Genomic DNA, 72,089 nt, shown 5'->3' with positions numbered 1-72,089 from the left:
CTCCCACCTCAGCCTCCCAAAGTGCTGGGCCACCGCACCTGGCCCATGACTACTTTTAATAACTAGATTTTGGTAGTGTCTGATTAGATGTTAAAATGACTTCTGTCTGTTCTCTTACGTGACTCTTTCAAGTCTTATCAACAGATGTTTTCTGAAAGGTTTAAAAGAGTGAAGGCAAGAAGAAATGTTGGGTATGTTTTGTAAAAAGTTCTGCACACCCCAGAGAGCAGAATGTTGATGAAACTGGAATGTGTAGCTCCATTGTTCAATCTTTAGGTATCTATTCCTGCACTATAGAAAAAGTGTGGAAGGCATAATAGTAGTATGTGTAGAGTTGAGATGCTGGTGGTATTTTAGAGTGAAATTGGCCATCCTTAGTGTAGCCAGTTCCTCTGTAGACATTTGTATCAGTCTGTTTTCATGCTGCTGGTAAAGACATACCCAAGGCTGGGAAGAAAAAGATGTTTAATTGGACTTACAGTTCCACATGGCTGGGAAGGCCTCAGAATCACAGCAAGGGCGAAAGGCACTTCTTACATGGTGGCGGCAAGAGAAAAATGAGGAAGAAGCAAAAGCAGAAACCCCTGATAAACCCATCAGATCTCGTGAGACTTATTCACTATCACGAGACTAGCATGGGAAAGACCAGCCCCTGTGATTCAATTACTTCCCCCTGGGTCCCTCTCACAACACATGGGAATTCCGAGAGATACAATTCAAGTTGAGATTTGGGTGGGGACACAGAACCAAACCATATTATGCTGCCCCTGGCCCCTCCAAATCTCATGTCCTCACATTTCAAAACCAATCATGCCTTCCAAACAGTCTCCCAAAGTCTTAACTCATTTCAACATTAACCCAAAAGTCCACATTCCAAAGTCCCATCTCAGACAAGGCAAGTCCCTTCTGCCTGTGAGCCTGTAAAATCAAAAGCAAGCTAGTTACTTCCTAGATACAGCGTGGGTACAGGTATTGGGTAAATACAGCCATTCCAAATGGGAGAAATTGGCCAAAACAAAGCAGTTATAGAGCCCATGCAAGTCCATAATCCAGTGGGGCAGTCAAATCTTAAAGCTCCGAAATAGTCTCCTTTGACTCCAGGTCTCACATCCAGGTCATGCGGATGTAAGAGGTGGCTTCCCATGGTCTTGAGCAGCTCTGCCCCTGTGGCTTTGCAGGGTACAGGCTCCCTCTCAGCTGCTTTCACAGGCTGCCATTGAATGTCTGCAGCTTTTCCAGAAGTTGTCAGCGGATCTACCATTCTGGAGTCTGGAGGATGCTGGGCCTCTTCTCACAGCTCTACCAGGCAGTGCCCCAGTAGGGACTTGTGTGGGGGCTCCGACCTCACATTTTCCTTCCACACTGGCCTAGCAGAGGTTCTCCATGAGGGCCCTGCCCCTGCAGCAAACTTTTGCCTGGGCATCCAGGCATTTCCATACATCTTCTGAAATCTAAGCAGAGGTTCTCAAACCTCAATTCTTGACTTCTGTGCACCCATAGGCTCAACACCATGTGGAAGCTGCCAAGGCTTGTGACTTCCACCCTCTGAAGCCACAGCCTGAGCTATATGTTGGCCTCTTTCAGTCATAGCTGGAGCAGCTGGGATGCAAGGCACCAAGTCCCTAGGCTGCACACAGCACGGGGACCCTGGGCCTGGCCACGAAACCACTTTTTCCTCCTAGGCCTCCGGGCCTGTGATGGGAGGCGCTGGCGTGAATGTCTCTGACATGGCCTGGAGACATTTTCTCGATGGCCTTGGGGATTAACATTAGGCTTCTTGCTACTTATGTACGTTTCTGCAGCCGGCTTGAATTTCTCCCCAGAAAATGGGTTTTTCTTTTCTATCTCGTAGTCAGGCTGCAAATTTTCCAAACTTTTATGCTCTGCTTCCCTTATAAAACTGAATGCCTTTAACAGCACGCAAGTCACTTCTTGAATGCTATGCTGCTTAGTAATTTCTTCCACCAGATACCCTAAATCATCTCTCTCAAGTTCAGAGTTCCACAAATCTCTAGGGCAGGGGCAAAATGCCACCAGTCTCTTTGCTAAAACAGCAAGAGTCACCTTTGCTCCAGTTCCCAGCAAGTTCCTCACCTCCATCTGAGACCACCTCAGCCTGGATTTTATTGTCCATATTGCTATCAGCATTTTGGGCAAAGCCACTCAACAAGTCTCTTAAGTAAAGTTCCAAACATTTTCCTATTTCTTCTGAGCCCTCCAAACTGTTCCAGTCTCTGCCTGTTACTCTGTTCCAAAGTTGCTTCCACATTTTCTTGTATCTTTTCAGCAATGCCCTACTCTGCTGGTACCAATTTACTGTATTAGTCCATTTTCATGCTGCTGATAAAGACATGCCCAAGACTGGGAAGAAAAAGATGTTTAATTGAACTTACAGTTCCACATGGTTGGAGAGGCCTCAGAATCATGGCGGGGGAGAAAGGCACTTCTTACATGGTGGCAGCAAGAGAAAATGAGGAAGAAGCAAAAGCGGAAACCCCAATAAACCCATCATATCTCATGAGACTTATTCACTATCACGAAAATAGCATAGGAAAAACCGGCCCCCATGATTCAGTTACCTCTCCCTGGGTCCAAGCCACAACACATGAGAATTCTGGGAGATACAATTCAAGTTGAGATTTGTGTGGGGACACAGCCAAACCCTGTCAACATTGAATACAATCTGTAATATCAAATATTGAAAATTCTAGTGATGAAATGAGTATTATTAATTCAATAATCAGTGCATTTGATTATAAAACTTCTATCATATTAAGGAAATTTATTACTTCATGCTGTATTTGTGTTTCCTTTATATTGCAATGATGTTTCCATAATTTAAAACGAATCAGAACTCTTCTATAGATTTTTCAATAAAATTAATTTCTAGATGTCTACTCTTCATTTAAAAAATTTTTGTATCCTGGTGAATTCTACTTTTCTTCAAATATACATATCTGAGCAATGTGGCATCTTACAATAAGGTTTTCCAATGTTAATGTTAGTTTCTTACAATTGTCCCTTTTACTTTTTTATTTTCTTACAGTGCCTATACCAACTAATGTTACAATTGAATCCTATAACATGAACCCTATCGTATATTGGGAGTACCAGATCATGCCACAGGTCCCTGTTTTTACCGTAGAGGTAAAGAACTATGGGTGAGTGTCACTCTTTTATTTATCCTTTGTATTCCATTTTTGTTTAGGTCCTTGGAAATTCCACAACTGTGTTCTCCTTTCATCATCCTTCCCATGTGGCAAAACATTCTGAACTGCTTGTAGATGTCCAAAAGTACTAACGATGCAAATTCTTTGCCAAATATTTCTTGCCTCTTATTTCCTCTTCCTTATCAGTATTGAAATAGAGAAGTATCACTAAACTTCTGAGATTAGCATGACAAATAAAGCTAATAGTTACTATGTCATCTTCCTATAGTGTATTTTTAGTAGAACAATATAAATTTCAAAAAACTTTTTTGACAACTGTTAGTTTTTTTAACGTGCTTACTCCTATAATTAACATATATAAATGGAATTTAGAGTTGTTTAAAAACACAGATTTTTAAAAAATTGAATGTGGAATGTGGCTTGCATAGGTCTTACATTTTGAATTGAGCCTCTTTACTATAACAGAGTTTGTAGTTCTTCTAACTAAAGAGTAAGGGCTTCCTACTTTCTCTAGCGTCTCCATCCTATTCTTAGCTCTGCTCTTTCTACCGCTTTGTGCTGTGAATAAAAAGCAAAGCACAGACAGAAATGGTTTGAGTTTATTTAATAACAATAAAAGTTATCTTTGCTTTTTTTATTCTTTTTAGTGTTAAGAATTCAGAATGGATTGATGCCTGCATCAGTATTTCTCATCATTATTGTAATATTTCTGATCATGTTGGTGATCCATCAAATTCCCTTTGGGTCAGAGTTAAAGCCAGGGTTGGACAAAAAGAATCTGCCTATGCAAAGTCACAAGAATTTGCTGTATGCCGAGATGGTGAGTAGAATACGTACACATGTAAATTTTAAATTGGAAAATATTTATACATGTCTTCTGTATGTTTGCTTTTATTAGCAGTTGCTGAAAATTATCACAATGCTTAAGAAACACTTGGAGGAATTTAGAGTCAGTACAGGTTGAGCATCCCAAGTCTAGAAACCCAGAATGCTCCAAAATCTGAAACTTTTTGAGCGCCAGCATGGCACTCAAAGGAAATACTCATTGGAGCATTTTGGATGTTCAGATTTGGAATGTTCAACTGGTAAATATAATGTAAATATTCCAGAATCCAGAAAAAAAACCTCAGAAACCGAAAACACTACTGATCTCAAGTATTTCGGATATGGGATACTCAACCTGTATCCTCCCCTTCTTTCAAGCCCCACAAAATAGGGCTAACAGGTGGCCATCACTTAGCTGCTTCTATGCCATCACATTTCCACTTCATACAATTGTGGGTCTGTGCTGCCCAGCGGTCCCCTGCACCACCCTTGCCCTTCCCATCTTTTGCCATTCATTTGTAAGTTATATTCACTAAGGACTTTGGCAGCTAACTCTTATTCTTAATACCTGGGAAATCTGAATACCACCTTAATACATTAAAAAATTGCAGAGTTCCTTATTCTCTTCAGCCACTGTGATTTTCAGGTCTTCAGTCTTCCAGCATCCCACTCCCATAGTGTACCTGATGTTTGCTGTCACCTCAAACTCTTGAATCTTTAATTCCAGTTCCTGTTTTCCAACTATGACATCCTGCCTTAGCTCTCAGACCCTCACTCCTGGGTAAAAGACACCTTTAGTCACTTGACTCCTCCCTATTCTTCTAGCCCTTGGGTCCCTTTCCCTCTAGCCTCACTTCTTTTTTCTGCTCCTGCCTTTTAGATTGTGCCTCCTCGGTCTCTTCTACAGGCTGTTCCTCTCCTTACCCTTTAAATACTTTTCTTCCCCAGAGTCCACACTTTTGTCATATGATTACCACACCATCTGCATGTTAGATTTTTTTCCATACAGATTTATCAAGGGCCTACTACGTGCCGGAAAGTATACTGGGCCCTGAGGATATATTGATGGGTTAAAAACAGACCTGCCTGGCACACAGTGGTACACAGTAATATGTGAAGACTAGATAAATGGTTCACCAACAAAGTCTCAAACATCAAAGACCTAATAAATATTTGTGGAATAAGTTCTGATTTTTCACAGTAAAAAGAGTTTTGATGAGGGAAGAAAACTAATGCCATTTCTGAAACGTTTTCTAGAAACCAGGCTTCTTAATCCACAGAAGCAAAGATAAAGGAAAAATTACTTAATAGAGTTTATATTATGTGAAGTCTTTTTTTAACCAAAGTTTATAACTATTTTTGTTTACAGCTAGAAATGAAGTTAAACTGCTAAAGAGGCATTTAGATTAAATAAGAGTACTTCTTGCCTGAGATTTATGAAACATTTGTTTATTAAGGACCCTGAGAATATCTTCTAGATATTTGTGGAGTGGTTTAAATGTGGTCCTGCTTTAGAACAACCAGAACAAAAAGAGTAGGTTGATTGATAGATTCTGGTAATTTTATGAAATGTACCATTTAGTTCCAAGGCCAGTACTTATTATACTTCCTCCTCTTCCTTCCCCAGGAAAAATTGGACCACCTAAAGTGGATATCAGAAAAGAGGAGAAGCAAATCATGATTGACGTATTTCACCCTTCAGTTTTTGTAAATGGAGACGAGCAGGAAGTCGATTATGATCCCGAAACTACCTGTTACATTAAGCTGTACAATGTGTATGTGAGAATGAACGGAAGTGAGGTGTGTGTTTCTATTTCACATTTTTCATAATGGAAATTCTTGTGTAGCTAGCAAAAGTTGTTCCTTTCTATAGTGTAATGAAAATAGGATGCTTATAAATATTCAAGCAAGACTTACAGATCATAGATTTGATAAGAAAAATATGTGAATGCTATTAAAGCAAAAACGATACGGAGTTAGTCACTAACACTGACCATGTGAATACATTTAGTTTTTATTTGCTTCATTTAGCAGAATGGCTCTAATCTAGGATTTTTCCCAGTACATCTCCATTGCTCCACTGGTAAAGTGAGGATTTTCTTCCTCATTGGCGGTGACGTAAAGTAATATTAATATTTCTGTTTCCCACCAGCTAAGTTTCTGGAGAAATGAATAAGACAAATGAACATTTGTTAGTTTAACAACTAACAGTAAACATTCCTGCAATTTGAGTTTTTAAATTTACCGTTTTTATAAGGAATATAACAGATGCATAGTATCGTGCTGTGTTGAAGTAACAAATTGACTTATTGATAGTAAAGCTATTTTTAGACATGTTCAAGTCAGTCATATATATTTTCTTCAGTTGTTTGGCCAGGACTAATACGGTGATTTTTTTTTTTTTTTTTTCAGATTAAAAGAAGCTGTGCATTTTCACTGTTTTCTTTTTCCATCTAGATCCAGTATAAAATACTCACGCAGAAGGAAGATGATTGTGACGAGATTCAGTGCCAGTTAGCGATTCCAGTGTCCTCACTGAATTCTCAGTACTGTGTTTCAGCAGAAGGAGTCTTACATGTATGGGGTGTTACAACTGAAAAGTCAAAAGAAGTTTGTATTACCATTTTCAATAGCAGCATAAAAAGTAAGTTCTTGCCATTTTTTTTCTAAATATAGAGGGAGCAGTAACTAAAATAGGATCATGTGAGGAAAGCAAACTCATTTGCAGTTTCAGAAGATCTGTTTTAACAATATTCAGTTGCATTAGTTCCATTAAATTTAGCAGTTTCTCACACATTTAAAGATATAGAACAACTAATTTGGAAAGCCATGTGATGGCCCCTTGACCCAGGAAAGAAAAAATATATAAGAAGTACATAAAACGGCACAAATGTTTGCATTTCAGGATTATGAATTATAAGTCAGTTCGTTACTTCACCATAGCAAGATGTTATGAATCCACTAAAATGTTCTTTATGGGGATTGTAATTTAAAGACTGAAGAGCAGGAACGATTACTGGTTACAGCTGTATGACGTGGACTGGACAAAGACTTGCGATTAATATCCAAAAAAGTTTATAGATGGGTTTGAATAATAGATAATGGGTCATTTTTATAACATTTTACAATAATTAATTTTATTTCATCTTTTAATGTGGGGGGTGGGGAGGTAGAGATATATATGCTAGAACTTGAACTTTAGAACTGTTACTCTCAGGTGTCAGGAACCTTAAAGAAGTTTGGACTTTTCTTTGCAGTTATGAAATGTAGTGTTCATTATAGATAATTTATAAAATATGAAAAACCAGAAGGAAACAAAATGATCTGTAGTTCTACCATGCAAAAATACCCCATTATTCACAGTTTGATATTTTCTTTAGTTTTTCTACATAGACATGATCATATTGTATAGTATATATGATTTTGTGTATTGCGTTAAACATATATTATAACTCATGCTTTGATGATTATCTTTGTGTGTGTGTGTGTGTGTGTATACACATATTTTTTTCCTTAGGATTTTTTTAGAATAGATTTCATAGGTTTAAAATTTTACGATGCAAGTATATTTTCGAAGAATGGAAATATAGGCTGAAGAGTCAGAACAAACACCTAAAGTTCAATACTAATAACTTCAAGCCATTATATGAAGGTTTCAAATAGGTGACTTAAAGCAGTGCAATGCATTTTATGCTAATTTTCATTATGCTATTTGAAAAATAAAACCCTTCTTAATGCTCAAAATTTGAAATAATGCAAATGCCGCAGATTTGTTTTTAGCCTGAATTATAAACTGCACTGATAATATGGCCACACGGTGGCATTGCCGTGGCTCCTGAGCAGCAGCCCCTGCCTGCTTGCGTCAATGCCTTGCAGCCAGCACTTGCTCAGCCCATGGGACTTCTCACATCACTAATGTTGGTTTTGTAGTTATTTTCCTTTTTACTTTTGTAATGATTTAACTTTTTTCACATCCTGTAATAAGTGTAATAGAAGCATTCATTAACTAGTAACTTCCATAGTTAGAAAATTCTGGGTAACAAAATGCCCTAAAGGATGCCAGACATTGTCACAATATGTTAGAGTGCTGTTAATTTGGAAGAGAGAACTATGAAAAAAAAAAAATACTGAAGATTGTGCTGCAAAAATAAAAAGCAGCATTAGAGCAAAGTACACAATGGTGATTCTAGATGTATGTGCTTGGTAACAAATCTTTCCTATTTTATATTATTTATGTCTGGTTTATAATTAAGGGGACTTTATTCCTGTGCAACATTGCTGTGTGCATGTACATCTGTGAAGCTTTATAAGTATTTGCAGTCGTGAAATAAATGTAACAGGAAATTCTGAGGAGTGGGGCTAAATCATCTTAAGAGCAATAAACATTGCCAGAATTTCTTTCTTTTTTTTGTTGTTGTTGTTTTGTTTTGTTTTGTTTTGAAATGGAGTCTCGCTCTGTCACCAGGCTGGAGTCCAGTGGCACAATCTCAGCTCACTGCTACCTCCACCTCCCAGGTCCAAGCAATTCTCCTGCCTCAGCCTCCCACATAGCTGGGACTACAGGCGCATGCCACCACACCCAGCTAATTTTTGTATTTTTAGTAGAGTTGGGGTTTCACCATGTTGGCCAAGATTGTCTCGATCTCTTGACCTCGTGATCCGCCCACCTCAACCTCCCAAAGTGCTGGGATTACAGGCGTGAGCCACTGTGCCCAGCTGCCAGAATTTATTTCTAAGGAGAGGTATTTTTAAAATTATTCTTTTGCATTTTTAACCGAAAGAAATGCATAACCCTGGAAACACACTGTATGTAGGGCTGTACGGAAATTATTGTAGAAAAGCTATTTTAACTATGTCGTGTCATAGCAGAATAGTCCCAGAAAGTTCTAGAATTGCACAGCTGGGAAGAATCATATTGCTATCTAAGACAGATACCTAATTTTTTACTCAGATTTCCTAACTTCTGCTTCCTTCAGTGTTCTTTAAAACTCTGGCCATATTCACTAATGTGTAAATCTATTCAAGAATGGCACTAAGACTTTTTGATAGATAATAGCAGTATTCCATCTTAATTGTAACTTGTGATTTCTGCCTTTTTTAAGGTTCTCTTTGGATTCCAGTTGTTGCTGCTTTACTACTCATTCTAGTGCTTAGCTTGGTATTCATCTGTTTTTATATTAAGAAGATTAATCCATTGAAGGAAAAAAGCATAATATTACCCAAGTCCTTGGTAATGTATTTAATTTTTTTATATACACTAAAAAGTTAACTTGAACCTTTTTTGATAGTTTCTTAAATTATGTTTTTAAAGTAGAATGATATTCAACAGGATGTCACCTGCCATCAATCAGTCAATCTACCACACATGCAAAATCACATACTGTGTCTTTTGCTGTGCAGCAAGTATTTTGGTTTTTTTTTATTCTCAGGGAAAAACACGATGAGACAATTCTGTTAAAGATCTTAAAGTCTAGGGAGAAGAAAAGATACGTATACATTGGATATATAAAGTGTGATAGGTTCAAAGATTTATACCTGAGCCCATGAGGACTTTGTCCAGCTTTGGGGTGGGGTTAGTCATGGCTTTTCCAGAGGCAATGTCTGAGCAGTCTTGAGGGACATACAGGAGTTTAGGCACTAGGGGACAGAATGTGCTAAGGTCCAGAGCCAAGAAAGCATGACTTTGAAAGATCTGCAAATACAGAAACACTTCATTATGGTTGGAGTATGAAAGGAAAGTTGGCCAAAAATGAAACTAATGTAGGAGTTTGACAATTTTAATGTCCAACATTTCAAAGCCTTTGATGTAAAGAACATTTAAAGGTAACAGAATAGTATCTATTTGAGTCAAATATGACAGGAATAATATCTGTGATGCTCAAAGGGCACATTAAAATTTGCTATAAAAAAACTACCTTTAAGTAAAGTGGATAAGAACTCTCAACAGTTAGTAGTCAACTTACAAATGAATTATAATATTTTATTCTTACTAGTAATTAAGCACAAAGCAACCTTGCAGTATGCCATTTTACACGCGCTAGAGAAGAAAAAAGAAACCTGGATATCCAGTAGTACCAGCAGTAGCATAACGGGTAAATGCTGGTGAAAAGTAATCTAGCCCTGGTAAAAAGAAAAGCACACAGTGGGTATGCAGTGTAATAGTGCCGTATACATGCCATTTCTTCGATATGGTCGCTCCACTCTTAAAAAATGTATTATAAGGAAATAATTTCATAAATAAAAAGATGTGCAGGATATTTAACATGTTCCATAGCTAGTAAAAATTGGAAACATTTCCACATCTATTAAATTATTTATCAGTATAAAGAAATAATATGAGCCACTAAAAATTATAATGATGAAGGCAAGTAATGAGAATATTACTTAAGTAGATGTGCCCACTTTGCAAACATAATGGGCAGACATGTGGAAGATAATTGTATCAGGATTCTCTAGAGGGACAGAACTAATGGAATATATATATAAAGATATATATATAATACCAAGTAAACCCCCCTTTATATAAATATGTATTATATATATTTTATATATTATGTTATACATATATATTTTATATTTTATATAATATATTTTATATTTTATATAAATTATATATTATATATTATATTTATTATATATTATGTTATATATATATATATAAAGGGGAGTTTATTTAGTATTATTTAGTATTAACTCACATGATCAAAGGTCCCACAATAGGCCATCTGCAGGCTGAGGTGCAAGGAGAACCAGTCCAAGCTCCAAACCTGAAGAACTCAAGAGTCCGATGTTCAAGGGCAGGAAGCATCCAGCATGGGAGAAAGATGTAGGCTGGGGGGCTAGGCCAATCTCTCTTTTCACATTTTTCTGCCTGCTTATATTCTAGCCATGCTGGCAGCTGATTAGATTGTGCCCACTCGGGTTAAGGGCGGGTCTTCCTTTCCCAGCCCACTGACTCAAATGTTAATCTCCTTTGGCAATACCCTCACAGACACACCCAGGATCAATACTTTGTATCCTTCAGTCCAGTCAAGTTGACACTCAGTATTAACCATCACAGTAACATACAAAAAGCAACATATATAAAAAATTCTAAAACTTTGTTTTTAATATCACTGTGGGACCTTTCATTAAAAAGAAAAGGCAACATCTGATTCACCCATTATCCTAAATGTGCCATTTGGTGGTCCATTACTTTAGACCTTTGTTTTTTTGAGGGTAGGCACTTAAGCTCAACAATTTTTTATCTTTACTCAATTTTTCTCCCCATAGATCTCTGTGGTAAGAAGTGCTACTTTGGAGACGAAACCTGAATCAAAATATGTATCACTCATCACGTCATACCAGCCATCTTCCTTAGAAAAGGAGGTGGTCTGTGAAGAGCCGTTGTCTCCAGCAACAGTTCCAGGCATGCATACCGAAGACAATCCAGGAAAAGTGGAACATACAGAAGAACTTTCTAGTATAACAGAAGTGGTGACTACTGAAGAAAATATTCCTGACATGGCCCCGGGCAGCCATCTGACTCCAGTAGAGAGAGAGAGTTCTTCACCTTTAAGTAGTAACCAGTCTGAACCCTGCAGCATCGCTTTAAACTCGTATCACTCCAGAAATTGTTCTGATAGTGATCACTCCAGAAATGGTTTTGATACTGATTCCAGCTGTCTGGAATCACATAGCTCCTTATCTGACTCAGAATTTCCCCCAAGTAACAAAGGTGAAATAAAAACAGAAGGACAAGAGCTCATAACAGTAATAAAAGCCCCCACCTCCTTTGGTTATGATAAACCACATGTGCTAGTGGATCTACTTGTGGATGATAGCGGTAAAGAGTCCTTGATTGGTTATAGACCAACAGAAGATTCCAAAGAATTTTCATGAGATCAGCTAAGATGCACCAACTTTGAAGTCTAATTTTCCTGGACAGTTTTCTGCTTTAATTTCATGAAAAGATTATGATCTCAGAAATTGTATCTTGGTTTGTATCAACCAAATGGAGTGACTTAGTTTACATAAAAGTGTAAAGAGGATGTGTGGCATTTTCACTTTTGGCTTGAAAACTATAAAGAATTTTTTTTTTTTAAACAAAAAAAGCATTGTAACTTATGAACCTTTACATCCAGATAGGTTACCAGTAACAGGGAACAGTATCCAGTACTCCGGGTTCCTAGGTGAGCAGGTGATGCCCCAGGGACCTTTGTAGCCACTTCACTTTTTTTCTTTTCTCTGCCTTGGTATAGCATATGTTTTTGTAAGTTTTATGCATACAGAATTTTAAGTGGTAATTTCAGAAGAAATTCTGCAAGCTTTTCGAAATTGGACTTAAGATCTAATTCAAACTAATAGAATTAATGGAATATGTAAATAGAAACGTGTATATTTTTTATGAAACATTACAGTTAGAGATTTTTAAATAAAGAATTTTAAAACTCATTTTTGTATTCATTTATTCAAGCACTTAGGCAGTCTTTCATAGTTAAGCAGAATATTTTTATATCCACTGCTTGTTTCCATGCATTAATGCTATAGGATTATTTGCTAATTGTTCATATTTAATATTTAAAACAACCCTAAAAATAATATTTTTAAATGGTCCTTATAGGTCTGTATTTCAATGCTTAACACCCAGTGTGCAGAACACTGTTCTAAGTGGTTTGAGAAGAAAAGATTTAGCTGTAGAGCATGTGGGTTGAGGAATCTAGCATAAAGGTGGTGGGCAGAGCCATGGAAATGGATGCAGGAACCTTGAGAATTACATGGTGTGGAAAGAATCCCCAGTGAGAGGCAAACCAAGAGTTAATGTATATGTTACCCAAGGGTTTCTTGGAATTACTAAGAGGATAGAAATATTCAGAAATTAATATGAATCTGTGAATTAATGGACCAAAAAAATGAAATACAATTTACATGAGTAGCAAATCATATTTCTTTGGTTTCTGGAAAGATATTTCTCTTCACTTAAAAATGCAAGTTACAAATGAGATACTATTAGTGAAAAAAGTGATGTGGTTTGCAGTGGAACTGGTATAGTCACTGATTTTGGGCTAATGTCTTGTAAATTGCTTTTCAAACTGATATCCCCATACATATCACATTCCACAAAAGTAAATATCCTTCAACAGACTTTGATCTCTCTTGTGGGAAAATTACAAAAAAAAAAAAAGACAAAACTTTACATGAACAATGCACACATTAGAATGGGAAAAGCAAAAATATGAAAATAATTGAAATAGCCAAGGAAGAGGTAATACTGCTCTCCAAAATGATTATACCAATGTGTACTCCCATCAAATGTGAATGAAGTACCTGTTTTTACACCCTAGCTAATTGACTGAAATAAGTCTTTAATCTCAGTAAAACACTTTACGCATTAAATGCATTTGCATTTCTTTAGTAAATTTGAGCATGTTTTTATCTCATTTATAGTTTCATGCCAACTCATCTTGTTCTTTGTCCATTTTTTTATGGACTGTTTATATCTTTCTTACTACCCTTTGTCTGTCCTGAGTTACAGATTTATAATTTCCTGCCTTTTGACTTACCACACAGATGTTTAAGATGTTTATAAAGTCAAATTTATTTATTTCCTTCTATTTTTAAAAAGCCCTTCCTCTTTCCCCAACAGATACAAGTTTTCACTTATGTTTTCTTCTGGTCTTTGGTGGTGATTATTTTACATTTAATTCTTCTATCCATCTAGATTTTTTTTTTTCATATGAGGACAGAGATAGAGATCCAGCTTTATTTTTTTGTTTTAGTTTCCTGTGGCTGCCGTAATAAATTACCACAAACTTGCGTGGCTTAAAACAACAGAAATTTGTTATCTCACAGTTCAGAGGCTAGAGGTCTGAAATCAAGGTTTCAATAGGGCCAGATTCTATCTGAAAGCTCTAGGGGAGGAGGGCCCCTTCCTAGTTTCTAGTGATTGTTGTCAATCCTTGATATTCTCTGACTTACGGCTGCATTATTCCAATTTCTGCCTCTTGTCACCTGGCATTCTTCCCTGTATGTCTCTGTGTCCAGATCTTTATAAGGACACCAGTCAATTGGATTGATTAGTCCCACTCTAATCCAGTATGACCTCCTCTTAACTTGATTACATCTGTAAAGACACTGTTTCCAGTTAAGATCACATTCATGGGTACCAGGGGTTAGGACTTCAACACATCTTTTTGAGGATACAACTCAACTCATATATTTCCCTTAACAAATTAGTTATCCCAAATACTATTCATTAAATTATCTAACTTTTCTATGCTGATTTCAAATGTCACATTTATCACATGCCAAATTCTCAGCACTCCTGGAACAGTTTTGTTGTTCGGTCTTTTCCCGTGTATGTATCACACTATTTTAATACACATACTGGGATATATTTTATGTTTTTTTGAGACAGAGTCTAGCTTTGTCACCCAGGCTGGAGTGCAGTGGCACAAACATGGCTCACTGCAGCCTCAACCTCTTGTGCTCAAGCAACACTCCTGCCTCAGCCCCCCAAGTAGCTAGTACTCCAGACGCCCATGACCATACCTGGCTAATGTTCTGTATTTTTTTGTAGAGACAGGGTTTTGCCATGTTGCTCAGGCTGGCTTCAAATGCCTGTGCTCAAGCAATCTGCCTACCTCAACCTCCCAAAGTGCTGCAATTACAGGCTGTTTTGACTTCTGAGGCTTTCCTGAATACTTTCAGCCAATGTTCATTGCTCATATTTCTTAGCAATAATTATTTATTTGTTTATTTATTTACTTACTGTATTTTTAGTAGAGACAGGGTTTCACCGTGTTAGCCAGGATGGTCTCGATCTCCTGACCTCATGATCTGCCCGCCTCGGCCTCCCAAAGTGCTGGGATTACAGGCGTGAGCCACTGTGCCCGGCCAGCAATAATTATTTTTCAGGTGAACTATAACCTAAATTTTTTGGCCAGGTTTTCCCCCAAATTTTAAACTCCTTTGGGATTTATGTTGGCATTGTGTTGACTTTATAAAATGTTTAGAAATAACTAATATTTTCAAGGGTTGAATGTTCTGCAAGAATAGAGACTATTTCTGTCTTCAAGTCTTACATCCCTCATTAGAGGTTTACTTCATACAGGTGTAGAGCATTTCTTACTAAGTGTATTCCTTGATATTTTATGTTTTGTGTTGCCTATGGGAATGTCATCTTGCATTGTGGCTCCTGAATGGCTGTCTATATGTACACCCACACACAAACTATTGTTACAAGTTGTTTTTGTATCTAGCCAACATCTAAACTGTTTTTTCTTCATGGTTTTTAGTTGATTGGTTTTCCCAGTATACAAACATATTGTCTATAAATAAGAGTAATCCTGCCTTCTCATCGCCAATATTATACTTTGTTTTTTATTCCCTTGTCCTCAAACTTTGATGAATTGGTATAGGCTATTTTCCAAGAGTGATTGACCAAACCTGGTGGCTGTGGGCAAATCACTTAGCCTCATGAGAGGGTTGGATTATATTCTCTCTATCTTTTGGCTCTTAAGAGTCATTGCTTCCATTTGTGTTAATTAGTAAGAGCATTGGCTGGGCGCGGTGGCTCATGCCTGTAATCCCAGCACTTTGGGAGGCCGAGGCAGGCGGATCACAAGGTCAAGAGATTGAGACCATCCTGGCCAACATGATGAAACCCCGTCTCTACTAAAAACACAAAAATTAGCCGGGCGTGATGGTGCATGCCTGTAGTCCCAGCTACTCAGGAGGGTGAGGCAGGAGAATCGCTTGAATCCAGGAGGCAGAGGTTGCACTGAGCTGAGATCACGCCACTGCACTCCAGCCTGGTGACAGAGCAAGACTTCGTCTCAAAAAAAAAAAAAAAAAAAAAAAAAATTAGTAAGAGCATCATCTTTCCAACACAGTTTTGTGTCTAAACTTATATTTTTTTCCCCTACATTATTTCTGGTTACCAGAAATTCATGTTATTGAACCATTATTCATGCCAAGTTAAATTGTCTTAAGATTACTGCCTGGGTCCAATTTAAGGCACCACTTCTCATGCCTGATAAGGATATAAGAGGATGACTTAGATAATAAGTGCCAGCTTTGTTTGTATAGTCATTAGTTAGCTTCATTTATGAGATGCAATACTTACTCTACCTTCCACCACCCTGCAAATAATAACTGGTCTTTCCATTGGTACTGTTACAGGGCTTTAAGGCTTAATCACGTGCCCCAAGCTCTCTTTGCTCCAGTAGCTCCTCTGCCCAGGAGATAAGTGTCAGATATTTAACTGTGAGGAAAGAGTGGCAGAGATATGTTCTGACTAGCACATTCCCAGAGTATCCTTTCTAGAGCTAATTATAAAATGTTGTAACACCCACAATGTATCTCCAAAGTTAAATATTGAGCAGATATCTACCAATAAAAGGTGAGTAGTAGACAGCACTCACACATTGGCTTCTCAGACAGCCTTTTTAAGGAAAATTCATGGAGCTGAACAACACAGGTATGTAGTCAGACTGGATATCAGACCCCAGCCCTTGGGCTATGGAACATTTTTGCTACATAACCAGAGATGTGCCAGTCCCTTTTCTGGTGTAAAAAGAGGTGAGAGCCAAAGGGGTCAGTAGGTACTTCACTCAATTCGAGGGGCCTCTGATCCATCTGAGGTGAGGCCACTTTTATTTCACTTCTGACACCATTTTGTGAACCTAAATAACAGCAAGAGTCTCTCTAAAAGAAAATAATATATGAGAATGGGTCTTGCAATGAGAAAATAGTAAACTGTGTGTGTATTCAGGGAGATAAAGGAAGACAAAAGTTTTTAAAAGAAAAATGAAGATGACCTAATTGTATTGAGATAATTAACCTTTACTATGTAAGCCAAAAATAAAATTGTAAGCCCTCCCCACCTCAAACCATCTAAACGGAAGCCCCCTCTTGGCCAAGCGCATTCTAAAGTTAACCTGAAAAACTAGTTCAGGCCATAATGGGAAGGGAGAGTTGGACATAACTCATTATACCCTCCTCGCTTTTGGAATTCAGGAAAAGCTGACCAGCATTAAACTTACTTCCGATAAGAAACATTTTCCATCTATTCTCTCTGAAATCTGCTACCTGGAGGCTTCATCTGCCTGATAAACTTTGGTCTCTACAACCCCTTATCATCATAACCCAGGTGTTTCTATTGATTCTGGGTCTTTGGATAATAACTTAACTCTTTCAACAAATTGCCAATCAGAAAATTCTTAAATCTACCTATAACCTGGAAGCCCCCACTTCAAGTTGTCCTGCTTTTCCAGATTGAACCAGTGTACATCTTGCAGGTATTGACTGATGTGTTATGCCTTCCTAAGAAATATAAAAGCAAGTTGTACCCTGACCACCTTGGGCACATGTCATCAGGACCTCCTGAGGCTGTGTCATGGGCACATGTGTCATGGGCACATCCTTAACCTTGGCAAAATAAACTGTCTAAATTTATTGAGATCCGTCTCAGATACTTTTGAGTTCACAAATTGGTGATGAAGGGATTCTGAGTGGAGGTGCCCCTGACCTTTGATGAATCTATTGGTACTTGGTACCAGCTTGAGCTATCCTTATGGCTCAAATCAGAAGGATAATTTGCTGAGGCCTGGGAGTTCCCCCTCCAGGGAATCCCTGATCTTTCAAAATTTGGTTGAGATCTAAAGCTTATTTTGCCGTACAACTCCTTTTCTGGTGTTTTACCTGATTCCAACAAGGAAAGCACGTTTTTCTGCTTCCATGATGATGCATAGCAGGTAACTTATTTCTGGAGTTTCTGCTAGTTTCCGACAGGGAAGGCAAGAACATTATGTCTGTTCCTGTGCACATTTCCAGGTATTTTTCCTGCTTCTAAGATGGTAAAGAGCAATCTTGTGCCAGGGCTCTATTCCTAGGTAAGAAGCAAGAATTGGGATTTTTTTTGTCTTGGAAATTCTCCTTAATGACTACAAGTTGAAATTGACAAGCAGCTGGTTTTAATTTCTCCTTACCATTAGAGCACTCAGTAATCATATTGTTGGGGTTTTTGTTGTTCTGATCTTTCTCCCATAGGATTTGATCAACTGTAACAGACTTGGTCAAACTCCAATGAGAATTCCAAATTAGGGGAAACAAGGCCTCTGAATTGGCTAAAATTCCTGACAGCTGCACAAACAAAAACATGTGCTTGGTTTCTGTGTTCACTTCCTTTCTTAAAAAAAAAAAAAAAAAAAAAACAATTATTCTTTTGTTTACTTTTGTTCCACTCTATTCTTCCTTCCCCCTTCACCATCTCCGGTACCAAGAAAAATCTACAGGAGGGTTCTAATGACTCAGCCCCTTAAAGAACTCAGAACAAAGGCACCACTCCCACCCCCTTTTGGGTTGTTCTGTTTTCTTTGTGGAGTTTCAAGAGTCATGGGCAGATTCTTTTAGATTTAAAACTCTGCTTTCCTGTATTGCATTACCTGACCTTTTTGGCTTTTGGGGGCACCAGAGATTACCTTGTGCTGTGAGAAGATTTGACCTTAGAGTGTGTAATGGCAGACAAGAGCTATAAAGTTAGGAGTGGCTGAGGACAGTTTACAGCTGGTCTTAGCTTTTTCCACCCCACTCCCCCCACCAATGAAGTTGTTGTTTAGGATCCTAATTCTAGTTCAGAGATGTATTCTAAAGAGCTTTCTCATTGTCTTTTCTCCCAAAATTAATCTCAATTGGCTTGTCTGTGTATTTGTGAGAGCAACTAAACTGTCGTTTTCGTAGATAAATGTCAGACTGAGTTTCCTAAGCTCCGAAAAGAAAGGGCATTTTGCTCCTTCCAGCCAAAAGGCATCCCTGGGTGACTGGGGTGGAGCCTAAGGGGTTGATTACCAACCCCATGAAATGCAGCCGCCCTACAGGGAACCCCCAGCAAAATTAGTTTACAAAGGTTCATCCAGGAAGCTCATATAGGAACTCCATGTTTTGAGCCCTTGGAGGTCTAAACCTCCAGAAAGGGAAACTGAGATACATAAGATGGTGGCAACGACTCACTGATGACACACTGTGGAGCCCCACCTAGAATCAGCACATTTTGACCCACTAAACTGAAACCTAGGCCACAGCTCAGTTCCTCCTTTTAAGAAAAAATGTGGGGAACAAATTAAGGATATGGAAAAACAACAAGAACAAGGCCTCTCAGGCACCTCATTTGGTTTCGTGGTGCCTCTACTTGCAAGTGGTTGTGTAAATGGAAGGGCATGCCAGGTTTTCTAATACTCCAGCTGGCTACACATTAGGTCTGTTCTTGTGCACATTTTAAACTGATGGGCAAATCACATCAAGGAAAATTCAGAACCTAAAGTTCAACCTGCAACTCTAAAGTTCCTAAGTTCTCTATCTCTGTTTTCTTTTCCACCTGCTTTGTCTGCTATTATTAACACATTTCTGCTGAGATAAAATCCACTGTTTGCATCCAACAGTTTCTTTTTGTTATTGTTTTTGCAAACTGGTAAGTTTATATTAATATCTCATAGCTAAAATTTTGAAGTGAAGGCAACAGGATCTTTGTATGAGTGTGTATGTGTGTGTTTATGTGTACAAACACGTATTTTATTATGTGTTTTTTGCCACAAGGTACTAAATTGGCTTAAAGTTGAAGGGTACTCATACATTAAACAATAAGCCCAAATGCTTTTCAAGTTCATGTGACAAGTAAAACCTTTTATAAATAAACTGGCTTAAAATTATTGGTAAAGTAATATTAGAAATGTCTTATGAATTGTCAACATATATTTTTGTTTGCATTTATTGATCAGCAATTTCATACTTATCCCTGCCAAATACTCTGTGTCAAAATTTGACATAAAGTTTATAAAACTGTAAATCCAACTGTTATGGTTGGATCTGTATCCCCACCCAAATCTCATGTCAAATTGTAATCCCTAGTGTTGGAAGAGGAACCTGGTGGAAGGTGATTGGATCATGGGGTAGTTTCTCATGGTTTAACACCACCCCCTTTGGGGCTGTCATGGTGATAGTAAGTTCTCATGAAATCTGGTTGTTTAAAAGTGTGTGGCACCTCCCCAACAACTTTCTCTTCCTGCTTCTGCAACCATGTAAGACATGCCTGCTTCACCTTCACCTTTCACCATGATTATAAGTTTCCAAGCAAAAACTGCTATGCTTCCTATATAGCCTATAAAACTGTGAGCCAATTAAACCTCTTTTCTTTATAGATTACCCAATTTCAGGGTTTTTTTATAACAATCTGAGAACAGACTAATACACCAACCCAAAACAGAATGATCTTTGCTTGTGTAGTTTTTGACAAACAAGATATCAAATATTGTTGGTTTAATGAAAACAGCTAAACTTGGAATTATTGGTAAAATAACCGTATATTTAATCTTGAGGTTCTTACTTAGGTAAACACCTGAACTTCATAGGCTATAAAAATTGTTGACAGGGAAATAACTTTAAATGATGACTATCACAGTTTTCATAAATAGTCTACATAAAATATTAAAATAAAATAGGTAAATGTAAAGGGATAAATACCTGTAAATAAACTTGTCATAATTTAGAATATAAAGTTATATTAATTCAATAATAGATATTTAATTAAATATCTGGGTATTTTCCAATTCAAAAAATTATATTTTATTCTTTTTTAAAAATATGCTCTTATTAAAAGGTAAATAATTTTTGTCTAATTCAAAGCTTATTTAAAAGTCATGTATAAAAAAGAACGTGAAAGGAACCAGGAAATAGACCAATGTAAAGAAAGTATAGATATAAAGAGGTATTTTTGGTAAGAAAGCTTAAAAGAAAAGTAATTTCATATGAGAAAAATATTGTTTGGTGAATTTTTGTCCTAAGATAAAATGACCGAGTTATTCAAGAAAGAGTGACACTTAGGTCAAAGCAGAAAGTCCAAGCATGTTGTGAATGGTCTGTGTAAGTCATAATAAAGTTAGTAAAAAAGAAATTTATACAAATGTTATGTGATTAAGTTGTCCATAATTACAGAAAATTATAATCTTTTTTTTAAATTGAACTTTTATGTTAAAAATACACTAGGCTGGGCGCGGTGCTTATGCCTGTAATCCTAGCACTTTGGGAGGCCAAGGCGAGCAGATCATATAGGTCAGGAGTTCGAGACCAGCCTGGCCAACATGGTGAAACCCTGTCTCTACTAAAAATAAAAAAATTAGCTGGGCATGGTGGCAGGTGCCTGTAATCCCAGCTACTTGGGAGGCTGAGGCAGGAGAATCACTTGAACCTGGGAGGCAGAGGTTGCAGTGAGCTGAGATCGCACCATTGCACTCCAGCCTGAGCAACAAGAGCAAGACTCTGTCTCAAAAAAAAATACACTAATAAATAACTAAAGATTTGGTTAGAACAAGATTTTATTTAAAATATTGAGTTACTCAATGCACAAAGTTTTTAATTTTTAAATTCTGTAATGTTTCTTTTTGAAATTATTCAAATTGATATCTCAGTCCTTTTCTCGCTTTTGAGAAGGCCTAGGATGGTAACTCTCTCCTTCAACTTCTGTTTGGTCTTATAACTTTTTAAATTAATAATCTAAAGTAGGGGAGAGAATTTTTGAAAAGAGGCAAATGAAAAATCTTTTGGACCTGCTGTTGTCTATACGTCTGTTATATCTATATGTTTACATGTGCCATGTGGAAGTGATATTTCACTAACAAGCGGTACAAAAGAGCTCTAATCAATTGGCTTAGAGAATGTTAATGCTTATCAGACTGATGGAACCTAGCTCAGATGCCTTTTAGCTCACATGACTAGTAATCTTTGGTAAGATTAATTTGGTAAATTTAATCTCAATTCTTTCCAGTAATTTAAAATCTTAAAGTCATGTTATGTTTAAATTAAGTAAACCTAGGTTACTTTTTTCCCCCACTGGGGATTGGGGTTAATAAGTCATGTAATGTTTAAATTAAGTAAATCTATGGGTTTTTTTTCCACTGGGAATTTGAGTTAATAAGACTTAAACTAGTAGGTGAATAAAAGGTGTTTTTGGTGACGTTTCTGGAAACACAAGGATGTAGTTTTTGCTAAAGAAAATGTAATTTTTTTCTGGAGACTATTTATGAGTCACTCTAAAATAAAGGAAAAAATTATATAGATAAAACTAAATGGATAAAGAAAAAAATAAAATGGTGTGAAATGAGAAACCCTGACTCTTGAGTAGCCATGTGGTTACCCACCTTAAGGAGCTGCAGCTGGGCTATAGTCAGTTACTAAAAGTAAAAGTTACCAGTGGAATTAGAGATGGATCCTACTCATACTCCCAGGGAGTTAGTTCCCTGAATGCATAAGGGAAGGCAAGCTAATAAGGAAAGAAGAAAAATGTTTCATCCTTTGGTTATTATCTGTAAAAGCTGAAATGAGAGTAAAAGAGTGCTGGGTTGGTCCTGAAGACTGGACCAAGACCAGAAGTGGATCTGTCCCAGCTCAAGCCTCTAGCCTCCAAGCTACTCACAAAAATAAAAATCAAACCGGGGCAACAAAAGTTACCTCTGAGACCTGTGGTTACCAAGAAGATAGTGAAACCAGAGGCTATAATGCAAAGGAATTGTTCCATTTTGTAGATTGGTATAGTCAGCTTCCTGAGACACTTTTACTATAATGGATTTAAAAATAACTAATTTAAGGACAGAATCCTTAATTTTAAATGCTACAGAGTGAAAGAGCTTCTTTAGTTTGATCCACGACCCACAGCTCACTATTAAATCTCTAATGAGTATAAGTGATCCAAATGCATAGAAGGTTATTCCTGAGAGAACATCCAACCCTAGTGGACTGGATAAATGCCACTGTAAAGTCTGTTTACCCCAAGAAAGGGACTGCCCAACTCTCCCTATAAAATGCCAAGTGGAGTAACCGAGATGAAGCAGTTGATATGATTCATAAGCAAGCCACATGGTACTGGCTTTATGATGACCAGGATATTCTCCCACTCTATATGCCTATTACCCAGGTCATGGTAAATTTCGGGGTTAAAGATGTCCCTTTTACATAGGCATCCCAGGTGACATTTCTCTGACAGAACCATACAATTGTTTGACAAGTCTTATCAAATTTGCTGTCCCTTGTGGGTCTTACAGATCCTTAATAAAATGTTGGGGTAATTTAAAAAAAATGAGAAAGGCAAAAGAGAGTCAAAGGAGTTGCCCCAGAAGGGTGATAGAAATCTTTGGATGGTTGTTAAGAAATGAAATAAATAGAATGGAAATTGAGGGGGTTAAAACAAAGGTCTTTAAAACACTATTTGTCCAGATTGGAAAATTAAAAAAAAAAATCAAAAGCCAAAAGTTATAATGAGAAAGCTGACATTGCCTGGGTGAGTAAAATGTGAACCCAGAACATTTCTTTCCCTTTTGTTTCTGAGCTTTCTTATCCTCAGGTGTTTTCTAAGGATGGGGGAAATTGCACCCCACCCTCCAACCCCCCATTGCTCTCAGGGGTCAGGAACGTCGGCCTCAGTCCAACCTAGTCTTTTCTATGGCATTTTCCTTCTTTTTAGGGAGACTGTAATGGCACCTATCTTTTCTTTTACAATATTGGCGGTGTTCCACTCCCAACCCAGTGGCCACAGGCACATGTGTAGGATGGATAGGAAGATAGCATCTCCCCATTCCCCCTTCCCTCCTGGCTGGGGTGCATGACTGTCTGCTGCACGTGCATGTGGTGTCCAGCAGCCATCCATTGCAGGACTGAGCCACAGCTGCTGCCCTGGCCCCAGGGTGATCTCAGGGGCCTGGGCCCCATGCAGCCAATTGGCCAGTGTCCCCTGCCATGTATCCACGGAGTCTTCCCCACCCCCAGCCAAGGGGTCTAGCTCAGTGCAACAGCAATTAAGTTTCTCTGCCTGTTGGAGAAATACGTTTGCATAAGAATAAGAGGTTTCTTCCTCAGGGATCTTTTTCTTTTCTCCACCTTGTCAGCAGTTAACATAGCCCTGCATTTAAGCTGTTATTGTTGTTGTTGTTGTTGTTATTGTCTTTTGTCCACCAAGTCATGAGTTAGTAGGCTGGTGTGAAAGTAGTTGTGGTTTTTGCCATTACTTAGAATGATGGGCACCACAATTGCTTTTGCACCAACCTAATAACACAGCCCTGCAGGTAGAAGGGTCTTCTCTATGCCAGAAGTTTTCTTCCTTTTGGAAGGCATCTTATTAGACCAGGACCCTAATTCACAGGACACCATTTTCCCTCCCTTGTTTGAGAAGGACCTAATTTCACAGCTGCACCTTAGCCTTCACCTTATGATAAGGTGCAGCAGCCAGACTGGTGAGGGACACCTGGGGATTGATGAGTCCATGCACCCACCTACTGAGGCAGTTTTTTTGTCCCAAACTCAATTCCAAGCTTCAAGTCGAAGCCCTAGGAAAGATAACTGCATCAGAGGGATCCAGAGGCAGACAACAACAAAAATTAAAAAGCACAGTATAGGTGAGCATGACTAATTCCTGCCAATTAAGCCAAGCCTCTTGTTTCATAGATAAAGGTCATACTAGTATCGATGGCCTAAATGAGGTCTAGGGCACTTGAAGGCTACTGACAGCAGAGGGAAAGGCAGTTTGTGGGTAACAGTGGATAATCCCATCCTCTAGGTCCCCTGTTACCATGGGTGAGAGCCGTATTGGCACCCATGGGTGGCACCCTGTCAAGGTTGTCAGGACTTGGGGACATAAGGACGGAAGAAGGAAAATGGATGCTTGTTCCTTCTTTCCCTCACATACCCTGGCTATTTCCTAGAAAGAGAAAGGAACCAGGGATGCCTGGCTCCCCTCTTTCTAGATGAGTAGCCATTCATCTTCAATCTGTCCCCCTTTCAAATGCATCCTGAACCCCTGGGGAGCCTTTGAAAAAAAAACCTTTTTTACTTTTTCTTCCTTTGTCCTCTCTTCACAGATGGGTGATTGTGTCCCTGTACTAAAGGACATTCCCATAGGATGCATCTTCCACATTGAGAAAAGTTAATTTTCCAAACCTTAAACTGGTTGGCTTAGAATTGAGCTCAGGGGAAGGGAACCCAGAAGCGTGACATGCCAGCAAAAGGACAAAAGTTTTTTAACCAGTCAGACTTTTGACCTCTCTCTCCCTGTGCAAACTAGTGAAAAGAATGATAAGGATCACTGTTTACATTCCCTGTAAAGTTTTCATTAGTGAAAAAGGTTTTATGAGGCTGCTCTTAAGGTATAGCCAATCTGGTGTGCTTCGCGTGTCTTAATTGAGACTTGTTGGTTTCACCTTGAGATTCTTTTGATAAACTTCCAAAACCAGAAATATTGGCTGCTTGGCATGGCTAAAGTCAGGTAATGTGGGATTTAAAAGGACTTTCTTAAAGAGAGCGCAGCTTAATTAAAAGTGGATATCCAAGTTATACGTATATTTGAAAGGCCTTTATGTTTTTCTCTTCTTGGATCTTGTTTTGCTGGAAAAAGGTTTTTTTCTCAGTTGACTGAATTACTTTTCTCCACCTTGTCTTGCCAGTCTTAATGTACACATGAGTGGCCCTAAGATAATTTCTGATGGCATAGGGGTCCTTGGTAAAAACAGAAAAGGCACCATGGATTCCACTTTGGGAGAAACCTCTGTTTTCCTCATGGAACCCCAGGAATTAGAGGCAAATAGATCGCTCTCAAAATCCGTTTTTGTCTTCCAGCTATGCCTGTTTATTAGGCCCTAGAAACTGCATGCAGCTACTTGGGAGGCTGAGGTAAGAGAATCGCTTGAACCTGGGAGGCAGAGATTGCAGTGAGCTGAGATCGCACCATTGCACTCCAGCCTGGGCAACAAGAGCGAAACTCCTTCTCAAAAAAAAAAAAAAGAAAAAGAAAAGAAAAAGAAAAAAAGAAAATAAACTGCATGCTTTCTTAGCCCTGCTCTTAAAGGGTCCCACCCAGAGACAAAGAATCCAATTAAGAGATGGGCAAATGAAAAATCTTATAACTACTCAATCTTCTTCTCCATCTGTCTAGTTATAAAAAAGAGCTCTAATTAATTGGCTTAAAGAAAAATAAGCACTTAGATCAAATGTTTTTGGAGGAAAGATAAAGCTATAATGCCTTTTAGTTCTTGTGACTTTAATCTTTGATAAATAAAAGTAGTCTTAAAGATAATTGATAAAATGCAAATGTTCTTAAAATGTAAATAGGCGGTCTAAATTATGCAAGTCGGGCACTAGGTTGCTAAATGTTTTAAGGTTGTAAACTGCTTCTTTTGCCTTTGAAAACTGTTCAATCTGCCTGCTTTACAACTTGGTAAGTCCTGAGGACATATGGAATTAACCACACCCTTAATTATGCTGGAAGGAATCAAACTTTATCAGCATCTAGTGCATAATTAAAATGACTTACCAGGTTTTAAACTAAAATTTAAAAATGCTAAGAGGTACCATTATAACATGTAATTGAGACCACTGAAAATAAATTTATATGTAAGGTATGTAAGAACAGTAAAATGTGTTATTAGTCAAAGATTATAAGAATGCATGGAAATGTAAATTTTTGCCTAAGGTTAAAGGACTATTATATATTAGATAAGATAAAGCTAAAAGTTTAAACAAGTTGTGGGAGGTTTCTAAAAATTAATCTTGTAAAAGAAATTCTGTGTGTGAACATTGATTAAATGCAAAACTGTATTATATAGTTTTTCTACAAACTGAGCATTGAAATGAAAGCACAACAAGGTTTTCTTAAGGCCCTTATCTGCTCTTTAGCAGATTAGTAAATTAGTAATTTGTAAAGGGTTATAAAATGTTTATAGGAATCTTACCTCATGATCAAACTAGTTAAGATTGGATAGAATTGTCTATAAGGTTTCATTAAAAAATTGGGGTTGACATTAATAGTAAACTAATGTGAGAGTAAAATTCGGCTTTCTCTCCATTGTATAAGATTTTCATGTAATAGTAAAGGATAATTAAATATTTCAGTTTGTCTTCCAGCTAGACTGCCAAGGAAATGAAAGTGAAGACAGAAGACAAATTCTTTGGAAATCTAAGTCTTCCCTCTTAATGAGTAAAAGTTTTTGGCTTGTTTTAAAATTTTTGAGTCATCATTTTGGCAAAATAAGTAACTTATGGTAATCTGGAATTCTACTTCATAACATTGTTTTAAACGTCTAACATATTTAATGGGCTTCCCAAAATCAAATGTCAGCTTCAAGATTGTCTTTCCTGACCCCTAGCATCCCTGGAGCATCCAGAGGAGAGGTAAACTGGATTACCTGACAAGTTTACATACATGGGATTGCCAAAATGATGTTTAATCTTCTTTGGGTTATATTTTAGTGAATAATATTAATATATGTTCCAAAACTGTGTGGGATTTCTAAAATTCTAATATCTGAATATATGCTATCAATCACAATTAAAGGTGTTATGTTAGGTGATTATAAGCCACAGAGATAACTAAATTTCTTTGTCAGTTGTGTTTTTGACTGTAACTACCATGGACATTTTGCTATTCACAGACATTGTTTTGTTTTGATCTTCTTCAAAAGAGGATTTATAATCAGCTACAGAAACTTAACAGGTGCTCTCAAATGCAGGTTTCTGATAACTTTGGAGATTGTGACATTGGAATAACGGAAAAATGTACAGGACTCATGAAGAGCTGAAATGTTCACGAACATCAAGCAGAACAAGAGTTAACTGAACAGACTGAACTAATAGAAAATTGAAGTAATCTTTTTTAAACTTTTGCTTAAAACATTGCTGATCTTTTTTTTTTGAGCTATTCACAATCTTTAATAATTGAGTAACGCAGACTCCTGTGAACAAAATTTGGCATTTTTTTCTCTCTGCCTGCTTCCTCTAGAATTTGGAAACTATCTGTCAGTATTCTTAACTTAGGGCAATAAGGTTATTTGCATCAGTGCAGTAAGAATCCACTTTCTTTTGCAACAGGATGCAATTGGAGAAACTGGTTGCTTTACCAACCAGTAGCTGTAACTTTAACTTTACCAACCAGTAACTGTAAATTTGACTGGAAGGGTATATTTCCCTTTAAGGAATCAAGCTCAACTTGCAGAGCCAATAAAAGCCCCTTGGGTAAACCAGCCTCATACTTTGTCTACACAGTCCCCATACAGGTTTCCTAACCTGTGGTGAGTAAAGAATGTCACTTTCTAACAGGGCCAGGAACCCCATATTCTTGGGACCTCAAGAAGAGAGAAATTCACCCAACTCATAGGTATTTGAGGGTACAAACCCATGGCTGGGCTTATTTTTATGAAGTCCTATCTGAAATTCCTTGTGGAACAGAGTTCCATCAAAGCCAATTTAAAAAGCCTATGTAAAAATAATTATTCTTGTTGTACTTTGTGCAAATAAGCAGACCAAGTGTAAGACTAAAGTTTATTTTACAAACAACTCATTCCTATTATGATTTGTTTTTAACAAAAATGAGGACTGGGGAGAAAGAAATTATGTTTCAAAACTTATCATACATTTGTCATTAAATTCTAGACTCATTAGTTGTTTTTAAGTTTTTTGCCTACATTTTAAATTAACCCTGCTTATTCCTGTGAACCAACCAGTGATCTCTGGCTGCAGCTCAGAAGAAACAAAAGGCACGGGTAATGTAAAAATCTGGAACAGTATTCTAGTTCTGAACAATTATCCTACAAATCCTGCCAGATAATGGGAGTAAATAGGGCGCCCATAACCCAGAGGTTTCTTTTTAGGGAAAATAAACTATGGGAGCTAACCAAAGCCAAGTCCCATGCACCCAAATCTTAGCAGGCACAACTATAGCCACGAGTTATCTGGGCATATCAGCAGCCTCAGGATTTTTGAACTGTCCTTACCCTTCCCCCATTTCATTTTGGTACATGTCTTCTAATAACCTGGTTTGTCTCTTCTCGCCTTCAGGCCCTCAAACTCCAAACAGTTATGCAACCAGAGCCTCAAATGATGGTTGCTTTTACCAGATACCCTTAGATAGGCCTCTGAGGGAGACCCAACTGCTGTCTTTCCAAAACAGTGCCCCCTGTCAGCAGGAAGCAGTTAAGATTGGTCTTTCTTTTTTCTTATCTTTATTCTAATGGCAGTTAGATGTACTTCTTTAGATGCGGGAATGATAGAGGCAGAAGACAGCCAAATGCCATCCAGGACATTGTGCACAGGGGGCTTGCCTAAACATGCCCATGGTGAAAAATTCCATCCCTTAACACATGCTCAGTAAGGGAAATAAATCAATGTAGAGTGGGTTCAGACTAAGGGCCTGCATGTGCACTGGGAGAATGGGGTGGAGCCACTGGGAACATGCAAAAAATCCTGTATTGCAAGCGTCCTCCCTCTAGGCCCAGGGACTGTTGCAGAAGAGGTGGGCACATGAGATTGTAAGGGCTGATTTGGAAGGATAGAATTAACTCAAACCCTTCAAATCAAGGATGAGTACATGGATGCCTAAACAGCTGGTAAAACAAGGGACTTTGCCTTCTGAGCTATTACATGGCACCTCTTCATCCATTCCAACCATAAAGAATTTACTGCTTCCTGTAGAATTAAAGGAAAATAATAAGTAAAAGGATAAAGATACCAAGTGACAAAGCCTCCTGGTATAATATTTCCAGTTATGAGTCATGAAGGTATATATTTTTTAATTTTTTCAGAACAGTTCTTATGTTTTGTATAAATAATTGCTATAAGTCAATAACTAAACCCAAGATTACAGTAGCATAGAAGTTAAAGAAAAGTCAGTTTTGTAACCTCACCTTTGACTTTTTGTTTGTTGACTTTACTTAGAAAATAATTTAAAGGCTAACGAGTGTCTGTCCATGCCCATTTAATTGGGCATCTGGACTAGAACATTTAATTGGCTGTAAGTCATTTGATTCTGAGGCCCTCAGCCATAGGGAGTCCCACTTAGGGACAGGATGAACCCAGGGCAGGCAGCCATGCCACCCCAGCAATGCTATGGGAAAAAATAAAATTTTGGTGGCCATTGATCTTGCCTCTTATCATTATTATTATTTTTTTTTTGCAGGGGGCCGAGGGAGAACAGAGTCTTACTCTGTTGGCTGGAGTGCAGTGGTGCAATCATGACTCACTGCAACCTCCACCTCCCAGGTTCAATCAGTTCTCCTGCTTCAGCCTCCCAAGTAGCTGGGATTACAGGCATGTGCCATTACACCTGGCTACTTTTTTTGTATTTTTAGTAGAAACGAGGTTTCACCATGTTGACCAGGCTGGTCTCAAACTCCTGACCTCAGGTGATCCACCCACCTTGGCCTCCCAAACTGCTGGGGTTACAGGCATGAGCCACTGAATGGACAGCACTGATTATTGCTGGAGAAATCCTTTTATGGGACTCTTACATGATTATTCATAAGAGGGTGAGAAAAGGTGTTGCTAGTAAGCACGTCCTCGGTGGTCCTCTGGGTGTACACGTGCAGTAGTTGTACATGCTTGTTCACACATCACATAATTCATTAGCATCTTAAATCTCCACCTAGGGGTGTGTTTGCTACTATTATCATGAGAACAGGGTCAGTTTGAGAAGAGGTAAAATCAAAATGCAAATGCTGTCTACAGGAAATATTCCCTGCAGGAGATAGCTGTGCTTGCATGAGCTGGATTACAATGCGAATACTGGGGCTCATTGTGTTAACTGCACTTACTTCCTTGACTACCTGTCCTGCCTCATCGTCACTCCGTTGTAACTCTAACAACTTTCACGTATAATTACTCTCACTTCCAATTTTTTCTACTTAATGCCTTCCAGTGGCTTCCCCTTCCTCAGAACGCACCCAAAGTCCTTCCATCATGTTCAAGTCCCCTGGATCAGGCTGCTGGGCCCCTGACCTCACCACCAACACTCTGCCCCTTGCTCCCTCCTCTCCAGCCACTTCGCCTCCTGCTCCTTCATCTGGCCTCAGCCTTGGGGCTTTGCTGTGCCCTCTGCTCAGATTTTCCTCCTCCGATGTCTGTGTGGCATCCTGCCTCACCCAACTCAGACCTCTGTTCATATGTCCCTGTCCAGCAAGGCTATTCCTCACCCCCTACCTGCAATGGTATCTTCCCATTATTCTCCCTCCCTGCACCTACTGCGTCTCCATGGCACTTAGCACCATCTGACAAAATAGTGATGTGTCAGTTTATTATCTGCCTCCCTGCCACAGACACTAGGATATCAGCTCTATGAGAACAAGAACTTGTCTAATCCCTGCATATTCCCAGAACTTCAGACAGTGCCTGGCACAGGACAAGTGCTCAATAAATATTTGTCAACTAAACATATTGTCTACACGACCCCCTCCATTTCACTTATATTCATGTCAGTTTTACTCCTTTATTATGGTTTTACAGTTTACAAATAAATATGTACTTATAAAAGTAAAAAATATATTTCTATATATAATTTATTATATTTATTTATATATGTTATTATACATCACCTATAATATTAATATAATTTATTTTATGTATTAGAGAGAGAGAAACATGTCTGTTTTCTGTGATTCCAGAAATTTTGAAAACTTCTACAGAAGAATTGCAGAAATTCTTGCAAGCCAGAACTGATTGAAAGTCAATAAAATATATGGATAAACGTACAGGATTATAGTCAGATTGCAAAAAGCTAGATAAAATCAAAAACAAAAAACCAGCTGTAACAGCTTGCCAAATTCAGTGAATTGACTTTACCTCAACAATTCTACCTGTTACTGCATCTGTAGAACTGCTCATTTCCCATTATTTTAACTTCCCCTCTGTAGGACTGAGAATCAGGTATGACTCCCTCCTGGGACCTATGGAGACTCCTCTCTCTCCACACACCTTGATTCCTGCCTGCAAGTTTGGGAAACATTAAAGCAGCTATGGGTAGCCCGGGGACATGCTCCAGCAGGAAGGGGAAAGAAATGGGAGGGAGAACTAATGCGCATGAGCCTCTACTATAGGCAGATGGTTGGCAAAGTTTCTCTTATTGACACTCCTAGCTATCTGGTAAGGCGAGTATTATACGTTTTTTCAAGTGAGGAAACTGAGGCACAGTGTATTAGTCCTTTCTCACACTTCTAATAAAGACATACCCAAGACTGGGTAATTTATAAATAAAAAGAGGTTTAATGGATTCACAGTTCCACATGACTGGGTAGGCCTCACAATCATGGCAGAAGGAGGAGAAGCAAAGGCACATCTTACATGGTGGCAGGCAAGAAAGTGTGTGCAGGGGAACTACCCTTTATAAAATCATCAGATCTTGTAAGACTTATTCACTATCATGAGAACAGCATGGGAAAAAAACACCCCCATGATTCAGTTACCTCCCGCCAAGTCCCTCCCACAATATATGGGGATTATGGAAGCTACAATGCAAGACAATATTTGGGTGGGGACACAGCCAAACCATATCACACATGAAATTTAGAAGTTATTTTACTGTAATTTAGAAATTTAGAAGAGATATGTCTTGGGAATACAATATAGTAGGAACTCAGAATGCAAATAAAACATTGAGGAGGCAGGGCTGGGGTCTTGTGGATGAAGGGTGGGAGGGAGGATGCCTCAGGCTGGAACAAGTGCAGCTCAGAGGACAAGGAGCCAGCTAAGGGCTGAGAGGGGAGCTCAAGGCCCAGCATGGCCCTTGGGCAGGAGCCTCTGCGAGGGTCTTGTTGGGCTAAGCAGGGAACATGGATGTGGAAGAAGGTTGGAATCTTTCCCATGGCTGAGGTGGAGCCCCTATTTTAAGGCATATGGGATGTCTAAGTGGGTTCAGTTAAGGAGTCCAGAGACCCCAGAAATCAAACGAAGTTAGTGAGTACTCTGGGTTTGTGTGGGAGCACTTCGGGGGAATGAGAAATGGCATCCTACATGCCTTTAAGTACCAGGATGGGGACCCCAATGCAAATGGATGAAGCTCGAAGTACATTTTGAGAGAATTGAATTCAGGTTTCACCTTTCTCCACAGTGCATGCTTTTCCACTGTTGCCTGATGTCTCCAGTTTCCTATATTTCAAAAAGAAATATTAGATCTTCCACTTGCCTTTGAACAATATGCGTCACGCTTTATTTAACTTTGACAAACCAGCCGCCACATCCAGAAATAGCCTTAGGTGAAGCTAGAAATACAAAATAAGTTAGTTATGGTGGCTGCTCACATGCTACAGTAAAAAAAAAAAAATTTAAGTCACTGTTTTAAAATGTAAAAGGTATTTTTCTCATTCTAAGGCTCATGAAGATTTTTAAATTTCGTTTAGAGCTCAATGTACATCTTGTTGGACTGATACACTCCTAAGCAGTTGTCTGGCTACACTTTATCTTTGTTCTTAAAGAGTAAATTAAATAGTGAATCTAATAGTGAATGCTAATCCACCTCCCAGAAATCAAAGCAAAAAGAGAGGGTATTTCCAAATTGAGCATGGTTACATAAGTCAAGCATCTTTTTTCTTCTTCTCTGGATATCATGAAAAAGCAACAATGAGAATTAAAATTAAACAGCCCTTCCATTTGGAATTTTTGCTTTTCATTCTTTCCTTAAAAACCCTTGGGTGAGAAAAAGAAATCTAAATTGCAGAGTTGCTAAAAAAAAAAAAGAAAAAAAGAAAACATCACATTTTAGAGCCAATGAGGGAACTTATACATTTCAGAGAAATTCCTAGTGTAAAAATTTGTACTGGTATAAAATAAAGAATAAAACAAACAAAACAAATACCTGACTCAGGAGTTTTTGTTTTTTGAAAAATCCAACAAATTAAATAAAATAAAAACAAAAGGAAGGAATTTTTAAAGGTAAAGGAGATAAAAATGAGACATGACTTTTTTTCAAGTAGAATACAAAACTACAAAATTTAGTTCCTTGAAAAGAAATTTGAAGATAAATAACCAGCCAATTTACTAAGAAAAAAATAAGAAAACAAGGGGAAAATCATTACTCAAAACAGAAAATTATAAAAGGGAAGTCACAGAAACAGGAGAATTAAATAAATCTTAAAGGAATAACTTGCACAACTCTGTACCAATAAATTTAAAGGCATGAATAAAAAGGATAGTCTTCTAAAGAAAATATACTTTGTAGAAACTGAATCTAGAAGAGATTAAAAAAAAATCTATACACACTAATTACCATAGAAGAATTAGAATTAGAAAATTGTCAAAAAATACTATCCTGTATTTTCTGCCCCCAACTTCCAAAAGCACCCAGATGATTTCTCAGGGAAATCTATGTATCCTTAAGAAGCAGATAATTCCTAGGTCACTCAGATTAATTTATCCAGCTGACAAGTTGACTGCAACATTGTATGATTTTGCAAAGGTCATTGTTGCCCATGAGTGTCTGAGCTCGTGAGTATCTGACCATAGTAACCTCACAGTCCACAGAATCTCAGCCCCTTCCCCTCAGGACTCCTACTTCAGACCATAAAAGACAGAAAAGCACCTTCCGGTTCCTTTAGCTTAATTCTTGTAAATTCATGGCAGTTGCTAAAATCACATTCCTTTTTATTGATTCACTAGATATGTGATAAGTGCTTACTGTGTCCGCAGCCTTGTCCTAAGTGCTGGAGTTAAAGCAGCGAACAAAACACATAACATCCCTGACCTCGTGGAGCTTATATTCTAGTTGGGGAGATAGCAAAAATAAAATAAAACATAGCCTGCCAAATGATGATAAATGTTTTGGAAAACAAACAGATAAAGGTACCAGGGACAGCTGGTGGGGAGAAGTGCTGCTATTTTGGGTGTCATAGAATTCACTGATAAGGTAATATTTGAGCAGAGACATGAAGGAGGTGAGGGAATGAGCCTGGACATCTCAGGAAGAGCATTGGAGCAGAGGGAACCTTGCTAATGTGGGGATGCGCCTAATATGTTTGAGAAACAGCAAAAAGACCACCCAGGAGGGAGCACCATGGGTTGGGAGGAGAGCAGCAGGAAATAAATTTAGAAGTAATAGGGCCTGGTTATATAGGGCTTAGTAAGGGACTGTAAAAATGTTGACTTTCTTTTTTTTTTTTTTTTAAATTTATTATTGACATACTTTATTTTTATTTTTTTATTTATTTTATTATTATTATTATACTTTAGGTTTTATGTTACATGTGAGCAATGTGCAGGTAAGTTACATATGTATACATGTGCCATGCTGGTGCGCTGCACCCATTAACTCGTCATCTAGCATTAGGTATATCTCCCAATGCTATCCCTCCCCCTTCCCCCCACCCCACAACAGTCCCCAAAGTGTGATGTTCCCCTTCCTGTGTCCATGTGTTCTCATTGTTCAATTCCCACCTATGAGTGAGAATATGTGGTGTTTGGTTTTTTGTTCTTGCGATAGTTTACTGAGAATGGTGATTTCCAGTTTCATCCATGTCCCTGCAAAGGACATGAACTCATCATTTTTTATGGCTGCGTAGTATTCCATGGTGTATATGTGCCACATTTTCTTAATCCAGTCTATCATTGTTGGACATTTGGGTTGGTTCCAAGTCTTTGCTATTGTGAATAATGCTGCAATAAACATATGTGTGCATGTGTCTTTATAGCAGCATGATTTATAGTCCTTTGGGTATATACCCAGTAATGGGATGGCTGGGTCGAATGGAATTTCTAGTTCTAGATCCCTGAGGAATCGCCACACTGACTTCCGGCAACAAAAGCCAAAATTGACAAATGGGATCTAATTAAACTAAAGAGCTTCTGCACAGCAAAGGAAACTACCATCAGAGTGAACAGGCAACCTACAAAATGGGAGAAAATTTTCGCAACCTACTCATCTGACAAAGGGCTAATATCCAGAATCTACAATGAACTCCAACAAATTTACAAGAAAAAAACAAAACAACCCCATCAAAAAGTGGGCAAAGGACATGAACAGACACTTCTCAAAAGAAGACATTTATGCAGCCAAAAAACACATGAAAAAATGCTCACCATCACTGGCCATCAGAGAAATGCAAATCAAAACCACAATGAGATACCATCTCACACCAGTTAGAATGGCAATCATTAAAAAGTCAGGAAACAACAGGTGCTGGAGAGGATGTGGAGAAATAGGAACACTTTTACACTGTTGGTGGGACTGTAAACTAGTTCAAAATGTTGACTTTCAATCTGAGTGAGATGGGAAGCCATCACAGGGTTCTGAATAAAATGTTCTATTCCGACATTTAATAGGAACACTCCACCTGATGCAGAGAACAGTGACAGAGGCAGGCAGACCAGTAAGGAGGCTGTGGCCACAGTCCACACAAGAGATGATGATAGCAGGTTACCCAAATGGGTACAGTGGAGGAGGTGAAAACCAGTTGGATTCTGGTTATGCCATGAAGATCTTTTCAGGATCAAACAATACATACAAACATACTGGTGCATGGGCATAATGATTGATGATATCTGGTAGGGGTTTCAAGGTGACCTTGGGTGAAGAATACATATTGGGTACAATGTGCATTACTCGGGTAAGAGGTGCAATAATATCTCAGACTTCACCACTGTGCAATTCATCCATGTAACCAAAACCACTTGCACTATTGCACAGCTATTGAAATAAAAAAAATATATATTTTTTAAATGTTACCACTCCTTTACGTTTTGGTTTTCAGAAATAAATTTAAAAAAATTTTTTAAAGAATAATCAAAGCAAAATTAATAGCATCTTTTATCCAGAAAAATAAGCGTGAAGAGCAGGAAAGGTTAACCTCATGAAGCCCTACGTCCTATGAGTGGAGATTTTAAATAATGTATTAGTGATCACAGTCCAAAAACTCAGATTAGTCATTGTGCTTATCACCTGTGTTTGAATAACAATGTTTCTTTTTCTTTTCTGAATTCAAGTTCACAAACCATTTTGAATTTTTGCATGCCAATTATTTCCAGAATGCCGAACTGCTTAAAGGATATGGATATTACTCGGTGGAGTTATTAAGGTCCCAGCAAATAAGAAAGAACAAGTTGTTTTCCTGTTGTTGGCTCTACAGCTCTATAGTTTTCCAGAGAGGGAGAAGGGTGGTATTCAGATTATCATTCATGATGAAACTTTTAAAAGATGCTCAGCTTCCCACCAAATCATAGGATGAAGGAAAGGGCCTGGCAGAAACACAGTTGCTCTGACTTCCCTTCAATGGACAGCACCAAAGTCATACTGAACACCAGTTTTTAAACACTTTTCTGAAAAACAATAAGAAACACTTAGCCCTTTGCTATGGAGACCTGGTTGAAGAAACTGCTGTTGGTTCCCTGAGGGCTGGGTCTGCAGTCTTGTTCATTTCTGCATCCCTGATGTCTAACACAGTGCCTGACATATAACAGATGCTCAATAAACATTTGTTTGAGTGAATAAACAATTCGAGAAGCCAATGGACAAATGTTCTTTGACATCATTCTATCCCTTTATGAAATGTCTATTACAAGCAAAGAATAACACAAGAGGAGTTTTATAATACTCCTCAGGCCCTGAGGCTAACCAGATCTGATTTCAGCCCTCACTTTACCACTACTCGCTATAGAGCCCTGGTCAATTTCTCTCCACCTCTCTATCTATGTCTCAGTTTCTTCATCTGTAACATCAAATGGATAATAATACCAGTCTCCTAGACTTCATCAGAGGATTAACAAAGACAATATATGGGAAAAACATAGCATGGTGTCCCATAATTATTAGATCTTATTATTGACACTAAAATGGCATTAAAATTACCAAAAGGAAAACAGCATCTTGTAGGTAAACTTTATTTATTTATTTATTATTTTTTTTTTTTGAGATGGACTCTCGCTTTATCTCTGCCCAGACTGGAGTGCAGTGGCGCGATCTCGGCTCACTGCAAACCCCACCTCCTTGACTCAAGCAATTCTCCTGCCTCAGCCCCACTGAGTAGCTGGGATTACAGGCACACACCGTCACTCCTGGCTAATTTTTGTATTTTTAGTACAGACGGGGTTGCACCATGTTGGCCTGGCTGGTCCGGAACTCCGCACCTCAAATGATCCACCCACCTCTGCCTCCCAAAGTGCTGAGATTACAGGTGTGAGCCACCGTGTCTGGCCACATCTTGTAGATAAACTTTAAAAATCTTTTTTCTTTGTTATGAACAATTTTAAGTATATACAAAAGTAGAGTATAATAAACCTGACACCCAATTTCAACAATTATCAGCTCATGGATGGTCACCCCATTTCCCAGGCCTTTGTATTATTTTGAAGCAAATCCCAGACATGACGCCATTTCATCTGTAGTACTATAATAGGTAGCTCTAAAAAAATAATAAAAATAATAACCAAAATTCCATATCACACCTAAAAACAATGAATAATGATTCCTTAATTAGATAAATGTTTGGTCTGCTGGAAGCCACAAGAAGAAAGGAAGAAGAGAATCAAGTCTGTTCAAGACAGGGGCTTAGGCAAGTTCTCTCCAGAGTCAACACGATGATGGAAATACCCGTTGTCACCGTCGAGGTGGACTTTCCCTGCTGCGGAGTGGGGCTGAGGTAGGGGGAGGGCAGGGAATGAAGCCAGCATTTCATGCCTGAAAGGAGGCAAAGTGGAGATCCCCTAGTGATTAAAACTTTCTTACTTCCCAAACAAAACAGCATTTCATTTGAAACAATTCTGTACAAATTCTTCTGATTCCAGATTGATGGGAAATTAGAATTTAATTTTATCTTTTCATCTACCTTGAGGCCTTGTTGACAGTGTTGGCTTTTATGCAGGTTCTATTACACAACTAGAGCTAATTGAACAGTGACAGAACTGGTCTGGTTTGTGAAATTTAACAGAGCACCAAAGCTCATGTTTTGGGGAGAATTCAGTTCTTAAATATGTTTTGCTTATCCCACTCCCCCTAATTTCCCCTCATTTGTTTGACAAAGTCAGCAACCCAGTGGAAACCTCAATTGCATTCTCTGCTGCTCTCATCATAAAACCTCGAATTTAAATATTTTCCTTTTATTCTTAGCTGGAACTTGAAGCAATTTGGTTGCTTCAAAATGAGATCTATTGGTACTGAAGCTATTGAACATCAATAGTGCAAACCCAGATTATCATCCCCCATTTAAATACCAAAGTAAATGTGAAGTGGGCAACATTGGCAGGGAAGTGAATAACAATGCTGAGAAGGTTGCAAGCTAAGGAGCATGAAGAAGTGAAAAGGGAACATAAAATGTGCTGCATGTTTCTTCTTTCAAAGCAGAAGCTACCTTATAATCACCTAAAACTTCAGCTGGAGGAGATACAAGCCTGGATTCAGAAGACTGCCATAGAACAGAGGCACTGGGTAACCTGATGTTATCCGCACAAACCTTTTCATGTAGGGCTGGCCTCAGAAAGCATGCATCGCAATTGCCTCCAATAACTGAAATTTGTTAAATGATAATTGATAGTGGCCTGGTCCACTGGGATCTGGTTTCTGAGGAAATTTCTGATAGGGGTTCTTCTAAGACCCTTTGATCAGGAATAAGGTTTTCCCTGTGTGGCCCCAGCTCCACCCAAGGCCTCACAGTCTCAGGCAACCGAGTGTCTAGAAATGTTCACAGGTGCTGGGTCATGGGGTTGGGATGGAGGGTTTACACTTAAGAACAACTCCTCTGCTCCTGTCTGTATGCAGAAGGCCATTCTTCCCTTTCTCTTTGAAGACTCTGCCTCCTCCACATCAGCAGCACCCAACCCTCTCCTTTTAGCACTTTCATTTTACCTGCTTCCCCTCCTACCTTCTAGTCTTGGTTAATGGTTGTGATGGAGGGTGGGAGGCAAAGTGGCTTTGCAAGCTGGCTTCTGAAACTTTTCGTCTCCCATTTAAGAAGGAGAAGAAAAAGACAGAGAAGGTTAGATGAATAGAAGTCATAATCCTGCCGTAGCTCCTTATTGTCTACTTTTCCCTTGAGAAGCAAGCTTAAGGAAGGCAAGGGCAATGTCTGTCTTATCTGCTGCTGCATCCTTGCTGCTGAGACTAATTCCTAGTTTATGGTAGGACAGCAAATATTTGTGAAATATTATTGGATAGGTGGATGGATGGATACTGCTTAGCAGCCATCATTATTCCTTACTAAAGGAGCTATTCTACCAAGAACTTGAAAGAGACTATACAAGAGAAAATAGAAACAGTATGCATTTCCCCTTTTGATCTAAACAGCCTCTCTTTTTTAACAACAACAAAAAAACCTTTATGACTTGTGGAGGCTGAAGCAACTTCATTTTTAGATGCTAATCTGCCATGTTGACTTCTGATTAATCCTTTTCCAGGAAGGCTTCTAAGATTTCTAGTTTATCTATTGTTCCTTGTATGAGAACACATACTTGTCATAAGTCCTGCCTGTACGTCAAAACCACCTTGATGTTATCATACTTCAATTGTCATATACATCCCTTCTGAATCATGCAGGCCCTTTCCCGGTAGTATGTAAGCCCTGGGTCTGTTGCGGGATAATCAAAGACTGAAGAGACCAAAAGTTCAGGAAAGTTTATTAAATTAAGGTGATCACCGGCTCAGCTAGTCTGAGGCCCAAACAAAGGGCTTTTCCTACTTTTAAATATCTTAAGGTGGGAATTACTTGAGGCAGGAAGCGAGTTACAGAAGCAAGAAACAAAGGCAGCATTACAACATTTGTTACATTTTGAGAAAGACATGTCTTGCAACCTAAACTTATCAGTCTTGTGACCCTGCAGTCGTGCAGGAACTCACTGGGCCTGTAATAAACTTTGAGGAATGTGGAGTTGGGGAGTATAGATAAGGTCCACTGTCCATGGAGAGAAGACAGGCTGTTAATATTCCCTTTTAGCGTGAGTGTAAGGCAGGTGTCACATTTTGCAGTAACTTCAAAAGGATTTTAATATTTGTATTACTACTACTATTAGGTTATAGTTGATTTCATTAATTCCTTCTTCATTTCCCCCTTTTGGTGCTTGACACAAATGTAGATTAATAAAGAGCACCACAGTTAGCTATTTCTTCTTGAGTGGGTACATACTCATCTTGGGATACTGGTTGGTACTTTTGCAGAGCCATTATTCGGGTGGTGGTATGTCTGTCTACCACTGAGTCTATGGTGGATTGGATGCTTCCGATTAGAAGTGGCAAGAGACAGGGAAGCAGTAGGTATCCACCTATTATGGCCACAAAGCCTAGTATAACAGTTTTAAAGCCTCCAAACCATGAAAACCATCCTCCAAAGAGTGAATTCGGGTTCCAACCAGACCACATCTGGACCGGAACATGAGCTAACTTCCGCATCCTGGCAGTGATTTCCATGACAGCTTTTCCATTGTCATCAATTTGTAAGCAGCAATTTGTTAAATTCAGTTTTCCACAAACCCCGTTCTGAAGCTAAAAGATAATTCAGTACTAACCTGTTCTGATAAATGGCATCTCTCATCTGGGTCGCCTGTACGGCTAGCAAGTCTAAGGCTCGGGCTGTTTCATTGACTATAATTTCCAGAACTGCTTGCAACCTTATGATGTGGTTTAACATATAAATAGGAGTACAGTATCCCCATGACCCATCTCGTGCCCAGGTGGCCAGTTCGCAGTATTTGATGATTCTTTCAGGGGGCCATTCATTATCTTTCCAGCCCCCTATTTCAATGTCCTTTTTAATGTTAGTATTTATTTTTTCCCCAGTACTTATTTTTGTAAACACATTTCTTTTGACTCTTTTTCTGCCTTCATCATAGACCAGATAGCTTAGATCTTCCCCTTGCTGCAGGGGGAGTAGCAAAAAGAATGGCCTTATTGTTCCTAATATACATGCCCCTGTCCATTTATCGGTTAGTAATTGATAAGCCTTTGTTCCACAGATCCAATATAACCCTGCAGGTGCTCTCCAAACAGTTGGAGCATCTAATTGGTACCATGATTGATTTAGTGTTGGGAACTGCAAAAAGGGACTAAAGTGACACAGAGGAATTGTCTATAAAGCTTCTCCATTGTGTTCTGTTCTCAGATTCTTCAAAATATTGTTGACCTAGGCAGGTTATTTCTCCTACCTGGTTCTGAAAGGACTTGCCCCAACAGGCAATACAGTATTTTCCAATGATGGGATTCCTTAATAGCCAAACACTTGGATTTGCATTGAATTTTGTAACAAATTCAGGCAAGGTAAAATTGTCTTGTGGCATCAATTCTCTGGCTTCCCAGGGCTACTGATCTCCCATATTAGCACCTCCACATACATAACATGAAGTAACTCCTCAATTGTTAGCAATACTTTTGGCTAGCTGGACAAACAGATTTTCAGTTGATATAGGAGGAATTTGAATTTTTGATACTTCAGGATTAAAGTGTTCATTGAAAGATTTATAAAACCTGTACTGTTGTATTGGGCTAAGTTGAACTTGAGTCCCTTGGGTTTTCTTTGTGATGACCAGAGGAATACCAAGTCCTAGGAAATCTCCTGCCTGATCAAAGGTTAGTAATCCTTTATAATCCTTTATGCCCTTTAGTCCAGAAAGGCATATTTGGCTTTAGTATTGTCAGATTGAGTGGGTAGCATGTTCCAGTTGTGTACCCTATTTCTCCTCTTGGCTGGCAAACAGAGCAACCCTTCCTGTGTATAGGTGCTGGTTAAATTCATGTGTGGTCCACTGATTATCACAATCAGGGCACTCTTTTTCGGACTCTCCTATTATGGCCTTGGTGGCTCTGCTGCTGACTCTTTCTTGTCCTAGATTTTTACAGATGGTCCAAATATTATTTAGTTTACAGAGATGTGCAGCTTGGCAGGCATCAAAATATATGGAGACAGGCCCTTTATGCGAGTAAGTGAATACTTCCGTTTTGTTTACAAGTTTACTGACCCCAGTTTCTGTGGGGTTTGTATATGATGGCATTAAGGGTTCACCAAATTTGGACTTCAAATAAGAAGTCATAGGGCAAGAACTCTAGGTCATAACATATTTGGGGCTGCCCATTTCCAGGATCACAGACCGAGTAACTAGTCTGGTTATAAACACAGGTTCCTGTATGAGTCCCTGTACACTCATAGTAGGTCTGGTATAACAGAGTTTTAGTCACACCTTTTCCAGACCAGGCTTCTATCATACAGTGATGACAGTCATCCTGGTCCCCTTTTATAACCATAGGTGAAAGTGTCAGTGGCTTCAGTATTACTAATATGATTAAACTTATACTATGCATGGGCACCTTTCTGGGCAACAAGCTTGGCAGCATTTGCAAAGATAACATGACAGCAAAATAATTACTACAAGTAAGAGTATAACTATGTTTGTAAATTTAATCTACATTTACTTATGTATCGTTGACTTCCTCAGGCTTCAGCCATGCATAGACTAGTCAGCTTCCATTTGTGTGACTAGAACAGGGCTCGATGTTTCCTCAAGCTTCAGCCGTGCATGGACCGACCAGCCTCTGGTGTGGTTGAAGCAGAGCAGTTGTCCTTGTCAGCAGTGGCTTGGTTTCACCACAGGATCAGCCATGTCGGGTGGTCTGGGTTTTGTTGACTGGTCCACTGGTCCTCGGCGGTGGCTGCTGCTGGTTTCAGCCGGCTATGATGAACCCAAGGTATGATACCTGCAACTTTAACAGCAGTGGGTGTAGACAAGATCACAATATGGGGACCATCCCATAAAGGCCCTAAAGTGGTTGGGTTCCATCGTTTGACCCAGACAGAGTCTCCAGGTTAGAAGGGATGTACTGCATCTGTGAGGCTAACAGGTATTCTTCCTCTTACCCACCCTTGCATTTCCTGCGTGGCCTCACCTAAGGCTTGCATTTGCCTTCTTAAGGTTAATTCCCCAATTTTTTAAATCCCCTTTTATCTGAGTTATGATCAGGGTGTTGGCCAAACACTATCTTATAGGGTGAATACCCAGTTAATTTAGTAGGGGTGCACCTGACTCAGAGAAGGACCATGGGCAGCACCTGATCCCACCTTAGATGAATTTCATGGCAAAACTTTTTAAACAGCTGTTCGAGGGTCCAGTTTATTCTTTCAACTTTCCAGAACTCTGTGGGTGATAAGCTGTATGCAGTTTTCATTTGATTTTTAACCTCTGTGTTAGCTGTTGTACTATTTCTTCCACAAACGCTGGGCCATTGTCTGATCCTAAAGTTACAGGCAGTCTAAATCTAGGAATAATGTCCTTTAGTAAGATTCTGATTGCTTCCCGAGCTTTCTTTGTCCTGGTGGGACATGCCTTGACCCACCCTGAGAAAGTGCAGACAAACACTAGCATGTACCGGTAGCCTCCGGCTCGAGGCAGCTTAGTAAAGTCCACATGCAGGTTTTCACAGGGTGTAGCTCCAGTTTCTTGAATCCCTGGGGGCCATGCTGGCCCCTGCTGTGGACTGTTTGGGGCACAAGTTAAACGTTACTCATAAGTGGCTTGAGTGATGGCAGTTAGGCTCAGCAATAGAAATGCCGTCCTACAAGAGTCTCTAGTGCAGTTTTTCCCATATGTGTTCCTTGATGAAACTGTTTGATGAACCGGGGGCTATTGTTTCTGGGACAGCTGGCGAGCCTCCCATTTGAGAACTTCCACCAACTTCCTTTCTGGTAACTTCCACTTTCCTGCTCAAACCAAGCCTTTTCATTAGAGGAGTAGTTAGGGGGTTCTGTAAGAGGAAGCTCCAATAAGGGCATGGTAACTGTTTCCTCTTCCTTCTTAGTTAACCACTGTCATTGCAGCTGTTTTGGCTTCTCTGTCCACCTTTCTGTTTCCTCTAGTCTTGTCACGTCCTCCTGTTTGATGCCCTTTGCAATGGATGACTGCTACTTCTTTTGGAGCCCATACAGCTTCTAAGAGCTGCTCTATTTCCTTTTTGTCTTTGATTTCCTTTCCTTCAGTAGTTAACAATCCGCTTTCCTTATATGTGGCTCCATGGGCATGCAAAGTGGCAAAGGCATACCTTGAGTCAGTATAGATGTTTACTGACTTTCCTTTGGCCAAAAGCAACACCCTAGTGACAGCTATTATCTCAGCTCTTTGGGCCAAAGTTCCGGCCGGCAGAGGGCAGGTTTCAGCTGCTGAATTCAGTGTTACCACTGCATATCCAGCCCATCTGATAAACCTTTAGATATGAAGCTGCTTCCATCAGTAAAGTATTTAACATGTGGGTCTTTTAAGGGCTAGTCCTTTAAGTCTTTTCTGCTTGAGAAAACTTCATCCACAGTTTCCATACAACAGTGATACCCTGGGCCACACAATGGGGGCTTTCCATGCTCCACCCGTTCTATTGGCAGCAGTGTGGCTGGATTTAGAGTATTCACAGTCTCCAAGGTTATGTAGGGGATTTTACACAAAAGTCCTTGATATCTTAACATTCTAGGGTTAGAAAGCCAGCGATGCCCCCTCTGCTCCATCAGGGTGACAACAGTGTGGGGCACCCAAATTATTACCATTCCTCTGTTGTTGGGACAGTAAGGGTCATTATCATGGCTTTTCTTTGACCTAGATTTAGAGTCATGTCCCCTTCTGATGTAAAGGAGATATGTGCTTGCAATTTCTGGAGCAAATCTCTTCCTAACAAGGGCACCAGAAAATTTGGCCTTCATTCTTCTAGTGTCCCATCTGCTTGCATCTCACACATTGATCTCTCTTAAGCCTAGGTTGGCCCTCTTGTCCTGGCTTAGCTTCCTGGTTTTGCCTAGTTTGTCCTCTATCATGACGGCGACCACGTCCACATCCTCTCACAAAACCGGTTTCTCATCCAACTAAGGCCGCCGCCAGCAAGTCTGCCTTTTCCTTAGCTCTGTATCTAGCTTTTCTCTTGGCCTCCTCATTCTGATTTACAAACACCTTAGTAGCCACCTGGATAAGCTGGGTAATATTCACACCTTCAAACCCTTCCAACTTCCGATGTCTTCTTGTGTCTGGCTTACAAATACCACATTAACCATACACTGATTCCATGTAGCCTCTGGGTCAAGTGGCATGTAAAGCCGGTAAACCTCGCAGAGCCTCTCATAAAATTCACTGGGACTTTTATCTGGCTTCTGGCAGACCTCTGAGACCTTTCCGATATTGGTGGCCTTTTTCCCTCCAGGCTTTATTCCATTTAGGAGTGCCTCTCAATACCGCTGCAAACTTTGTAGCCCTTGAGACTGGTTAGGGTCCCAGCCTGGGTCAGCCTCTATCAGGAGTGCTTGTTGTGTATACTGCCTGATATCTCCTGTGCCTGAAGGTGCATTTTTCTCCAGCCACTGGAGAGCAGCTTGTATAACTCTACGGTGCTCTTCCATATTAAATAATGACAGAAAAAATTGTTTGCAATCAACCCAGGTAGGATTGTGAGTTAGGAAAATGGACTGCATTAGATCTATAAGAGCCCGAGGCTTCTTTCTATAGGAGGGAGTATGTTGTCTCCAATTTAAGAGATCAGTAGTAGAGAAGGGCTGATAAACGAAGAGCTGTTCTCCCCCTTGGACTTCATTCTGTGCATTCAAATAAATTTGTCCCCATGTTTCTCAGAGTGGCATCTGCATTGCTTGGGCACGGACCGACCTAAGGCAGCCGACCTCATCACCCTGGAGTTCCTCCCTTGGCTTTTCAGTCAAGGGCTCTGGCTCCTCTCTGCGTGGTGTTGCCTGAGGGGTGCTTCCTTCTGAGTCTGAGTCTCCGGAGGCAGCCAGGGCAGCCTCCTGTCTAAGCCTTGCCAGAGGTGGATAAATTGGTGCATAGTGTGGTGGAATTTCTAACTCTTCAGGTGGGGCCTATAGGACAGGTTTTTACTGCTTTTCCTGTGACTTTTCTTTTTCTGATGCCTTGCAGTTTCTTTCTATTGTTCCTGGTTTTCTCTTGGCCATTAGAGTCTTACAGTAGATCTCAAAGCAGGCCTGCAGCCACTTAGGGAGGGTCTGAATTACACTTAGCCAGGAGTCAATATACGGAAACTGATCCAGGTAGCCGGGCTGTTCTCCAAGCCTGGTGACCACCCAAAACACTCGGCCAATTATCTCCCTGTCTATTGTCCCCTCGGCTGGCCACCCTACATTAAAAGATGGCTATTTTATCTCAAAAAAGTTCTCAGTTTCTGTGGAGTTACCTTAACCCCATAATCACCATTAAAACCTTTTTTTAAAGTTTCTCAGCACGCACTCCAGTGGAATAGGCTTTGACACTTTTCCTCCCATTTCCTCCCTCGTGCTGCGCTTTCACTCTCACTTTCACTCTTGGATCCACCAGACTGGGTCCTATTACAGGAGGTTCAGACACTGCTTAGCCAGGAGCATGCCTTAATTCCTGTCACAGCTAGCCGCAGCCGTGGAACTGGTCCTATGTGCCGTATGCAGTGTCCTAGGTCTGGTTTTTCCCACACTTGCCTGGGAGCACACAGTCCACGCTAAGAGATCTGTGCTTCCCCACGTCAACCCTGCCTTGGTCTCTCCTGAGACCATCTCTTTTACACAGTTTCACACACCTCCCCCATCCCCAAAATGGTTTTCTTTTCTGACCAACTCACCAGCCCCACTTACGTCTGGTGTCAGTTAGGGTGTGAGTTTCATCTGAATCAATGGGCCTCTCCCATTGTCCCAACCCCCTCGGGTCAGACTAGTTGTCATGCCCTTGGAGGTGACCAGGCTCCCCTTCCATCCTTATGGGACGGGTCTTGCCTTAGGGCCCAAACCTTACCGCGATTCATACATCTACGCGCTGTTCCTGTGACTGTCCTGCAACCCTTTCCACTGGTTCCATTTGCACTGTTGGAGGAAGGCTCCAGAATGTGGAATGGCTGTTCTCCTTCTGGGCTAAAACTCTCCTGGTGGCACCAAGGACCCCAGATTTCCCATGTCCTGGGGCTCTAACCCACAGGCAAAGGAGACAGAAGATCTGCCATCTCCAATCCCGGACTGGCCCCCGGAAATGTTGTGGGACAATCAAAGATTGGAGAGACCGAAAAAGGTTCAGGAGAGTTTACTAAATTAAGGTGATCAGTAGGACACATGTCCAGAAAGTCTGAGCCCTGAACAAAGGGCTTTTCCTACTTTTAAACATCTTAAGGTAGGAACTACATGAGGCAGGAAGTGAGATACAGAAGCAAGAAACAAAGGCAGCATTACAACATTTGTTACATTTTGAGAAAGACATGTCTTGCAACCTAAACTTATCAGTCTTGTGACCCTGCAGTCGTGCAGGAACTCACTGGGCCTGTAATAAACTTTGAGGAATGTGGATTTGGGGAGTATAGATAAGGTCCACTGTCCACAGAGAGAAGACAGGCTGTTAATATTCCCTTTTAACTTGAGTGTAAGGGAGGGGTCACACTTTGCAGCAACTTTAAGAAGATTTTAAAATTTCTATTACTACTACTACTATTACATTATAGTTGATTTCCTTAATTCCTTCTTCAGGTCTACAGGGTAATGGCATGAGGGTCCACCATCTTGTCTTGCCACTGTCTAGGACACACACATGGCTCGGTTCATAAGTCCCTATTAAATGTTTCTTTCTAAGAAACTGGGTATGTCAGCTTTTTTCTTTGACCTCTCAGCTTCCTTGGACTTTAAGGGTAGGTTTGCACAGACCTGCTCACTATGGAACATGACTTTTTTGTTCTTTCATGTATAATTTTAGTACCTCTAAACACATATAGTAAAAAAAAAAATGGTAAGAAGAATGATATAATGAATCATAGACAGAGAACAGATGAGCTGGTTCAACAGATTTCAAAGACAATGTGAAAAATATCTAATGTAGCTCAAAAGGAGTGTCTTCCCCATTCATCCTTTTAAGGAATCATGTGGTTTGACAGGCTCAAAATCTTTCTCCAGCTCGCTGGAAAGTGGGTGTGAAAATGGAAGAGGAAGAGACATTAGCTAAATGGAGCCCAGGACCACTATGGAGTGGGAAAAGCTGAAGAATATGGCAGAGAGCCCCGTGGAGAGCCAGATGCAGTGGAAGGGTATGGGGCATAGCAGGGAGATTAACTGGGGAGCTACCAAAAAGAGAGGAAAAGACTGAATCAACGAGAGACCGCTCTTGCTTTGAACCACTGCCAGGGGCCCCGATAGCTGCAACTGCCAAGCATATTACTCAAAATCACCCTGGTAGCCAAGTCCTAGTCCTTGGCAGCCTCTCCGCCTCCTGGGGCCAGATTCCCTTAAGGCCCCACGAGTCGTTTCATTCACTCACCTGCTTGCCACTTGCACAATCCCTGCACTGCCCTGCCCTTCGGGTCTGCCCATCCTCAGTGTTTTGCCTTTCTACAGCTAATGAAGCCCCAACAAAAAAACGAGCTTCCCAATAAAAATGAGCTTCCACATAAAAGTGACAGAAAATGCTTTTTGAAATGATTTTTATTCTTTCATATTTTTCCTAAAATAAAATAATATAATGTAGTATCAAAATAAAATTGTAGTTGCTTCAAGGAACCATCTGCCTTAAACCCAGGAGTGATTGTCTGTTTGTGGATTTTACAGTTTCCTCTTTGGTCCTGAGCTGGTTAAAAGGAACACTGGTTGCCTGAACAGTCACACTTGCAACCATGATGCCTAAACATTGCTTTCTAGGCTTCCTCATCAGTTTCTTCCTTACTGGTGTAGCAGGTAGGTGCTTTGTTTCTTTTTAATTGCTCATAGCTTTGTCATCTGAGTCCGATCAAGGATCTGTTAGATAGAAATGGCACTGGTGCTTTTTTGAACTTTATAAAGGCTGCAGCTTTTGATGTCACTAAATGATCAGAGCAGGCATGGGGTTAGTGTCTATCTGCAGCTTGAATGACCCCACATGTACTTAATGAGTTCCCACTAAAGAAAAGGCTCTCTAGAGGGTGCAGAGACTTCATACAGAACAAATGTACATCCATTTCTCTCTCTCTCTCTCTCTCTCCCTCCCTCCCTCCCTCTTTCTTTCTCTCCCTCTCTCTTTCTCTCTGGTTCTCACTCACCTTAGAATGTCTTTTACCTTGAAGGAACACTATATCATGGTGGTTACCAGCACAGGCACCTAAGCCAAACTGTCATGGTCTGGATTTCAGATCTGCCATTTACCATCTAGGAAAACTTGAGAAATTTACTTAACACCCTCAATTTCCTCATTAGTAGAACGGGGATTCTAGGTCACTGTGAAGATTAAATGAATTAATATATGCCAAATGCTTAGAGAAGTGCCTGGCACAGGATAGGGACCACAAACAACAGGTGAGAATTTGCTTCTGGTATTCATGGAGGAAACTGCAGGAGTGTAGAGCATCTTATCAGCACCACGTACTTCTGAGCAAGCCTCTAAGAATCCAAGTTAACAGATGGGTACCTCTCAGTGTAAGCAATTTAAGTAACTTGCCAAGATGGTGCAGTTGTCCAGTGACTAATACATAAAAGCAATTCAAGCCTTCATCTTCCAGAAATGTTTGGATTTGAGAAGACTCTGGTACTTGGTAACAGCAAGGGCACATTTAGCAAAATACGGCAGGAATTCAAATGCTACCAAAATGTTCCTGGCTCTGCATCTTACCAAGCCTGTAACCTCGAGTAAGAGATGCAACTTTTTTAAAGCCTCAGCTTCCTCATCTGTAGAATGCAATAATAAAAATACTTACCTTATTTGGTGGCTGTGGGAATTAAGTAAGTTGTAAAGCTTTGAACATACTGCCTAATATAAGTTAAGGTTCATATATGTTCAACGTTTGATGAACGCCAGCCAGAAGGAGGAGGAGGAGGGAAGAAGGAAGAAGATAAAGTATAGCCTCAGCTTCTAATTGGTCTGCCTCTTTCATTAGCTCCTCTCTCCCATGGTTTTGCTCTTGGTTTTCTGTTGGAGAGAAACGGCAGGCTCTGCACTCAGACTGTCTGGGTACAAAATCAGCTTCACCATTTGCTGCCTGGCAATCTCCTTCAGGTCTCCAAGGCTTCGTTTTTTCAGTCTGTAAGAGGAAGACCATAATGCACAGTACCTTCCTCATAGAAGAGCTGGGCAAATTAAATGAGTGAATGCAGATAAAAGTCCCTCAGTGCCTGGTGCAGTGTTATTACTGTTGGTGGTGGTAGCACTGATGTTACAAAAATGAGAGAAGAAATCCATAGACAGAGAGATAAAGGGCATTAAGCCATCTATCTTCATGTTAGCAAATCAATTCTAGGCAGGCCTTCAGGAAATTGTGCCTGTCATCTCCTGAAAACTTCTGGAATTTTTATGTTCTAAAGATGATTGATCAGGCAGTGGTTTTTGTGAGCAAAATCAATTGTGGCTGTAGACTCTTTCCAAGAACACAACACCATTTGATGCACTGATGGTGGTCCAAACAATAAAAGTGAAAACAAATTAAAAAACAAATAACAGTATTCACACTATTTGGTTGGTAAGAAGAAATGCCTGAGGAAACGGTCTTTTTCATTTGAAAATAACAAATCTTGAAAGTTCAGAGCTGAGACCATGGGCTTGGAAGCGTTTTTTTAACCATCTCAATAATGTGATACATTTGAGCAAAGACTTGAAGGAGGTGGAGAAATGAGCCATGTGAAATCCAGAGGAAGAGCAGACCAGGAAAAGGGAAGGGCCAGTGCAGAGGCCCTCAGGCAGAGTCACTGGGGTCATGGTGGAGCAAGTGAAGGAGTCAACACTGCAAACACAGGGGTCGGGGTGACAGAAGATGAGGTCAGGGAGAAAACAGAAGATATGCTCCCTGGCCGGGTGCAGTGGCTCATGCCTGTAATCCCAGCACTTTGGGAGGCTGAGGTGGGTGGATCACTTGAGGTCAGGAGTTCGAGACCAGCCTGCCCAACACGGCAAAACCTCGTTTCTACTAAAAATACAAAAAAATTAGCCAGGCGTGGGTGATGGGCACCTGTAATAACAGCTACTCAGGAGGCTGAGACAGGAGAATCACTTGAATCCAGGAGGCAGAGGTTGCAGTGAGCTGAGATCACGCCACTGCACTCCAGCCAGTGTGACAAGAGTGAAACTCCGTCTAAAAAAAAAAAAAAAAAAGATATGCTTTCCGACTCCTTCTCCTTCTGCCCAACTTCTTATCCCTTATAAAAAACCTTGAACCCTAAATAAAATTTTGCCAAAGTTCTCTTGCCTCCATGTGACTAAAGGCAAGTGAGGTTGTACCACCTATGTTGCACAATTTGAGAAAGAAAACACAAGTCATGCCAATGCAAAATTATCCCATGCCATGCCATGATTAGTCTCAGAAACACTACCCCCCAGGCAGGGTCTTGGGCAGTTTTCCTCATTAGCATGGCCATTTCATCTGAGGGATTATGCTTGGATACTTGGAACCAGGATGCAGGCAGGTAAATACAGCCATTCAGGAGTGGGACAGCAAAGGCAGACCTACCTGGAAGCAGGACCCAGAGATTGAGCAAGAACCTGCGAAAGGAGGGACTGAGTGCTGGGCTGAGGTCCTGGAGCCAGAATTGGTCTCTAGCAAATTTTGCTTGAGTAGTACCAATGTAGTGGTTCCTAAGAAAATGGTTGGTGGTCTTAGTGTGGGTCTTTCATCTCAGTCATTATATTCCATCACTATTTGAGAATAAAATAAGAGCAATTTTTTTTTACTGTAATTTACTTCCTCCACAGCCTGGGAAATAGGGTGGGAAGATATCATGTACATGTTTATGATCTGGAACTCATCATTCTGAGACTTTAGCATGCATCAAAATCATTGCATTGAAGATTCAAAATGTCGATTTCTGGGCTCCACCTCTACTATCTGCACTTAGAGCAACTACTTTAGGGAATCCTGATGCAGGTATTCCATTGAAAACTACTGCTGGGAACAACAGTGCTCCAAGCAACGTTCAATGTTCTTCCTTCTCTTATTATCTTAGGAACTCAGCCAACACATGAGTCTCTGAAACCTCAGAGGGTACAATTTCAGTCCCGAAATTTTCACAACATTTTGCAATGGCAGCCTGGGAGGGCACTTACTGGCAACAGCAGTGTCTATTTTGTGCAGTACAAAATGTAAGTAAATTGAGCCTCCTTCAGCTGATAGAGATGGCACTGGGATAACATGTTCTAGAATGCAATGGAGTGTTAGGATCTGAGCTTTTTTTCAGTTTCAGAGGGGTTGAGAAGAAGCCAAGGTCAGGATAGCAGTGACTTGTCTCCACTGAAGGCTGCCTGGGGACTCAAAATGCATGATGGTATGCAGTGCACTGGGCAGATACTTCAGCCCTAGATCTTCACCAAGACCTCACAGGCTCAGCCTTCGCCTCCATGGAGGAGCCTGGCACATGGTGGGTTCTCAATATAGATTTGTCAAGCGAATGTTGGAAGCAACTTATTTAGCACATAGCAAGTACTCAGTGAGTGAAACTATCGGTAGTTGAAAAACAAGTTGCGGCAAACGTGGTGAGTGTGTAAAATAAGGTTTTAATTAAAAAGTCACTTTCAGAGTGGATTTATTATTTAGAAAATTCCTTTCAAAAACTAATGACTCTCATAAGCATGAACACAAACTGGAACACGCTGCTGCATGTTCCTCTCATGTGATCCTCAGGCTACTCCTGCTGGATCGTTGCCAAAACTCAGATATAATCTACTCCTTTCCTGGCTCAAGGCTTGGAAACAAACACTCCTGAGTTGAAAATGTCAGGTTTTTCCACTCATATATTTCTGGGGGGTGAGGGGGGTTGAGGCTCAATCCTGTCTCCTGACAGTGAGACAGGAGATATTACAGTTTAGCTTTCATGGTTTTTCACTAGAAATTCAGAAAATCAAATGCAGCTATGGCCAAAATAGCAATTTTTATCCCATAAATTCATCCATGTCTCTCCAGCATGGGGTAGGTCCTAGGTCAGATTTTCCTTCTAATTAATTTCAGAAGGAATATCCCCAGAAGCATCTCCATCTTTAACCACTGCTACTTCTCTCTACATATTTTATGTAGCGATTGTAAAATTTACAAATCTTTACAATGAACGTTTATCCATTACAAAAGTAGATTTGTGCATTGCTGGAGATACTTTCAGCATGTAGGAAGTAAAGATTGGTACTCTTTTTATACTTCCCCTGGAGCAGTATAAATAGGTCAAAAGTGGACCTATTTGTGGTCCAAAGTACTAAGAAGATTAGAAACTGTTTTACCGTGAATCTAATGAAGATTAAACTTCAGGACCCCAAAGCAAGGATTTTATATTTATAAATCTTTTCTTAAAGAGGACTCTCAAGCTGCTATGGTTTGAGTTTGTCTCCACCAACATTCATGTTGAAATTTGATCCTTAGTGTGGTGGTGTTGGAAGTAGGGCCTCATAGGAGGTGTTTGGGTCATGGGGATGGAGCACTCATGAATGGCTTGGTACCATTATTGGTGCAGTTGAGTGAATTCTCACTCTTGCAAGACTGAATTTGTCATGGAAATGTTTCTATGAGAGTGGTTGTTGTGAAGCCAGGATGCCCCTTGAGTTTGGCCTCTTCACGCGATCTGTTTTCCCCATTGACCTTCTTCAGCATGTTCTCATACAGCATGAAAAGCTCTCACCAGAAGCCAAGTGGATGCTGGCAGCACACTTCTTGTAACTTCCCAGGCTGCAGAACATGGGCTAAGTAAACCTCTTTTCCTTATCAATTACCTAGCCTCAGGTGTTCTGTTATAGAAACACTAAATGGACCAAGATTATATAAATTTCAGATCCCAGAATACCTGAATCCATTCCTGTCTCTAAGGGATTTTCAACAGCACAAGACAAATTTATAATTTTGAAAACTTTCACTTTGGTGTATCCAGTTCATGGGCTATAATACTGTTATATCCCTTGCATTTAGAATAGGATAAACAATGAGATGTTATTTTAAAAGAGAAGTCTGTCATTACAGCTAAGTTAAAGACTTATTATAAATAAATAATAATTTTAAAACATCAAATTATACTCAATACCTGTTGTGGTTCTGCTTTAATTATGATGGAATGAAACTGCTGTCACCATGTAGATTACTGAGTACAGATACCGTTGATCTTCCTTATTATGTGTCTAGAAAACTAGATTTCAAGTCTTTCAATAAATATTTTGGGAAACCTTTCTCCCCAGACTCCAATTCCTTCTCTGTTCCCCACCATCACTTTGTTGCATTGGTCTGATTTATGGCAGGTAAGGAAACAAAGCGTGAATCTTCCCTTTGACTATTACACCATCCTGTGGCCTCAGGCTGAGTCAACCTCTCTGCCTCTTGCCTCACTACCTTTTTTCATGGGTTTCCCTCCCCCTCTCCCAACCCCTAATTACAGGGCTCCATATATAGTCCTCACTAAAAGTTCCTGTCAATTTTCAATAAAGAGATTAATCATGTATGTTGGATAAGCAACACCTGAGATGAAAAGTGGTAGCAACTTCTCAGAAGCAGCCACATTACTCAACAGCAAGCTGATGAGAAGTGGAGAAAAACCACAAACAGCCAAAACCACAGAGCATTAAGGATGGGGAGAGTGAGTATTCAAAAATGGAAGTCAGTCCACACACAAGAAAGAACATTTTGCCAAGTATTAAAAAATAAATTAAAACCCTTATGTTAGTGATACGGAAAGTGTCAGGGATGTTTATCTTCCAGCAAGACAGCACTTTAGGTAATGCTGTGGTTTCTATGTGTCCCCCAAAAGTTCATGTGTTGGAAACTTGATCCCCAGTGCAGCAGTGTTGACAGGTGGGACTTTGGGGAGATTATTGGGTCATGAGGATTCTGCCCCCATGAATGGATTCATCCATTGATGGATTAACGAATTAATGTGTTATTGAGGAAGTGGACTAGTTATCAAAAAAGTTGGTCTGTGTATATATATATGCCATCTCTCTTGAATCCCTGTGAAGTCCTCTGCCACCTTAAGTCTCTGCAGAGAGTCCCCACCAGCAAGAAGGCCCTCACCAGGTGTGGCTCTTAGACATTAGACTTCCTAGCCTCCAAAACTGTAAGAAATAAATTCCTTTTCTTTATAAATTACCCAGTCTCAGGTATTCAGTTATAGCAACTGAAAATGGACTGAAACAGTTAATAAGAAGGAATTTTTTTTAAAGATTCTGAAGAGTAGCCATAAGCTATCATGGTGGTATTGCTATTAGAATCAGGTATAAAGAATTATTCGTCTGAAAATACTGACGACTCCTTGAGTGGAGAAAATAAACTCAGATCTTCGCCTTTTCCCTGCTACAGATATGGACAGAGACAATGGAAAAATAAAGAAGACTGTTGGGGTACTCAAGAACTCTTTTGTGACCTTACCAGTGAAACCTCAGACATACAGGAACCTTATTACGGGAGGGTGAGGGCGGCCTCGGCTGGGAGCTACTCAGAATGGAGCATGACGCCGCGGTTCACTCCCTGGTGGGAAAGTGAGTTCCATGGAGTTTCTTTGCCCTTGTTCTTCCTGCTTTTGTACAGCCCTCCCGGAGCACAGCTAGTGACCAGGCCTTGTGCTTTGCTGAGGTCTCTACATCATTATCTAATTTGGTCTAATTATCAGAACAACTCTAGGAGATAGCTTTTATTATCCTAATTTTCTAGCCCAGAACATCAAGATGTAGAGGCTTTAGTCATTGCTCCAATCTCGTGACCTGTATTATCCAACTCAGGGTTCAAATTTGCTACATCTGACTGCAGAGCCTCCACTCCATCAATTTGTTACCTTTTGTGTGTGTGTGTCTGTGTGTGTGTGTGTGTGTGTGTGTGTGTATGACAGGGTCTCGCTTTGTCACCCAGGCTGGACTGCAGTGGCACGATCTTGGCTCACTGCAACCTCTGCCTCCCGGGTTCAAGCGATTCTCCGGCCTCAGCCTCCCGAGTAGCTAGGATTACAAGTGTGTGCCACCACCCCTGGCTAATTTTTGTATTTTTAGTAGAGACAGGGTTTCACCGTGTTGGCCAGGCTGGTCTCAAACTCCTGACCTCAGGTGATCCGCCCCCTTTGGCCTCCCAAAGTGCTGGGATTATGGGTGTAAGCCACCATGCCCAGCCCCCAAAAAAGTATTTTTAGACAGCAGAATTTGTCATAGTGCCCTAGTCCTTCCCCAAACATGAGGGTTAATTTCATGAAAATACTTATTAGAGGAATTTTCTGTTGAGGAAATTAAGACTTTTAGTCACCTCGCCAAATTGGCACACCAAAAGTGCTTTCTCAGTATCCATCCTGAATGATATTTATTCCTTTTTTAGTTTAGTCACAATCATAGAATAATATATTCTAAGATACAGGTGATAAAATTAACCGTTACCAACAGACATTGGATAAAATAGTAGAGAAAAGAAAGAGAGAGAGAGAAAGAAGGGGTTTAATGTATAGATATAAAGATGTGCATAAATAGAACAAGAAAGAAAATAAAGATATTTACCACAGTCCTCATAATTGCAACTAGTCAACTAGTCATGAAGCTGTAGTTAATATTTATGACTTCTTCCTTCATTATAAACTCAACATTCACTTTCTTTCCAGCCAGCACTTCAGCTCTTTATCCATGAGGAGTTTGAGTCCTTCTGGTGTTTCCTGTCTCCACTTGACCTAACCTTACATTAATTTTTATCGCTGAATAGAGAAGCTCTAACACGCACACCAGTGGCTACCAAGAATTCTTCTACCTGACCCCATTGTATTTATAACTATATTATGCCTTGAAAATCAGAATGAATCACCCTAGACAATATAAGAACCTCATTTTCTTTTTGTTAGTTAAATGGCATGAGGCGCTCCAAATGGTCAGGAGAGAGCCTCGACTTCCAATTTTTGGAAACCATTTTTGTTATAAACCAGAAGAATTCAAGGCCAAGCATATGGGAAACAAAAACATGTCATGAGTTTTTCACTATGGGTAACAGTCAGATTTGCCCCTCTCACTTCTACTTCTTGTATCCTAGACCAGTGAATTCTGTCTATGGAAGAAATAGCACCATATATTGGCCCCAGGCTTAGTGAAGCAGTTACCATTTGGAGCATTTACCAATTCATATGCCAATTCACAAGACGTCTCTCAAACTGAGTTTTCAATTATCCATTTCACCTTCCTACAAAGTCATGGATTTCTGAGTGACAAATATATGATATATATTTGTCCTATGGGTCTTGAGACCTTGCTTCACTCCTTTCACATTAACTTAAGTTCTTTCTCATAAGCAATGTATTGTGGAGTACTATGCTCATGAATAAGGCATTGACTACATCTATGAGTGTATGTGTGGTCCCAGGAGTGGTGAGGTGTCTGCTAATAAAAGCATTGAAGCAGTAAATAAAAATCTATAAACAAAATCTGTAACCAGAATCTATACCCAGCAGTAAAGAAAAACTATAAGCAATGTCTCTTGCCCCCTCCCTTTTGGAAGGGAACAAAAATAAACCTACCTGCAATGAGATGGAAGACAAGAGCCCCTGGAATATGGCACTATACTAGGGGTTCAACATTGATCTTCCTTACTGGACAGTTGGACACTCTGCAGGTCAGACCAACTTTGGTAAGAGGAGAATCATATTGTTAAGTCTATATATAGCCTCCATCATGCAACTATTTTGTTCAAGATGTTTGTCCCATAGACAAACAACTATGTTTGTCCCATAGAGCAACTATAGGACACTGGGGAAATAGATGGTCACTGCATCCACTTAGATTTTTTTAAACAGCCTTATTGAGATATAATTCACACAGCTTATTCTTTAAGCATATAGCATACAGTTTAATGGTTTTTACTATATTCACAAATATGGACAACCATCACTCACAGTCAATTTTAGAACATTTTTATCACCTCAAAAAGCAACTCCATACCCTTTGGCTATCACCTTCCAGTCTCGCCATTCCCTTAGCCCTCAGCCCTGGCAACTACTAATCTTTCTGTCTCTATAGAGTTCCCTGTTCTAGATAGACTCATATAATACATGATTTTTTTGACTGGCTTCTTTCACTTAACATGTTTTCAAAGTTCATTCAGATTGTAGTATGTATCAGTACTTCATTCCTTTTTGTGGCCAAATAATAATACATTATATGGATATACCACATATTATTTATCCATTCCTCAGTTGATAGACATTTGGGTAGTTTCCACTTTTTGGCTATTATGAATAATGCTGCTATAAACAGTAATGTAAAAATTTTTGAGTGGGAGTTCTTTTGTTTTTTTTTTGTTGTTGTTTTTTTGAGAGACAGGATCCTGCTCTGTCACCTAGGCTGGAGTGCAGTGGCACAATCATAGTTCACTTCAGTCTTGAACCCCTGGGCTCCAGCAATCCTTCCACCTCAGCCTCCCAAGTAGCAAGGACTATCAGGCATACGCCACCACACACAGCTGGGCATACCTTTATATTACTCTTCAATATATACATAGGAGTGGAATTGCTGGGTCTCATAGTAACTCTATGTTTAACCATTTGAGGAAATGCCAGACTACTTTCAAAGCATCTGCACTATTTTACGTTCCCATCAGCAATATATGAGAGTTTTGATTTTTCCACATTTTTACCAATCTTTTTTGACTATAGCCATCCTAATGGATATAAAATGGTATCTCATGTGGTTTTTATTTGCATTTACCTGCTAATTAATGATGTTGAACTTCTGTTTTATGCTTATTGGCTATTTTGTACCTTCCTCGGAGAATTGTCCATTGAGATCCTTTGCCCATTTGAAAAATTTAATTATATCTTTTTATTTTTGAGTTGTAAGGGTTCTTTATATATTCTGTATATCAATCCCTTATCAGATATGTGATCCTCAGCTAGCTCCTCCCATTCTGTGGGTTGTCTTTTTACTGTCTTGATGGTATCACTTGATACCAAGTTTTAAACTTGGATGAAATCCAATTTATCTATTTCTTCTTTTGTTGCTTGTGCTTTTGGTGTTATATCTAAGAATCCTTTGCCAAATCCAAAATCATGAAGATTTACCCTATGTTTTCTCCTAAGAGTTTTATAGTTTTATCTCTTACAGTTAAGTCTGATTCATGTTGAGTTAATTTTTGTATATGGTGTGAGGTAAGGGTCCAATATTATTCTTTGACATATGACTATCCAGCTGTCCCAGCACCATTTGTTGAAAATTATCCCGTTGAGAGTTCTTGGCACACTTGTTGAAAATCAATAGACCATGGAAGTGTGGTTTATTTCCAGACTTTCAATTCTACTCTATTGATCTATACATTTATCATTGTGCCCATACCACACTATTTTGATTATTGTTGCTTTGTAGTAAGCTTTGAAATTGGGAGGGGTGAGCCCTCCTCTTTATTCATCTTTTTCAAGATTGTTTTGACTATTATAGGTTCCTTGCAGTTCTCTAACCACCTAGATTTTTTAAGACCACTTTTCAGTACGAGCCTTTTGCTTTGCATTCATATGGCCACAGAAATATTCACATTCTGTATCTAGTACTTAGGGATCCATCCATACACCTCTTCTAACTGGTGCAAGGTCCAATTAGATCCAAATTAATTGGATAACATCCCAAATGCTAGATGGATTTTCCCCCCAACTCTCTAATTAGCAGGAGGGTGGAATAGAGTTGAGCAAACTAATTCATGGTAACTCTCAAGTTGTTTCTTGGATACATTGAAATTCAAGGCCAATACACTCAACAAGCAATTCTCTAGTTGAGGAAAAGGAGATTTTATGAAGAAACTGATGAACACCAGTGAAGGGAATTCACAGATCAGTTTGATTATTATATTCAAGCCTAGAAGTAGGGTCACATTCAAATTTACTTATCAAACAAAGCTTCCTTCAGTCTAAGCCATTAGGCCAGTCAGGTAAGAATAGCCAAAGACATTGATTGACACAGCGTTAGCTCAATTCTATTTAAATTGGGATAGTGTTGAGTTAAGAAGGGTTTGTGTGTTTTCTGTATGACCATTCTCCCTAAAAAAAAAAAAAAAAAAAAAAAAAAAAAAATCAGAAAAGAAAAGAAAAAAGCTTTAGACCAGGTCCTTTAAAAAGCCATTCTATTTCAGGGCCTCTTAGTAGAAGAATAAGAAACCCAGTCTATAGCTACTACTCTTGTTGATGCAATAGTGAGAGGAATCACTCACTCAGCTGCCTCCTCACCCCCAGGCTTGCGCTCTCTCACCACAGCTCCTAAGAAATTCTGAAGAACATATTTCAAAACATATGTTTCCAGGTCCTCAAGACAGCATGTTCATGGCATCTGTGATACAGACTAATGAGCCAGCTGCATGCATTGGCTCCTCTGACACCTGTTTTGACCAGCAGGATGTTATCTTAGATTAAGAAGTTCTGATTTATGGTGTCTATCTAGAGACAAAGCAAGATTTAAAAAATAAAATAGAACAAAGTAAACTTTCTTCAGTTAAAAGCAGCATTTGATACTTAGTGAGATTTCAGTATTATTTGACCCTAGAATTGCTTGGATTAAAAATAGATGTGAAGGCCAGGTGTGTTGGCTCCATGCCTGTAATCCCAGCACTTCGGGAGGCCAAGGTAGGAGGATCACTTGAGGCAAAGAATAGAGCATTTCAAGCAAGGGAACAGCATTTGCAAAGGCCCTCTGGCATAGCAAACTCAAGGGACTGAAAGACAACTGGTATATTGAAGAAGAGCATGCAGGAAGGAGTCCGTAATGAGATGGGACTGGAAAGGTAGGCAGGTACAAGAATTTTTTAAGGAGTTGTGACTTCCTCCAGAAAAATGTAATTTTACTCGGGAGCCATATGATCAGACTTGTGTATAGAAAAGATCATTTTGACTATATTTGGGGGAACAGGTTGGATGCAGATAAGCGAAGTAGCAGGTTACTAATAATAGTCTACAGGAGACACGATTTGGCTTATGAAAAGGACTAGAGAAAATTTATTCCTGGAGGGACATTTAGTAAGAAAAACTGGCAAGACCAGGTGATAGATTGGATATAATGGTGAAGAGAACATGTCAAAGATGACCTCTAAGTTTCTTGCATACATAATTAGATGAATTGCTGAGATGTTTTTGATGGTGTTTGATGAAAAAGACCAGTTTGGTGGGATGTAAGGTAATAGAGATTATGAGTTTGGTTTTGAATACGTTAAGTTTAAGATGCTTTTAAGAGATCCAAGGGACATATCTCTTCAGATCCAAGACTCAAAGTAAAGTCTTTATTAGAGACAAAAATCTGTGAGTCATTTCATGCATACACTACAGTGGGCATTGATAGGATTGCCTAGGGAGAGAGTAGTGAGTGAGAGGCAGTTCTGAGTAAGACCAGATATTGAGGGACTCTCACCCAAAGATGCCTGAGTAAGAAAAATCTTAAAAGGAGACTGAGAAGGAATAGCCAAAGAGGTAGGAGGAAATCTATGGGCTGATATGTTCATGAATAGTGCGGGAAGGTAATATTTCAAGCAGAGAGCTGTTACAGAGTAAAGTGCTATGAGGTCAAATAATCTTGACTTGGTCTTGTAACACAATCACAATCCAGTGAATGGGTCAAGAAATTTGCAACTGATTGCAAAACTGATTTTGCAATCAGTTGCACAATCTAGCACCACAGATCATAAGCCAGGAGCCAGCCCTGTGATGTCCGCGGCTGACTCACTGATAGGACGATGCCTGAAATATGTGCCTCACTATAAAAGGGACATGTGTATTTAAAGTTAACTATCACATTATTCCAATATAGTTGGAAAGCGCTTTAAAAACTTATGGTTCCAAATTAAATAGCCTGGGAGTAGGAAACTCTCTTCTTCTAAAACACTTAGAAATTCTGGATAAAATAAAACACATTCTCCAAACTCCACAGAGGGGCAAAAATAAAAATAAGGGAATCCTTGGGGGCCAAAACAAAGTAAATGGAAATCAAAGGGGAACCAGAAGACCAACACAGTGACTGCCTCAGCTGCCCTGAGGGCATTTGCTGGCTGTGGTAACTAGACCCTGAGTGGTAACAGCCACTCCCAGGACAAAAGACAAGGTTTTAGGCCAGCACAAGGCAGGGAGTTAGAACTAATACCCCTACAAAAATCTTAAAACCTCCAAGGGCTACACTGTCAATAAAAAGTCAGACTAGCCTGGGTGTGGTGGCATACACCTGTAATCTCAGCTACTCAGGAAGCTGAAGGAGAATCACTTGAGTACAGGAGTTTGAGCCCAGCCTGGGCAACATAATGAGATCCTGTCTAAAAAAAAAACCCAAAACCAACCAAACAAACAAAAGTCGGACTAAGAAAAGCCCTTCCAATAAACAGAGGAAAGTAATTTGTGTGTTTCCATCTTTATTCTGCTAAGAATCTAACACCCCCTACATTTATAAAGGTTTGAGATTCAAATACATATGCAATTTTCTTTTTTATTTTTGTTTTTGTTCTTTGACATGGGTTTCACTATGCCGCACAGGCTGTAGTGCAGTGGCATGATCATAGCTCACTGCAGCCTCGGCCTCCCTGGGCTCAGGTGATCCTCCCACCATGCTGATTTGTCATGATACATAATGTGTCTGTATATAATACATTCCCTTGATGATTTGCCAAATTTTTATGTTTTTTTCTCCAGCAAAAATAGATCCTCCAGGCATGAATATAACCCAGGTCAATGGATCTTTGTTGGTAATTCTCCATGCTCCAAATTTACCGTATAGATACCAAAAGGAAAAAAATATATCTATAGAAGATTACTATGAACTACTATACCGAGTTTTTATAATTAACAACTCACTAGAAAAGGTAAGTTCAGATGAATAGATATATTTAAGAGTTTTTTTCTTTTGTTTATTTAACCAATATTTTGGTCATATGAGATGTCCTTTTCTGCTACTCTGCCTCCTCTTATTTTTCCTTATCTTTAATTCCTTCTTACTCTCAGCCAGCATTCATCCACGGTTGGTGGTGGCATCACCATCAGAATGTGTGTGTGCCCTTTCCATCCTCCGGTTTGTCTCTACAGTCTTCTCTGCCTATCTAAAGATTGGTATTAACAGTATTTAACTGCATGTGACTGCCACAAATATTCATTTTTATGGGCTTTGCACACCTTATATATTTATTTATTTATTTATTTATTATGTATTTTATTTTTAGACCAGGTGTCACTCTGTCACCCAGGCTGGAGTACAGTGGTCATCATAGCTCACTGTAGCCTCTAACTTTTGGGCTTAAGTGGTCCTCCTGCTTCAGCCTCTGGAGTAGCTGGGACTACAAGCATGCATCATCACATTCAGCTTTTTTTTTTTTTTTTTTTTTTTTTGTAGAGGCAAGGTCTCACTATGTTGCCCAGGCTGGTCTCAAACTCCTGGCCTCAACCAATCCTCCAGCCTTGGCCTCCCAAAGTGCTGGGATTGCAGGCATGAGCCACCATGCCCAGCCTCACACCTTATTTTAAAATAGCTTTTGAATCACATGATTATTTTTGTGCCAGTTTTGCTGCGATTTTTTATTTTTTTTTGAGACAGGGTCTGGCTCTGTCACCCAGGCTGGGGTGCAGCAGTGCAATCACAGCTCACAGCAGCCTCGACATCCTGGGCTCAAATGATCCTCCCACCTCAGCCTCCCAAGTAGCTGGGACTACAGGTGCGTGCCACCATGCCCAGCTATGTTTTTTTGTACTTTTAGTAGGGACAGGCTCTGGCCATGTTGCCCAGGCTGGTCTTAAACTCCTGGGCTCAACTGATCTGCCTGCCTTGGCCTCCCAAACTGCTGTCATTACAAACATGAGCCACCACGCCCGGCCTTACAGTGGTATTCTAATCCACCATCGGTGCTTCTGTCTGGATTTGGTGGATAATTGATTTGTTCCTTTTTTGGTGTCATCTAAGATGAGGGGTTTCTGTTGTAAGGAGCAGAAACCACAGTCTAACTTGTTTAGAAACAAAAGAGGAGGGGAGGGATAATTAGGAGATAGGCAAGCAATCTCAAGGACAGAGGCAGGACATAGAGTGCCGGCAGGCTTAGTGGTGACTGGGAAGGCAAATGGAAGTGAGTTCTAAGGGATCCTGCTCTGTCTCTCGGACTTTCTGTCTCTCTGTGGCCACCGTTGCATGCCTGCAGTTATCTCTGCTCATCTCGCTGCACATCATTCTCACTGCACACTTCAAATTCTTAAAAAGAAGTCCAGGTGGGGTGGTTCATGCCTGTAATCCCAGCACTTTGGGAGGCTGAGGCAGGCAAATCATTTGAGGTCAGGAGTTCAAGACCTGCCTGGCCAACACGGTGAAACTCCATCTCTACTGAAAATACAAAAATTAGCCAGGCGTGGTGGTATGCGTCTGCAATCCCAGCTACTCAGGAGGCTGAGGCACGAGAATCCCTTGAACCTGAGAGGCAGAGGTTGCAGTGAGCCGAGATAGTGACATTGCACTCCAGGCTGGACGACCGAGTGAAACTGTGTCTCAAAAAACAAACAAAATTCTTAAAAAGAAGTCTCTGACCACAGGGTCAACCAGCCAACAGCCCTCAAGGAGAAGTCGAGTTTCACCTACACAGCCACTTGCCTTGTCCCTTTACCAGGCTATGGCCTAGGACTCTGGAAAAGAAGGGTGTGTCTGGGAAGAAACCCCACAACCCATCTACTGCTGTGACCATGTACAACTTGTTAATTTAAACAAAAATGCAGCTGTGACTTAATGGCAGCCATTTACCACTGATTATTTTCTCTCTTGTGTGTAGGAGCAAAAGGTTTATGAAGGGGCTCACAGAGTGGTTGAAATTGAAGCTCTAACACCACACTCCAGCTACTGCGTAGTGGCTGAAACATATCAGCCCATATTAGACAGAAGAAGTCAGAGAAGCGAAGAGAGATGTGTGGAAATTCCATGACTTGTGGAATTTGGCATTCAGCAATGTGGAAATTCTAAAGCTCCCTGAGAATAGGATGACTCGTGTTTGAAGGATCTTATTTAAAATTGTTTTTGTATTTTCTTAAAGCAATATTCACTGTTACACCTTGGGGACCTCTTTGTTTATCCATTCTTTCATCCTTTATATTTCATTTGTAAACTATATTTGAACAACATTCCCCCCAAAAAACTGAAATGTAAAGACAAGGCAGAGAATAAAGTGTTCTATGAAATTCAGAACTTTATTTCTGAATGTTACATCTCTAATAACAACCTTCATTCTTCTAAGACAGCAAAATAAAAATTTAACAACCAAGGAATAGTATTTAAGAAAATGATGAAATAATTTTTTTTAAAATAGCATTACAGACTGAGGCAGTCCTGAAGCAATGGTTTTTCACGCTCTTATTGAGCCAATTAAATTGACATTGCTTTGACAATTTAAAATTTCTATATGGATGAATATTTTTCATACATTTCTATTTTATATGAATATACTTTTTATATATTTATTATTATTAAATATTTCTACTTAATGAATCAAAATTTTGTTTTAAATTCTACTTTATGTAAATAAGAACAGGTTTTGGGGAAAAAAATCTTATGATTTCTGGATTGATATCTGAATTAAAACTATCAACAACAAGGAAGTCTACTCTGTACAATTGTCCCTCATTTAAAAGATATATTAAGGTTTTCTTTTCTGTTTGTTTTTGTTTTGTTTAGTTTTTAATCCTGTCTTAGAAGAACTTATCTTTATTCTCAAAATTAAATGTAATTTTTTTAGTGACAAAGAAGAAAGGAAACCTCATTACTCAACCCTTCTGGCCAAGAGTGCCTTGCTTGTGGTGCCTTCCTCATCTCTATATAGGAGGATCCCGTGAATGATGGTTTATTGGGAACTGCTGGGGTCGACCCCATGCAGAGAACTCAGCTTGAAGCTGAAAGCACACAGTGGGTAGCAGGAGAAGGACTGGTGTTGATAGGTGCCTACAGAGACTATAGAGCTAGACAAAGCCCTCCAAACTGGCCCTTCCTGCCCACTGCCTCTCCTGAGTAGAAATCTTGTGACCTAAGGCTCAGTGTGGTCAACAGAAAGCTGCCTTCTTCACTTGAGGCTAAGTCTTTATATATGTTTAAGGTTGTCTTTCTAGTGAGGAGATACATATCAAAGAACATTTGTACAACTCCCCATGAAAATTGCTCCAAAGTGTGATAACAATATAGTCGGTGCTTCTAGCTATATGCAAGTACTCAGTGATAAATGGATTAAAAAATATTCAGAAACGTATTGGGGGGGTGGAGGAGAATAAGAGGCAGAGCAAGAGCTAGAGAATTGGTTTCTTTGCTTCCCTGTATGCTCAGAAAACATTGATTTGAGCATAGATGCAGAAACTGGAAAAAAAATTTATTTTGATCTCTGTTTTTGAATTCTTATTATTTATATTTTGCTTACTACCTTTTTTGCCTTTTGTCCTTTTGTGGGGAGGGCGATGAATTAAGAGTAGCGGGGTGGGTGGGGAGTAAGTAAAATTTCAAATAGGATTTTAGTGAATGCAATTCAGTAGTCCTGAAGCCTGACTTAATAAAACAAAATTCATTTGTGGTTGTTTCATGAAAATTATTAGATAGAATCAAGTTTTATTTGTATATTGTTTGCCTTGCTCTGGTTTTGCTTTTGTGCTTAGGTAAGTGCAAAATACTCTGTGAAAATCATAATTGTCATCTTCTTCATGGTGTTAGGGATATATTGTCACACGATTTCAATAAATCCTTTAATTTTTTGCTTTGTATTTTGGAATATTTGTTATTTGAACTTTTAAAAGAAGAATACAATGTTTAAGTCTGCCAGATGAAATTCCAGTTAAACATCTTAGGCCCAAACGAAGTTCCAGCCAGGAAGGAGCAAACAGTGTTGAGCCTGACTGAGCTTGCCCTGTGATCAAATGCAATCCCAGTCTTACAGGTGCTCAGGCCAAAAGCATTGAGGTTATCTTTGTCTCCCCGCTTTCTTTCACATCATATATATTCAATGCACCAATAAATTCTATTGATCTACCTCCAAAATACAACACTTCTCAGAACTACCTATTCCAGGCCACCATCATTTCCCCTCCGGATGGTCACTATGGCTACCTCACTGGTGTCCTTGCTCTGCTTGCCTCCCTCCAGTTTTGTCTTAACAGGGTGGCCAGCATGAGCCTTGGAACATAAATCAGATCATGTCACTTTCCTGCTCTAAAACCACCAATGGCTTCCCATCTCATAAGGGTAAAAACCAAAGTCTTTATAATGGCCTCCAAGGCGCTGTATGATCTGTTTCCTTTCCTCATAATCTCCCAGGCCTCACTCCCTGATTCTCACCTTGCTCACTCTTCTCCAGCACACAGACCCCTTGCTTGCCCTCAAATACAAATGCTACCTAGGCTTCTGGGCCTTTGCACCTGTTATTTGCTGGAAGGCTGTACCCCCAGGTTTCCATAGATTCACTTCCTCACCTCTGTCAGATCATTGCTGGAAGACTGCCTTATCAGTGAGGCTAACTTCACTATTCCATTTAAAATTGCAACCTACCCTCTGCAATGATCTATACCACTCAGTCTCCTTCCTGGCACTTAAATCACCTGACATGCTATAGTTTACTTGTTGACCTTGTTTATTGTTTATCTTCCTCCTCCTCCACTAGAATGTAAAGGCAGGTTTCTGGTTCTTTTTCCACAGCCATATCTTCATTATCTATAACAGAACTTGGTACCTAGTAGACAATTATTATTTGTTGGATAAATTAATGAAGCAAGCATAGAAGCACTGAGAGCATGAGAGGGGTGGGTCAGGAGATCAGGAGTGAGTCTTTTCCTGTAATTTCTTACAACTTGTTGCCTCATCTTCTCCATGGGTACGTGTGGTAAGTGGGCCTTTTTTTTTTACCAGGATGCAGACACCAAGATGTGCGGAGACCAGATCTCGTGCAGTCCTGGTGCCACAGCAGAGAGCTATTCTAGAATCATCATTCTTCTTCCAACTGAGTGTCACTTCCTAGGTATTGTTTCTTCTCCCTGGCTGGTGATCAAGTCCAGAAGTCCTGTCCCAGATTTTCTTCAAAAGGAGAGAGGGAGTAAAATTGGGTATGGAAAAAAGACTCATATTGACAAAAAAGAATTTTAGAGTCTTCTCTAAAAAGGTTGCGGCAAGTAAATAAAACCATGAAAAACCAGAATGCCCTATGTGATTGTTAATATTGTCAACTTGATTGGATTGAAGGATGCAAAGTATTATTCCTGAATGTGTCTACGAGGGTGTTGCCAATAGAGATTAATATTTGAGTCAGTGAATGGGAGAGGCAGACCCACCCACTATCTCAGTGGGCACCATCTGAGCAGCTGCCAGCGCAGCTAGAGTAAAGCAGGTAGAAGAAGCTGGAAAGAACAGACCTGCTGAGTCTTCTGGCCTCCACCTTTCTCCTGTGCTGGATGCTTCCTGCCCTCGAACATCAGACTCCAAGTTCTTCAGCTTTTGGACTCCTGGACTTACATCAGTGGCTTACCAGGGTCTCTCAGGCCTTCAGCCACAGACTGAAGGCTGCACTGTCACTTTTGAGGTTTTGAGACTCGGACTGGCTTCTCTGCTCCTCAGCTTGCACACGGCCTATTGTGGGACTTCACTTTGTGATTGTGTGAGTCAATACTCCTTAATAAACTCCCTTTCATATATACATCTATCCTATTAGTCCTGTGCCTCAGGAAACCCTGACTGATACACCCTATAGGCAGATGAGCCTATTTTACCTGGGGTTAGATCAAAGTTGTTTGAGGGAGGGGGCAATAGAAGAGAGCTAACTTCTCTTGTGCCAATGAGACTGAAGGAAAGATTCCAATAGACACGGATGCAATACGGAAATTTGGAGAAATGGTTCAATAGGGAACACACAGCTCCTAGTGAGGATTAAGTACCCCCAGTCCCTACCTTCCCCTGTGAAGACAGGGCTGTGGCTACTGCCAGTTGCTTGGAATAACACTCTGGCAGGTGAGAGGCCCTCTTTGCCATCCTCACAGGGATTTGCAGCTCCTGGGTTCTCCCTCACCTGTCTTTTGAGGGGTCTGGCCAAAGGTCTGCCTGCTCACAGGAGCAAGCAAATGGTGACAAACAGTCTCACCACAATCCTGCAAACTGGCTGTGAGAGAGGATACAGCGACGGTCGTTTCCTCAGGCATATTTCTCATCAAGTTTAGGCCTTGGCCTGCCCAAGGTGACACTTGCACATACTGTTTTCTCTTTCTTCATACTGCCTACAAGTCATGATTGTTTCTACTTTACAAGTGAGCATCTGATGGGCTAAGTGATTTGCCAAGGTCTGGAAACCATATCTGTCTAATTCCACAGCTTATTCTCTTTCTATCAGACCCTTTAGAACTTCCTCTCAGCCTTTGTACATAGAGATTTCCCTTTAGTCTCTTAATTAAAATTCCTTTTTTAAATGTCAGTTTTGCCCAGTTGAGCTCTGGGACTCTTCTTCCCCTTTAATGTCAGTATGTTGAATGGTGAGTATTAAGAGAGCATGGGACAGGGAGACCTGATAAAGCAGCTGGTCAGCTGGTGGGTAGCTGTCTGCTCTCAGGGACAAAGAAGAGCAGTGCCTTAAGGAGCCTATTTGTTGGCCAGGCACAGTGGCTCACGCCTGTAATCCCAGCACTTTGGGAGGCCAAGGTGGGCGGATCACGAGGTCAAGAGATTGAGACCATCCGGGCCAACATGGTGAAACCCTGTCTCTACTAAAAATACAAAAATTAGCTGGTGTGGTGGCACGCACCTCTAGTCCCAGCTACTCGGGAGGCTGAGGCAGGAGAATTGCTTGAATCCGGGAGGCAGAGGCTGCGATGAGCCAAGATCATGCCACTGCACTCCAGCCTAGTGACAGAGAAAGACTGTGTCTCAAAAAAAAAAAAAAAAAAAGAAAGAATCTATTTATCCAGCATGAATGGAGGTACATATGGATGCTCCTCAGCTTATAGTGAGGTTACATCCTGATGAATCCATCATAAGTCAAAAAACCTCAAGTCGAACCACATTAACTTGGAGGCCATATGTACTCGCCAGAAGGAGCTCTGAAGTCTACACAATTACTGGCAAACATTCACTCATTGATAAGTTCCATATCTAACTAGCTCTTTTTTAAAAAAATTGTATTGTGTATATTTAAGGTATAAAACGTGATGTTACAAGATGCATGTGTGTAGTAAAATGGTTACTATAGTGGAACAATTTATTTATCTTCTCAGTTACCATTTGATATAGTTTGTCACCTCCAAACCTCATGTTGAAATGTGATCCCCAGTGCTGGAGGTGAGGCTTGGTAGGAGGTGTTTAGGTCCTGGGGGTGGATGTTTCATGAATGGCTTGGTGTCCTCTTTGCAATAATGAATGGGTTCTTGCTCTATTTGTTCACATGAAAGCTGGTTCTTAAACATCCTGGGATCTCACCCCTTGCTCTCTTGCTCCCACCTTCATCATGCGACACACCTGCTTCCCTTCACCTTCCACCATGATTGAAAGCTTCCTGAAGCCTCCACCAGAAGCAGAAGCTGCACTGTTTGTGGAACCATGAGCCTTTTGTACAGTTTGTAGAACGGTGAGCTAAATCAATCTCTTTTCTTTATAAATTACCTAACCTCAGGTATTCCTTTACAGCAACGCAAAATGAGCTAATATACCATGTTTCTCCTTGTGGCAAACAGCTATAATCTACTTAGTTTAGAAAAAATCCTGTATATAACACTATTATTAATTTTAATCCACATGTTGTTGTACGTCACATTTTTTGACTTGTTTATTCTATATATTTGCTACTTTGTAACCTTTTACCTAGATCTCCCCATTCTCCCCTCCCAGACTCCAGCACTGGTAACCCTATTTCATTCTCTCTATATATTTGATCTTTTGGGGAGAATACCACATATAAGTGAAATTACACAATATTTTTCTTTTTGTCTCTGGCTTATTTCTCCTAGTATAATGTCCTCCAGGTCAATCCATGTTGTGGAAAATAGCAAGATTTCCTCATTTTCCTCTTTTTAAAGGCTGAATAATATTCCATTGTATGTATATACCATAGTTTATCCATTGAAAGACATCTAGGTTGTTTCCATATCTTGGCTATTGTCAATAATGCTGCAGTTAACATAGGAATACAGATATCTTCATGAGGTAATGATTTTATTTCCTTTGGGTATATACCCAGAAGATTAATTGCATATAGTAGTTCTATTTTTAATTTCTTTAGGAGCCTTTGTATTATTTTACATAATGGCTGCATCAATCTCCATTCCCACATGCACAAGGCTTCCTTTTTCCCTCTCATTAACATTGTTATCTTTTATCTTTTGATAACAGCTATCCTAACAGGTGAGAGGTGGTATCTCATAGTGGTTTTAATTTCATTTCTCTGATAATTAGTAATGTTGGACACCTTTTCAACTAATACTTCCAATGTATCTGCTGTCCATTCTTATGCCATTTTAGATAAATGTCTATTCAAGTCATTTGTCCATTTTTTACTGGGTTATA

The 72,089-nt window shown here is 39.8% G+C and overlaps 2 protein-coding genes across 8 annotated transcripts in view; both read left to right on the top strand.

The window, feature by feature from the left end:
- The window catches only part of IFNGR1 (interferon gamma receptor 1), a 21,827-nt gene extending 9,399 nt beyond the window's left edge, over positions 1-12,428 (top strand). For all 5 annotated transcript variants that reach the window (XM_054491689.2, XM_063666636.1, XM_054491690.2 and 2 more), the window contains 6 exons: positions 3,047-3,161; positions 3,818-3,990; positions 5,623-5,795; positions 6,453-6,639; positions 9,098-9,225; positions 11,268-12,428. In XM_054491689.2, coding sequence (XP_054347664.1) covers positions 3,047-3,161; positions 3,818-3,990; positions 5,623-5,795; positions 6,453-6,639; positions 9,098-9,225; positions 11,268-11,876 — 1,385 coding nt within the window. In that variant the 3' untranslated portion in view covers positions 11,877-12,428. The remainder of the gene's footprint in view (positions 1-3,046; positions 3,162-3,817; positions 3,991-5,622; positions 5,796-6,452; positions 6,640-9,097; positions 9,226-11,267) is intronic.
- Positions 12,429-37,393: 24,965 nt separating this feature from the next.
- Positions 37,394-67,318, top strand: IL22RA2 (interleukin 22 receptor subunit alpha 2). Of its 3 annotated transcripts, XM_054491691.1 has the most exons (7): positions 37,394-37,625; positions 49,277-49,402; positions 52,631-52,766; positions 54,256-54,351; positions 55,948-56,126; positions 63,251-63,420; positions 65,359-67,318. In XM_054491691.1, exons 2-7 carry the CDS (start codon positions 49,342-49,344, stop codon positions 65,506-65,508), a joined length of 792 nt encoding a protein of 263 aa, XP_054347666.1. In that variant the 5' UTR covers positions 37,394-37,625; positions 49,277-49,341; the 3' UTR covers positions 65,509-67,318. The 3 variants fall into 3 exon arrangements, with proteins under 3 accessions (XP_054347666.1, XP_054347667.1, XP_054347668.1); XM_054491692.1 differs by lacking the exon at positions 54,256-54,351; XM_054491693.1 differs by lacking the exons at positions 54,256-54,351; positions 63,251-63,420.
- Positions 67,319-72,089: the final 4,771 nt, after the last annotated feature.

The sequence above is a fragment of the Pongo pygmaeus genome, chromosome 5 (assembly GCF_028885625.2).
Source record: "Pongo pygmaeus isolate AG05252 chromosome 5, NHGRI_mPonPyg2-v2.0_pri, whole genome shotgun sequence".
In the NCBI taxonomy this organism is placed as follows: Eukaryota; Metazoa; Chordata; class Mammalia; order Primates; family Hominidae; genus Pongo; species Pongo pygmaeus.
This window is presented reverse-complemented; position numbering and strand designations above follow the sequence as displayed.

What these genes read in the sequence shown, in the direction of transcription:
- IL22RA2 (XM_054491691.1), top strand. Translation starts at nt 49,342, where the DNA reads ATGATGCCTAAACATTGCTTTCTAGGCTTCCTCATCAGTTTCTTCCTT. An exon ending in TATTTTGTGCAGTACAAAAT is followed by an intron (nt 52,767 to 54,255) that starts GTAAGTAAATTG and finishes GACCTTCTTCAG; the next exon opens with CATGTTCTCATACAGCATGA. An exon ending in TTAACAACTCACTAGAAAAG is followed by an intron (nt 63,421 to 65,358) that starts GTAAGTTCAGAT and finishes TCTTGTGTGTAG; the next exon opens with GAGCAAAAGGTTTATGAAGG.